The sequence below is a fragment of the Vigna unguiculata genome, chromosome 2 (genome assembly GCF_037176805.1).
Source record: "Vigna unguiculata cultivar grain cowpea cultivar isolate G323 ecotype 2 chromosome 2, ASM3717680v1, whole genome shotgun sequence".
Taxonomy (NCBI): Eukaryota; Viridiplantae; Streptophyta; class Magnoliopsida; order Fabales; family Fabaceae; genus Vigna; species Vigna unguiculata.
In genome coordinates this window covers 23,994,791-24,058,646 of record NC_140793.1, presented here as the reverse complement: position 1 = coordinate 24,058,646, position 63,856 = coordinate 23,994,791, and the positions used below count along the sequence as shown (strand labels likewise).

At 31.0% G+C, this 63,856-nt stretch overlaps 6 protein-coding genes across 8 annotated transcripts; 2 read left to right on the top strand and 4 right to left on the bottom strand.

The window, feature by feature from the left end:
• Window positions 1–8,422: 8,422 nt before the first annotated feature.
• GALT1 (galactosyltransferase1) lies at window positions 8,423–13,805 on the top strand. The gene is made up of 8 exons (XM_028058307.2): window positions 8,423–8,820; window positions 9,892–10,969; window positions 11,387–11,622; window positions 11,714–11,995; window positions 12,332–12,460; window positions 12,531–12,707; window positions 13,085–13,192; window positions 13,299–13,805. Exons 2-8 carry the CDS (start codon window positions 10,204–10,206, stop codon window positions 13,512–13,514), a joined length of 1,914 nt encoding a protein of 637 aa, XP_027914108.1. The 5' UTR covers window positions 8,423–8,820; window positions 9,892–10,203; the 3' UTR covers window positions 13,515–13,805.
• Window positions 13,806–17,608: 3,803 nt separating this feature from the next.
• On the bottom strand, window positions 17,609–20,149 carry LOC114174109 (Ribosomal L18p/L5e family protein). Of its 2 annotated transcripts, none has more exons than XM_028058867.2 (5): window positions 19,975–20,149; window positions 19,555–19,679; window positions 19,302–19,396; window positions 18,767–18,919; window positions 17,609–17,955 (listed from the first exon to the last, which is right to left on the bottom strand). In XM_028058867.2, the coding sequence occupies exons 2-5, from the start codon at window positions 19,658–19,660 to the stop codon at window positions 17,797–17,799; spliced, it is 513 nt and encodes a 170-aa protein (XP_027914668.1). In that variant the 5' UTR covers window positions 19,661–19,679; window positions 19,975–20,149; the 3' UTR covers window positions 17,609–17,796. The 2 variants fall into 2 exon arrangements, with proteins under 2 accessions (XP_027914668.1, XP_027914667.1); XM_028058866.2 differs by having other exon boundaries at window positions 19,818–20,019.
• A 2,458-nt stretch (window positions 20,150–22,607) lies between these two features.
• On the bottom strand, window positions 22,608–24,980 carry LOC146888462 (uncharacterized). Its single transcript, XM_085670113.1, is given in 3 exon segments — window positions 22,608–22,730; window positions 24,112–24,159; window positions 24,318–24,980. Coding segments are annotated over 3 exon segments (834 nt in total).
• Window positions 24,981–36,657: 11,677 nt separating this feature from the next.
• Window positions 36,658–37,721, top strand: LOC114173640 (E3 ubiquitin-protein ligase MPSR1-like). The gene has a single exon (XM_028058141.2). The coding sequence runs from the start codon at window positions 36,894–36,896 to the stop codon at window positions 37,575–37,577; it is 684 nt and encodes a 227-aa protein (XP_027913942.1). The 5' UTR covers window positions 36,658–36,893; the 3' UTR covers window positions 37,578–37,721.
• Window positions 37,722–37,904: 183 nt separating this feature from the next.
• On the bottom strand, window positions 37,905–40,167 carry LOC114173639 ((R)-mandelonitrile lyase-like). The gene is made up of 3 exons (XM_028058140.2): window positions 39,745–40,167; window positions 39,005–39,655; window positions 37,905–38,912 (listed from the first exon to the last, which is right to left on the bottom strand). Exons 1-3 carry the CDS (start codon window positions 39,842–39,844, stop codon window positions 38,035–38,037), a joined length of 1,629 nt encoding a protein of 542 aa, XP_027913941.1. The 5' UTR covers window positions 39,845–40,167; the 3' UTR covers window positions 37,905–38,034.
• A 5,130-nt stretch (window positions 40,168–45,297) lies between these two features.
• Window positions 45,298–47,388, bottom strand: LOC114168602 (myb family transcription factor PHL8-like). Of its 2 annotated transcripts, none has more exons than XM_085669145.1 (6): window positions 46,974–47,388; window positions 46,767–46,860; window positions 46,626–46,683; window positions 46,466–46,541; window positions 46,283–46,352; window positions 45,298–46,061 (listed from the first exon to the last, which is right to left on the bottom strand). In XM_085669145.1, the coding sequence occupies exons 1-6, from the start codon at window positions 47,108–47,110 to the stop codon at window positions 45,441–45,443; spliced, it is 1,056 nt and encodes a 351-aa protein (XP_085525271.1). In that variant the 5' UTR covers window positions 47,111–47,388; the 3' UTR covers window positions 45,298–45,440. The 2 variants fall into 2 exon arrangements, with proteins under 2 accessions (XP_085525271.1, XP_027909289.2); XM_028053488.2 differs by having other exon boundaries at window positions 46,784–46,860; window positions 46,978–47,387.
• Between the last annotated feature and the right edge of the window lie 16,468 nt (window positions 47,389–63,856).

Here is a 63,856-nt window from a genome sequence, read left to right as displayed (position 1 = left end):
AAGATTTGTCATCTTCCCAAATTATTGATGAATAAATCATTCTCATCTTTTTATCTTCACACCCACTTATGTTGGATCTATTTAGAAATTTCTGAATTTGATAAAACTTAGGACACGTTGCAATTTAGGTCTGCTCCAAGACTCATTCTTAGGTGAGACGTCAATGACAAAGGCCAATTCTTGACTTCTCATGAAATTAACCATAGAATCCATATACACACAATCAAGAAAGCTACCAACAATTGTGTCGCCTAACTCATTATAAAAACTCACGAAAAGAACATTCATTGTGTTTGGTTCTTACTTATAATGTCTGCCATTGTTCTGTTTTCATCTCAAGAAATGAGTGACTGTTAGCCGGTCGCGAAAATTACGTTCCACCTGAGTCTAAATAACGCTTTTGCTTCAAGACAAGAACCTCAAGGGTGTTTATGTAATTACACCATGTTCTGCCGTCCTTAGTCTGCTGTAAACAGCGCACAACTTCATATTTTTTCCTTATTCCTTTAATGTCTATGTCCACTGAAAACTAATAATATAATCTAATTATAGAAAATTTCTAACCTGACACAATAACCAATTATATATAATTAATTAATATGATAATAATATAATCTAATTATAGAAAATTTCTAACCTGACACAATAACCAATTATATATAATTAATTAATATGATAGAAGTCAACTTTTTATTTATGAAAAAAAAATATCAGTTTTAAATGAGTGCTACCAAAGTTGGAAAAAGGATTTAAAAATATGAACTACAAAGCTTTAGATTCATAAAACTTTTCTCTAAGAAAACTTTTACTATAGTTTACATGGAAATAATAAAGTTTCTCGATCACATACTTATTATATTAGTATATGTATTGATATACATCCTTACTATATTGCTAGGAGAAAGAGATGTGCATTCATATATAAGTGTTTGGTTATATATTTTATAAATAATACACAGATTTTATAAGTTAGTGATTTAAATATATAATTTAAACTTAATTAAACTTTGCTTTGGACACAAAACATATTTTGAACTACAATTAATTGACATATTCAATGTGGGGTTTGAACGTCGATCGAGACAGAGAGAGAAACTTTTTATTATATTCAATGTTGGTTTCATTATTCAATATAATCATTCCGAGTTGGAGTTGGAAAATTAGAACACGCAACATTGTGGAAATTTTTATTTTTTCAATCTAGAATTGCTTTAGGTTTTTCTGAGTGCTTTCTTCCTAAATTATTAATAAATAGAGAAGTTATTTGGGTCTTCCATAGTTATTGTCTTAATTACTTAGTCAAGTAAATACCACAAATAAGTTTGACCATTCTAAATGTCAAATTACTTGCCTAATTGAAATTTCATGTTCTATAGGAGGAGATTGATGGATGGTTCCATGATGAGATGTTATTAGAAATATTTGTTAGAGGTGATTTTTTGTTAATGAATTAATTTTTTTTGTGTGTGGAATAATATAGAAGTTATGTATTTTGGGCGGATAGATATGTATAAATACGCTGTTGAGGAAATGTAGTAATATTTTCAATTTTAAAGGTATTTATTAAAAAAAAATGAACTTAATATTTAAAATAGTGTTTATTGAAACTGATTAAGATATTAACAAGTAATTCTAAATTTTTAGTGATTCCTTCTTATCATAATTTATAATATATTAAAAAGTTATGTAGTATACGGACAATGTTGACTTCTTTTTTTTACCCATCCCTTTCATGAGTCATGTTTTTTTTCCATTTTAAATAAAAGAACAGCCGACCTGTCACTTGAAAACGAAAACATTACTTCAAATTTGAAATAAATTGATATAAAAATATTAAAAAAAAAAAACTAAAAATAAATTATGAGTTGAAAACTATTTATACATCGAACACACTTGATGCTACACATGAAAAATGAGGCATTATGTATCAATTAACTTTTTTTAAAGTTCTTCATCTCATTTAGATAGTTATGGCCAAGAATTTTGGTGAAGTTTTTATATGATATTTTTCAAAATCAAACTATTTGTTTTCATTATTTCTGTTTATGTTTTACATTAAATTATGAAATTATTTTTTAACTCAAAATGTTTTGTTATTCTCACTTTTATCATTAATTAATCAATTATTTTAAATCATATTAGTATGTGTGGGATATGAAATCTGCACTTGTTCAAAACATTATTTGTGCAATTTTGTACACTTGTCAAACGCTAAAATGTTTTTGGCGAATGTTTAGGTTTTATTCTGCAAACAAGTAGAAATCTCATAGATTTGGAGAGATTATCAACAGAATGAGTGAAATATTGCATAGTCAAATATTATCAATAGTACCAAATATCTACAAAGTTAGTTACTCAGCGATCATGGATTGAATTTTTAATGATCTAAATCACATTTGTTTTAGATCCAAATAATCGAACCAAACATTCAATTCAAATCCATTTTTTCAGTAGAACTAGTTTGGATATTTCTTTTTTTAAATTCAGATCAAATATTTTAATCAATATTTAAATTCAAATCCAAATATTTTGATCAAGTTCAAAATCTAGAATCCATTTTTTTGTAAAAAAAATTTAAATTGAATTTTCTAAAACTTGTGTCGTGTAGCTGACACGGTCGAGTTTAGCAAAATTTTGGTTGGGTCCAACTTGAATAAATTTCAGGATGGGTCGATCCGACCGTATTCAGTGGGACCGACTTAGCTGACTTTCAATCAAGTGGTTAACTCAACTGAGTTTTTATCGAGGTTGACTTGGTCGAATTTGGCCGAATTTTGATTGGGATCAACTCGGCCAAATTCGAATAAATTTCGGTCAAGACCGACTTAGCTAAATATATTCAAATTTCGATCAGGCCCGACTTAGTAAAATTTGGTTGTATATGATCGAATTTCGACTGAGAACAACATGGCTAAATACAATCAAATTTGGGTTAGGGCCGACTCAACAAAATTTCTATTGGTATCAACTCTAATGGATTCGTGCGAATTTTGGCCGAGACTGACTTAGCCTAATACGACCAAATTTCAGTCAGGGCCAACTCGGCCAAATTTGGGCCAAGACTGAATCAGCCAATTTTTTGTTGGAGCTAACTTAGTTGAATTCATCGATTGAGTCCGACTCGGCTAAATACAACAAATTTTTTATTACGACCGACTCATCTAAATACAACCATATTTCCTCCAAGACTAACTCTATCGACTATGACAAAATTTAGATCAGGGCCAACTCGACCAAATTTCGGTCGGGGTCAACTCGACTAAATTATGTCGAGGCAGACATGGCGAAATACAACCAAAATTTTGGTCGCGATCGACTGAGCTGAATAGGGCCAAATTTTGTTCGGGGCCGACTCGACCGAATACAACCAAATTTCATCTGAGGCTAATTCGGCTGAATATGGTTAAATTTGGATCGGGGTTGACTCGACTGAATACGACCAAATTTGGTTCAAGGCCGACTTGACCAAATTCAGCAGAGCCACTCGAATGAATTCGATCGAATACATCCAAATTTCGTCTAGGACCGACTTGACTGAATATGGCCCATATTTGGGTTAGGCCGACTCGATTGAATACAACCAAATTAAGATCATGACCGTCTTAGCCTTGGCTTGACCCAACTACAAATTTATATTGGAAATTTTGGTTGGATATTTTGGATTATCCATGTTTGAAAATCTATATTCAAAGAATGGATATTCAATATATATATATATATATATATATATATATATATATATATATATATATATATAATTAATGTATTTTAAACAAAAAATCATATTGAATAAAATGGATTTTAAATGGATTGAATTTTTTATAAAATAAATTTTAAATGAATTGGATCAGGACAAAAAATAGATCGTATCAAGAAAAATATTTTTTTTACCCATCCTTAATGTCTTAGACGTTACATATGGATAACAATGCACTGGCCAAAAACTCCTTATTATAAATAAAACCTTAAAATTAAAAGTGAAACATAATAAAGTTTTATTAATAAAAATATTTTACACATAAATTCATTTTAACAATTAAACCCTATAAAGTAGTCACTCCAAGTTCATGGGAATGTCAAGCCACATTTTGATGACCTTGAAATTAGGGCTAAGTATATAGTACACATTATATTTTTCTCAAGTAACCATAATCTCCATTCCAACATGATTACGATGTCAAATTATGTTCGAGAAATAATAAATCACACTTAACAATAAAACCATCAATAAAAAGTGAAATTTTGTAAAGCTTATTCATACAACACAATTCCATATAACATTGCTAACGATAATCCAAAGTATGTTTCATCACCTTATCTCATTTTTAAGATCTTGACTATTTTGATATACACTTTCAAAACAAATAAATTTGAGTTCATGTTTTATATAAAATGTTTTAACTTATTCACTATCTTCGAAACATTATTTTGTACTTAAAATTTTCTAAAATGACTTAAAATTTTTTTCTCTTTCAAACTCCATCGGCTATCATTCTCACAGAATGTTCTATTCTATACAAAGAAAAACTCATATCAATAATCTCAACACACCTTAAAGATCATTACCATACAACTCATCTTGAATCTGAAAAGTCATATGCAAGTAAGTTTTTTCCATGTACGAGCATATCACCGAATTACTCAAAAAAAAGGTAGAAGATGAACTTACTTTGATTTAGTCTTTGATCGAATATGATGATTATCTTCTTCACCAAGACCCCTATGATCTACTCTCATTTCCAAACAAACAAATAAATTAGTTAGAAATTTATAGAGAATTCAAAAAATAAAAAATGAATATGTTTAAAGAGATAGTAATATTTATAAAATAAAACTCGATTAATTAATTTTCTATTTATAGATTAAGCTTTTTAATAATAAAATAATTAATTTTCTCTTATATCGTTTATTCCATCTCATTTACAAATATTGTCTAAAATATCATTTACCACTATTCTTATATTTTTTAGGTTCTTACATTTACTATATCATAGTTCAAATCAATATTCTAAACTTGTATTTTAATAATAAAATAATTAAGTCTTTCTTATATCATTTAATTCATTTCGTCTAAACATATCATCTACTATTACTTACTCTTAGTATTTTTTTTTTGAGGTCCTTACATTTGCTATATTATAATTGAAATCAACATTCTAAACTTGTATTTTAAATGAATCATCCAATTTTAAATATTTTTATCATTTGTATGTTGGACTAATGTTAAAATAACCATTAATTTTTATTATTACTCATTAATGAAGTTACATATCCGATACTTGAATATGTGTCCTCTTTTTTCATAACTAATTTAATTTTAAAAAATAGTTGAATTTAAATAAATAGTAATTTAAAAGATAAAATGATAAATATCGACTACTTAGAATTAAAATTGAAAAGAAATAATTACATGGGAACATTTTTAATAATACTAAGAAGTTTTAAAATAAATATCAACAATTAATTATAACCTTTAATATTTTTAATATATTTATTAATTTTATATTTTTATAATTTTAAAATAAGTATTTATTATATAAAACATATTAAATATAACTTATAATAGTATGAACAATTATTTTTTCAAATTTATTAATTAAAACACTGTTCAAAATAGGTATTAATTATAAAAAAAATTAAAAGAAGTTTCGAGCATTATTATTTTAAATTAGCTTAATAGATAGAAAATAAGAAACACATCGTACTTATAAATTAGGTTATGGGGAGTCCATTCCACTGTGGAAATGACGAAGAAAAAGACATAATTGGTGTCGAGAACTTGGCCCCAAAAGATTCGATATCTGGACACGAGGAGTAAATTAATCTAGTTTGACAAATAAAGTTGGGAGGGGTTTATTAGAGTAATTATTTATTTTGTTGGATTTTTAGGAAAATAAATATTTAATAATCCAAATATGAGAGGATACACACAATGAAACACAAATTCATTAAGTGCTTTATTTTGATAGGTTTAAAATATTTCAAATTCATTAAGTGCTTTATTTTGATAGGTTTAAAATATTTTTAGTAGAAGAGATTAAGAATGTGACAAAGGTAGAATCAACTCAAACTGTAACTAGATAAATTAATGTTCTATGGAAAGTGTTAAACACTTCACTTACCATCCTAATCTGTATTATAACCATAATTCTGAAATAAAATAATAATACTAATTAATAGAATCGCTTTAAATACCATCATTTAATAATAATTCTTACTAAATTTTTTTTATCAATTGATAACTTTAATACAATTTTTTATTAATTATATTAAATAAATCATTTATTAAATATTTAACAAGTAAAATAGAAATAATTTTAAAAATTATTTTAAATATGAATTTTTTCTTAATTTGAGTATATATATATATATATATATTATTTAATAATTATTATTGTTACACAATAAATTTCGTCAATGAAAATAATTTAAAAATTCTTTTCAAATGTTAAAAATAAAAACATACAAAATGAGGCTTCTTTTTTACTAAAATGGTGTATTTGATATTCCTTAGTACAAAAATGGATAACTTTTAAAAAATTTACGAATTTAAGAAAGTTATGCCAATGTAATATGACTTCATTGAGAAAAAATAGTATGAACTTCATTTAATTGGATGAAACCGTGTTTGTTAATGACAACTTCAATGTATTATGATCTGTTTAATATTTAATTTTAGATTATATTTTTATTTTTCAAAAGTAAAGACGTGTGACCAATGTCCGACTTCAACACATGAATTAAGAAGAAAGTCATTCTTGGTGTGGACGACTTCAATTGCGAACAATTATGAACTAAAGTCATGTGATTGTGAAATGATTTCTAAATTTTTTTATTGTCTAGGAATGGTGTGTGGCTCATACAACTTTAGTATACATTTTTATTTTTGTGACTTGTAATTTTTAATATGAAAATGTAAAAACAAATTATGCATATTTTTGTTAAACATAAGTTGCATTATTAAAAAAAAAATCATAAATAAATAAAGCAGTGCATATTATTAAAAAAACTAAACAAAGAAGTAATAAATATTAATAGTGATATGATGAATAATAAGAATTTCTTATATTATGGAAAAAGATAAAATATGCTATAAATGAAGATATTAATTTTAAAGTTTTACAATAAGTTGAGAAGTGATGAAATTTTACTCTCTAGATAGGAAATTTCTTCCATTGTGACATTTACTTCAACCATAGGAACAACTTTTGTAGCTTATTTAGAATTGGGTGATCCATTTCATTATGGATATAGTTGATAGTAGGTCTTTCTGACTCTTATCGCATTTAGGGATCATGTTTGAAATCCAGTATCGTATAAGAAAATCAATAATCTTCACTTTCAATAAGATAAAATTGGACTGCATAAGCCTTGAAAATGTTCAAAAGGATGTAGACCGAAAGCTCAAATGTCTTTAAGTGTAAATGACAAGAGGAACAAATAACATGTATGGTATCCATGCATCATATTAACCCATGATGTCATCTCAAAGACATGACAATGTTGAACATGATGAAGGATATCATGGTGATATCTTGTTCCACCTCCTCAATTAAAATCAAGAAGAAAAGGAAGATGTCTCCTTGTAAAACGATGACTTATAAATAAATCTTTACTCACACTTTTTTTATCTATTATTTTTTTCTGAATGTTTTATCTAGAACACTTATCCAATACTTCTTTTATAACATCTCTAATTAATCTGCATATCATTACATACTTTTCATTAATTATTCATTAAATTATATTGTATGGTGATTTCTTGTCTAATTATTTTATTAATAGAACTTATATATGTGTAGAGAAAAATTATCCAACATAAAAAATTACAAGTCATAAAATTAAAAAAACACAAATCTACCTCTATAACACAACTTTAGCTTGTATTTGTTTGAAACTGAAGTCATTCCACAATATAACGATTTTCTTCCAAATCTATGTGTGAAGTCATACCTAGTTCATACTACTTCTTAATGAAATTGTATCACATGACTTTTTCATATCTGTAATTTTTTTTTTAAGTTTTTCATTTTTGTAATAAAGAGTACAAATTACACCATTTCGGTAAAAAAAAAACATAGAAATGAAGAATGTAGAAAGAGATTTAGCTGGTAGAATAAGAGAAATGAAGGATGATGCAAAGTCCCGGTGCTAGGAGACAAATTGTAACTTTGAATAATGGAAGGTTTTATTTTAATAAATATTTGGCCATGGAATCTATCAGGGAAAAATTTATTTATTTTATTATAAAAAATATCATATATATTTATAGATTTACACATTTACCCTTTACACAAGATCAAAATCTCCATTTACACCGTTGTGGTAGCAAAATGTCACGGTTGGTGTTTTTACTTTTCTCTCTCTCTTTCTCTTTTTTTAAGTGCTTTTCTTTTTTTCTTTTCTCTGTCATCGTCTTTGAATCTTTTATACTAATTAAGTTGAAGAAGGAACCTCTTAACACAAGGTGAACAAAAGCAAAGACGACACAAAGAACAGTGAAACTTCGTTTGAAACAGAGACTCAAAGCAAACACGCTTAAACAAAACCCTTTCTCTCTTCTCTCTCTCTTCTTTCTCTCTCTTTCTCGCTCTACATTTTCCGACATTTTCCCGAGAAAATCTCGCCTGGTAAAACCTCTCTGGCTCAGCCGTCGCTCTTCGCCGTTCAACATTGCTACGCTTTTCGATTTACTCTCGCTCCACGCTCTTCTCGCGTTGATTCTTTCCTCTCTGGCTTTCGTATGTTCGAGATTCTGTGTTGCAGCCGTTCGATCTGTGTGTTGCTGTGTTTCCTTGCTCTGTACTTGGATTCCACGCTGTAATATTCTTTCCGAAATTGATTGACACTGTTTTTTTTGTTCGATTTTTTCAGTTCAGTGATAATAATTGCTTTACATTTTCTTTGTTCGGGCAATTTGCTTATGATGCATACTTCAACTTTGTCGGCGTTTAGTCTGTAGAACACCGACCGCGTTTGAAGTTCAAACTCTAACGTGTTTGGAGGTCTTTTTGATTTTTCATTATTTATCTTGCTTTTTTATTATTTAAGGAAATTTTATTTTTAATTGATATAAAGCCAAATGGTGGATGGAGTATGATCTGAGTTGAGTTTATAATATTGGTTGACGGAGTCATGGAGTTTTGGGTTATTTAATTGTAATTAATGCATTATTTTAGTTCAATTGAATTTCTACTTTTCCATGATTGTAGTGTTGGGAAACGTTTAGTGTGGTCCTTGGTGTTTTTGATTTTTTTTTTTTCCTTTTTCTCTTTTCCTCCTGGTTATAATTTATGGTTTCAATTAGGATGCAAATGGATTAACTTTTTGTAAGTACCAGTGTTATGTTGACCTAACGGTGGTTATTAATTTGTTTGAATGTTTGTCTGGTGGTGAGGGCATGGTGCGTTGAACACATGTTAATTTCCATGATACTTTATTTGAATTGGAAGCATTTTCTTCACAAAAATGCTAATGGGTACACGGAAAATATTTTCCATAGGTGATATATTAGCTAAGGAATATCTGAAGCCGTGATAACTCCGAAGTTTGTTTCGCCAAGGAAACTGTTAGCATGATTCATATTGTTGCATGGAGTTATAAAAATTCAACGGTTGTTAATGAACCTGATACTACCAATATTATTTGTACTTCGTAGTACAGAATTCTCTCTCTTGAAATTTTACGTTTTAGATATTTTTTAAAAACTCATAACTAGTGTGTGTTGTTTGTTGCAAGTGTTAGTTTCCTAACAAATTGGTGTTGATTTTCTTCAAGCGTGAACGCTGGGCTTTAGTTGTTTTCTACGCATTGACTTAACTATTTGCTTCAGTTGTTTTATGCAACATCAAGCACAGTATTTAAAAGAATTTCGTTTTGCTCTGATTACAGGTCTGGCATGCTAGCTAAATCTCGTATAATTTCCAAGTAATTCTCATGGTGGATGTGTCTACTTCAACACATGCTACCGAGGGCTGGTAGTTAATTTTGGTATTGTGAAAGCTCTGCTGCAGATGTTTCTTCGAATCTGATAAGAAAAGCTTTTACTATCTGCAACCCATACTTTCTTCCACGTCTTTGTTGTCCATAATTACGTCAATGAGTTTTACGAAAGATAATGGCCACTTTAGTATAAGTTTGGCATCTTTTTGATCTAGTACTGTGAAGATTCAGGACTATTGGTTTCTTCATAGGATCATCAAAATGAAAAAGTTGTATGGAGGTGTTCTGGTCGCTTCGCTCTTTATGTTGTTTATGCTTATGTTCCTGCGAAATGGGATCATGAAAACTCCTATTGGTCAAGGTTATTTGACTATTCCTATCCTGGTTAATGGAACTAATCCTCTAGCATGGATAAATCCCACAGTACCACCCGCTATTCAAAATCCAGATGATCATTCTAAAGTTATTTCTTCTGATATTCTAGTATCTAGCCTCTTTGCTGGGAGCAACTTTTCCGAAGACGAGCAACAAGCTCTGCAGACATGGAACCAATTGAACCACTTAATTGATCACACTCAGGGTTTACCTAGTGCCGCAGAAGCTATAAAGGAGGCTGCCAGTGCATGGAATTCTCTTATTTCCTCAATTGAAGAGCAAAAACAAGGTCGTGCAAATGACAGTTTAAGAACCAAAGAGAAGCAGTGTCCCCACTTTCTTAATAACATGAATTCCACTGAACTTGGTAACAGTAGTTACAAAATGCAAGTACCTTGTGGCCTGACACAAGGTTCTTCCATCACTGTAATTGGCATTCCGAACGGTCTTTTAGGTAATTTTCGGATTGACTTGTCTGGAGAACCACTTCCTGGGGAACCCGATCCTCCAATTATTTTACACTATAATGTTCGCTTGCATGGGGATAAAATCACCGAAGATCCAGTAATTGTCCAAAACACCTGGACTATAGCTCATGATTGGGGTGAAGAGGATCGTTGTCCATCCCCTACTCCTGAAAAGGTCGAGAAAGGTGAAATTACTATTCTCATTTTTTGGTTCAATATCAATAGTAGTTTGTGTTCATAATTGAAGGGGAAGTTCCCCACAATTCTGAAATCAGATTTCTTAAAATTTGAATCCCGTGATTACTTGAGTGTGTTTGTTCCACGACAGAGTTGACAATAAGGAATTCTTGAATCAAAATTGTTTTGCCAAGTGTTCGTATGCTATTGATTTTGGAAATAGATGGAATAGAATTGAATCCTATTCGTAGGAAAGTCGATTGTTTGTGAAAAGGTGTTTTTCTATTTAACTTGTTCATCTGTTTTATTAAATTATTGTGTTAAAGCTTTATTTGTGTGGTTTTTCCTGATCCAAATGTTGAGCATAATTCCATAAACTGCTTTTGCATAGCAACTTTGTTTAATATTGCCGTTTCTTTTGCCAGTTGATGAATTGGAGCAGTGTAATAAGATTGTAGGGAAGAACATTAGCCAACTTCACACAGCTGACATGCATTCCCGCGCTTCAAGACAATCTTTAGCAGCTGAAGAACAATCGATAAATAGGAAATATTTTCCTTTTAAACAGGGTTTACCATTTGTGGCAACTTTAAGAGTGGGATCTGAGGGAATCCAGATGACAGTTGATGGAAAACACATAACTTCATTTTCTTTTCGTGAAGTACTTCCTTTCTCCCTTGTTATTTTTTAACTTCAAAATATAATAATTTTATGTTTTAGTATGTTAACTGACTGCGCTTTTTACATGTCAGACTTTGGAGCCATGGCTTGTCAGTGAAATAAAAATCTCAGGGGACCTCAAATTAATATCTATTCTTGCTAGTGGTTTGCCCACATCAGAGGATTCAGAGCATATCATTGACCTAGAATCATTAAAATCAAGTCCTATATCTGCACAAACCCCATTGGATCTTTTCATTGGTGTTTTCTCTACTGCTAACAATTTTAAGCGTCGAATGGCTGTTAGAAGAACCTGGATGCAGTACAATGCTGTTCGATCAAATACGACAGCTGTGCGCTTCTTTGTTGGTTTGGTGGGTATTGTTTGTGATTTTTTCATATGATTCTAACTGTCAATGGAAATGGAGAAAAAAATACTTCATTGTATAAATTATATTTCTGTTTTTCTTAAATTGGAGCTCTTCAAACTTATCTTACGAAGTAGCAAAAGTTGCTGAAATGTTGCTTGCGCTGGAGCATTATTTTCAATATCTCTTCACTAGCCTTTTCATTCTGATAAAGATCAAGATGGACGTGATATTTGCTACTTTTTAAAATTCTCTGTCAATATATATATATATATATATATATATATATTTTTTTTTTTTCCTTTTTGTACTGAATTTGGTCTTTTGTTTGAGCTCATGCAGCATAAAAGCCCAATAGTTAATGAAGAGTTGTGGAGGGAAGCACAAACTTATGGAGACGTGCAGCTGATGCCATTTGTTGACTACTACAGCCTCATCACCTGGAAAACTTTAGCAATCTGCATTTTTGGGGTAATGTCTTGTCTCTTTCTTTGATTTGGAGAATCCTTCCTCCGACTCATTCATATGATCCCTTCAACAGACACAAGTTTCGGCAAAGTTTGTCATGAAGACGGATGATGATGCGTTTGTCCGGGTAGATGAAGTTCTAGACTCTTTGCATAGGATCAATGTTGATCATGGGTTACTGTATGGACTCATCAATTCGGATTCCAAACCTCATCGAAATACAGATAGCAAATGGTACATCAGCCCAGAGGTAGTGATATTTTTGTCATTTAAGAATTAAATCTCTTTTGCTCCATGTGTTGTTTATGTTTAGTTTCCGAGTATAATTTTATTACATAAATTTTAAAATGGTTATTATTAGCTTATGTTATATGGGACTTTGTTAATAAGGCTGGCTTGTAAATATATTAATTGAAAATATTGGTCTCTGGGCAAGTATCCCTTTCATTTATATCGGAGTATAACTTTCCCTGGTAGTATTGAAACTTTATTCATCAATGACAGTGAGATATGGGAATTTTAAGTATGCTCCCCATTTTATTCTTTGAACCATAATATGTCTTTTTCTTTTTTCCACCCACTTCTTCGTACTAAGTTGTTATCATCTTATTGCTTGCTACTTGAAAGGAATGGAGCGAAGGAACATATCCTCCATGGGCACATGGTCCCGGCTACGTGGTCTCACACGATATAGCAAGAACGGTGGCCAAGAAATTCAGAGAGAACCATTTGAAGGTATATAATAGAATGTGCTACTTCTTGAAAACTGTTTGAATTGTTTTGACCTCAATCACCGACATCCTTAAGTCACTTTAACAATTCAATGTTCACTGTGTGACAGATGTTCAAATTAGAAGACGTTGCAATGGGAATCTGGATCGCAGACATGAAGAAAGAAGGTGTAGAAGTTCGGTATGAGAATGAGAACAGAGTGTATCCTGAAGGTTGTAAGGATGGTTATGTGGTTGCCCATTACCAGGGCCCAAGGGAGATGCTCTGTTTGTGGCAGAAACTTGAGGAAGGAAAAGGTGCAAAATGCTGTGGTGATAGGAGATGATCATCACTTACTCACCAGGTTTCAACACAAAAAGAAAAAGAAAAAGAAAATCCCCCTTTTGTATGATGATTAGAATAGTTAGCTTAGCTAGAAATTATTAGAGATAGTTAATGGTAGGGCATAATCGCAGTCATCAATTCCTATAAGTAAATCTGATGATTGTTGTATGTAGGGAGTGAGAGATTTGTATAGAGTCACCAATCGGAAATAGGTTACCACATTCTCTGCCATCTTATCAATTTTTTAATTGTTAACACATCATTATACAAAGAAATCTCAATTTTTTTTGTCTCTATTAGAGAGAGGGATACAGAGAAAATTATTTCTCCTTTTTCTGTAACAGATAATTCTGCACTGGAACTAAATCACGAGTTTGTTGAAACTGTCACTGTTGGCAATTAACTGAATATAATTATATATTTTAAATTAAAAAAAAATTCATGACATGTTCTATAATTTTATTTATCTTCTTTAGTTTCTTGTTCAGTGCATTATGTCATGTTTAGCAAGCTACCATGATTATAGATGTCTTTGCTTCAATAGACAGTCAAGCCTAACACAATAGGCATATTGTTCAAAAGATAAGCATCTTAGATCTTACAACTCAAGATATCATTTTGACACAAAATAAGATATTATTGACTCAGCATATTGAGACTGTGACAGAACAACTAACTAAACTTTGAAAAAAAATGTTGACTTTAAAACGAGTTGAATAGAACCTTAAAATATTCTACAGATTTTCATAAGATGTAGATAAGTAAACGGTCTAGGAGGGGTTTTCCTACTAGTTAAAAACAACAAAAATAAAAATTTGGAAATTATTTGTAAATGATAAGAAAGGCTTATACAAGTATAGTAGTTGAAACAAGAAAAACATGGTTTTTTTACTATTAATTCAAACCGAGTTATGTCCTGTTTCTATCAGAGCCAGGTTTCTACTATCTATGTCCTGTTCACATTTAAATAGTTTCATTATAATTAAGTTAATTACAAGTGTTCTTTTTTACCACTTCTAACTTACAAAGAATATCCAAAGTTACTCCAAACTATCCCTTTTTATCTCTCTTTAGGATAAAACGCTAAAATTTTTGTTAACATTAAGTGTTTTCTAGTATTTTATTGTTTTCACTCCTATAATAACAAATAAAAAAATGTTGAAAGGTTACGAGAAAAAAAATAAAAAAACTAAAGAGAAGCAGATATACAAATGAGCACTTATATATATATATATATATATATATATATATATATATATATATATATATATATATATATATATATATATATATATATATATATATATATATAGGATGATCTAAAGATACACTAATATTTGAAGCTACAAAAACTCAACCAATGATTTTCAATCTGGTGAGACTTCTATTTTTAATAATAAAAAAATAGAAAATAGAAATTGTAAATTGTAAATTAGAAATTGGAAATTAGAAATTAGAAATTAGAAATTAGAAATTAGAAATTAGAAATTAGAAATTAGAAATTAGAAATTAGAAATTAGAAATTAGAAATTAGAAATTAGAAATTAGAAATTAGAAATTAGAAATTAGAAATTAGAAATTAGAAATTAGAAATTAGAAATTAGAAATTAGAAATTAGAAATTAGAAATTAGAAATTAGAAATTAGAAATTAGAAATTAGAAATTAGAAATTAGAAATTAGAAATTAGAAATTAGAAATTAGAAATTAGAAATTAGAAATTAGAAATTAGAAATTAGAAATTAGAAATTAGAAATTAGAAATTAGAAATTAGAAATTAGAAATTAGAAATTAGAAATTAGAAATTAGAAATTAGAAATTAGAAATTAGAAATTAGAAATTAGAAATTAGAAATAGAAATTAGAAATTAGAAATTAGAAATTAGAAATTAGAAATTAGAAATTAGAAATTAGAAATTAGAAATTAGAAATTAGAAATTAGAAATTAGAAATTAGAAATTAGAAATTAGAAATTAGAAATTAGAAATTAGAAATTAGAAATTAGAAATTAGAAATTAGAAATTAGAAATTAGAAATTAGAAATTAGAAATTAGAAATTAGAAATTAGAAATTAGAAATTAGAAATTAGAAATTAGAAATTATTCAAAATTTTACTGCTGTTCTATTTAAATGATCCAAGGTTAATTTCAAAACGTGGAATGTTCTTGAAGATAGAGAAAAATTCTTTGAGGTGCAGGAAGAAACCCCATAAAAGAGAGTATAGATTGCAAAATTTGAATGGGCTTCTAGTCTAAAAAAATTCGTGTGAAACGAAATCAATGGGTGAATGCACACAATTACTTTCTACTCCCTATCATTTTCTTCCTATATATTCTACCATTTTTGGAATATATTTTTTGGAACACAGTAAACAATTCTGGAACTTTTTTTCTTTCTAATTTGATGGGATGTAGGAAGTTTCAGTCATGAATATATTAAAAAATTGAGCGACTTTTTTCTTATTTAGCTTTTTCTGCTTTTTTTAATCAAACACTATTTTTATTCTTCAAAGATAAGATACTCTTTTTGATTTGTATGTGTGTTGCGTTTTGTTTAATTTGATCTCTATTTTGTATGGAGGTTCAATTAAATCTTTATTTTAGTCAAGATCAATTTAGTTTTATGTTTTAATAATATTTAAATAATTAATGTGTGTGAACCATGCATGTCATCTATCACTTCTATATTCTTTCTGTCTTTAATTTTTTTTTAATTTTTAAAAAAATTATCCACATATCAAATCAATATCATGCTACATGTCAATATAGTGTCATATGTCAATTTATGATTGTGTCATTTTTTTTATTCAATTTAATCTTTATATTTGTTTTTTTTCCGATTTGATTTCAATTTTTGTTAAAATAAAATAATTTTGTTCCTTCTAACTTAGACAAAATTTATTTTTATATAAATATTATACTAATATTTTTATTAAAATTGACATTTTTATTAATTATTTTTTAAATTTAACTGTAAATTACTAGATTTAATTAAAAATTAAATATAATTCTTAATTTAATTATTAAATAGAACATAATTATTTAAATATTATTAGAATATAATTATTAAATGTTTTAAAAAATATACTAATATTTTTAGAATTGACATTTAAATTTAAAACACAATAAAAATATTGAACGCACAATAAAAAATGAGAAACAACGCGACGAGAACTGAAGAAAAAAGAGTATTTAATTCTTTTAAAAAACATTACACGGACAAAATTAGATGTTAATACAAGAAAGCTTCCTAAAATACTGCTACAATTCTTGTCATAAAAATTTTAATTTCTTTTGAAAAAGAACAAGGTTCAAAATCCTATGTAATTCCAGTAAAATAATACTTGAATGTAAATATTCTTCCACTTACAATATTTATATTTCACTTTTCTACTATTGTCATTAATATCCATCTTATGTCTTCATATATATCTAACCTACTTCCTAGAACATTTTTAGTTTAATAATAAGAATACTAAGAGAGAAAAAAAAAATGGAGTTAACAGTTCTACATAGAATGAAAATGAAAAAAATGATAAAGATAACTTGAACATATTATATATTTTAAAAAAGGAGAGCTTTAAATGAAATATATTTTTTATAAATACTAAGACGATCAATAAAAGTACAATTAAGATAGGTTTTTTTTTTTTAAGTACGTTCTTGAAAAATCAAATCATGATCTACTACAATGCAAAATATTTTCCATATAATAAAAAAAACAGCAATATACATTTTACTTGATGATTAAAATAAAATACAGTTTCTTGAGAAAAGAAATTGAAGAGACTATCCACTCAACATATTAGTATGAGTTTATTATGAAGATAGATTTTGATTACTCTTATATCATCTTAAAATTAAATTAAATTTTAAATATAATTTAACCCTACAAAATTCATATTGTATAATAAAATTTACATTCACTTATATATAATAAATTATATAATTGTATAATGAAATTTACATTCATTTACATACAATAAATTTGTCTTATCAGTTAATTTCTAGTCTTTATGAAATTTTTAACCACCAATAATTTTGACTCAGATCAAATTTAATACAGCGACTTTCTAATCATTATATTAGACCCTTTCCAGAGAAAAAAAAAAAGCTAGCTCCACCCTAAATAAATCATTGATGTATAATTGACAAAAACTTCTCTTGGCAGGGAATTCTAGATTGATATTCAAATCAATGTATATTATTATGGCACAAACAATGTTAGATGTGTCAAAGTTAATGGTGAATCAAGTGATATTGAGAGTGGCAATATCATCCACACACTTATCTTGGCAAGAATCCATAGCTTGAAATGGCAGTCTCAAAGGCTTTTAGCTTTTCTCCACGTTTGTGGAGGCCATTGCGATCATAAGATGATATTTCTTTTATGTTGAGATCATCACAGGCTTTCACAAGTGCCTCCCCAACACGTTGAGCAGCTTCCTGAAATCATGTTTTGCCAAAACAAATAATACAAAACATGGACCTTATGAGACTAGAAAAACAAAGGAAACAGATATTTCATGGCATAAATCCTCATTAAATTAATGAGTTTTAGTTTTGGTATCGATAGAAAATTCTCTGTTTCTCATTCCTGTGAAACTGGAAATCACTCTTTATAGTCTTTATAAAAAGTGTGAATTATGGGTTTAGTCTATAGATTATTTTCGTTCAATTTTTCCTCTCCAAAATTTTAAACCACTACTTTTAATCCTCAACATTTATTTTATAAATCTTAGGAATATTTTAGGTAATATGACATTACATTACACCAACACTGGTACGTGTTACTTAGAATAATCATCTTTTTATTCAACACTTCTTAATGTCATATAATAGGAATAAAAAGTATTAATTTTTAAATAGCAACCAAAAAATAAAGAAAAGTTTTTCCATGAACTAAAATCAAAACTAATTTATTTTATAAGAACTAAAACATATTTAAACTTTAAAAATATTATTCTTAAAATTTATTTTATGGGAACTAAAAATGTATTTGAACCTGTAACAATATTACTCCAATAGACATGTTTGGTTGATATTTAGTAATTTCAGACAAAAAAAATGTATACATAATTATCTCTAATTAAAAAAAATCGAAAAAGAGGTAAAGAAGAATGTGGGAGAGATGGAAAGTTACTGTAGATAAACCAATAATATATTTTGTAATATTCCCGAAAATAAAAGGTAAAAGATGCATTCCCTGCCTCATGCAATGTTTGTTTGTAAGAAAAGGTGTACTAATACTACTTACAAGAGTGGTACAAGAAGGATCTTGTCGGATGGATTTCTGCAGCGTGCTTCCATAGAACAAGCAACTCCTGTTTTTGTCATCTACAAGCATTGCATACAGTTGCCTATCTGAGCAAAATACCGAAAGCCTCGGATGTGTAGCTGTTCCATTATACTGACAAAAATATCATGCATCATATGAGAAAGTTATATAACTGAACTGAAGTAACTCTGAAACTTTTATCAAGTTTCTTTCAGTTAAAAATGCTGCAACAGCTTGTCATCTGTTATGTTAGTCTGTGACTAAAACATAATACAATATGTATCTATACATATATAGAAGGACTCTTGGAGAGACAGAACTCACAGGAAAAATTTACTAAAAAGTATGAAACTAACTGGGAAAAAATGGATGACATGTAAGGAAAATAGCATAACAAACATGCATTCGATCTGGAATGTACAATGTGTTTGCAGAACATCTCACCACCAATGCAAATCTACAATAGAAATGACAGTAGTAAAGGTGAAAGGTGAATTATATAACCAAGACATACCTTTTTCAGCATCCTTCTGTTCCGAATTTTTGCACTTTCTGTTCTAGTATTTGCTCTACCTCTGGCTTCCACCAGTAATGGCTTCTTAGTTATACCTGTAAGAACATTCAAAGTTCATAGCAATCAATATCAAAGTCACGCTCAATCGATGTCATAAATTCAAATTTCATAGAAGCTAGTACATTGCATAGCTAAGAAATTACAGTCCCAAGCACACAACAAAATGCCCAAGATTAATTTCTGCTTAACTTACTTCTACTCCGTGCCTGAAAGCAAACAAACGAATTTGGATGGATTCCAAAGAGAGCAGAATTCTTAAAGTGTAGCATTGGAGCATTCATTAGAGCCATATTGTCCATGTCTCGAGGACTGCGTGAACTGCAAAAACACCAAAACTTGTATCACAAGCACATAAACAAGAATGTTTCTCACAGGAATTTTAGCAAATAGTTTGTGTGCGGTTCATTAAAGCATCTGTCCTGGTCAGTTTAATTAGACATTGAAGGAAAAATTGACCTCTGTTGAGCTCAAAACGGTAATCGAAGAGAGCAGCTATCTAGGGATTATTTTTAATTTTTGTTAATTTCAAATGGGTCTTGAAACGGCTTTAAGGATTGAATTGCTAACTGCGAAATGACAGAAGAGATTACAACCCTTGGAACAGTTTTCTTACTTGGTTTGTTTGTTGTATTTGGGAATCAAAGGTTTTCAGGTCACACCGCTGCCACGTGTTGCATTAATGTGAGCCCTTATATTGAATAATATTTTATTGTACGACTCAGATTCATCGCTTGCAACTGTAAAGAAAGTTGGATGGGAAATTTAGTTAAGTTTGCGGGATGATCCTTCGTTACGAGGGGCACTGTGTTCTATCCTAATTATTTTTCAAATGATTTTTTTGACAAAGCCGCTTTACAATCCATTAAAATGAATTTTTGTATTTATAAAACAAAAACATTGAAAAATGAAAAAGTAAATGTCAAGTAGATGTAAAATTTTGTTATGGTATGATATTTTTTTAAGGTGTTGTTTTAAATTTGTTAGAATTTATATATCGATTTTTCACGTATAACAATATAAATAATATTTAATTTTTAAATTAAATTTGATGACGGGATAATATATATATATATATATATATATATATATATATATATATATTTATTTGTTTTGAATTACTAAAATATTTTTAATTAATAAAAAGTTATATTAAACTCTTTTTAGTTTTGTAATTTAGGTACATTTGGTATTTTTACTTTGAATATGTGTTTGCTATTTTTATTTAATATTTATATATTTTTTATAATTGATATTAGAGAAGAAAAATGTGTGTATTATTCTGATATTAAATACTTGAAAAAGTTATATATTTTTTATAATAATTTACTTTAAAAAAAATCTTAATTAATATTTAAAATAATAAATGGACAAATATGGACATGATTTACATGCAATAGACAAATATCTATTATAAGGATAGGGACCTAATTTATACATTATTTCTTGTTGTTTTTGAAGAATATATCCTATTCCTACTTTATCAAACACACATTTTTGTCTTCATCTTCATTTAGATTATTTTGTTCGTTTAAGTTTTCTTTGTCATTTTCTTCATGGATGGATGATTTGAGTGCAATGTTTTTCTTTCTTTTGACATTTTTAGAGTCTCATTAGTTCCATTTCATATTCTTGAAGTTTTTCAACCAATGAAGCAAGAGGTCCTTTTGAGATTTTTTTGATTATGCAAATGTAGTCATTTTTTGTTGTCATTATTGCTTAAACATTTCAAAACTTTGTTAATAAGATCTTCATTTGAGAAAACATTTCCTAGAAATACAAAATGATTGACTATATATGTGAATTTCTTTTGCATGTCTTATATATTACTATTTTGATTCATTCTAAATAATTCATATTCATGGGTGAGAGTATTTATTCTAGATCTTTTAACATCATTGATTTCTTAATGAATTGCTTCTAATGTTTTCTACATTTCTTTTATAGTTTTACAGTTACAAATTATAAAGTACTCATCTATTCCTAAAACAAAAGTAATTATATATTTTTTCCCTTTAGATTGTATTGGACTTTTTTTTTTAACTTCTTCATCCCATTCTTCTCTAAGTTTTACTATGATTTTATCTCCTTCTTGAATTGTAGGAATAAAAGGACTTATTTCAATGTCTTCCCATTCATTCAAATATATGGTTTCTATAAATATTTGCATATCAAAATTTAAGTAATGGTAGTCTTCTCCATTAAAGATAAGAGATCCATTTATAGAGTTTCTTTAAAAAAAAAAGATTATTTTTATTCTTGAAATTTGTAAACTTTATACTAGAAATCAGTTCTGATAACACTTGTTAGATAAGTGGTCTTAATTAATTTAAGAGGTTGGTGGTTGTGTGAATTAAGTTAACTATTTTTTTTTTTACTTTTTTTTTATTGTTTAATTTTTGTAGCAACTTAGTTAAACTTTTTTTAAGAAGAGCAATGCATGAATAATGATTGTCAACAAATTTTTTTTAAAGAATAAACATATTTAATATAGGAAAAAAGAAAAGCAAACTCAATTTATACTGGCCGGCCAAGGTTCTCCCATGTATTTTTATTTATCATAAAAACTTAAAGCTGTATATTTTTTTTTTTTAAATTTCTTTTTAAACGACAGAACTTTTAATATATATTATTTTCAAACTTTAGTTTATTTATTTGAATAAAAACAAAATAAAAAATACATCTACAGTAACGTTATCAACATGTATATAACTATATCAGAAATATATTTAGATTGATTTCAATTATAGAACTAGAAATGGATCTAAAATAATATTAACTAATTTCTATGTAAACTGAAATTAGAAAAGCATTTTAAGTAGTCTTAAATAAGTTTTATGTACAATGAAATTAGAAATATATCTGATTGTATCCAGTTGAAGGTAACATCAATTAAAGTTCCTACAAATATTTTTCGTCACACTCTGTCTTTGATCTACTCATGGGTTTAGAAGATTTTCATATTGGAGTGTTGTGACATCCCATTTAAGAGAATTTAATTCTACCCAATAACCACGTGACATAGCTATATGCATATAAATAAGGGGAATCAAAAGAAGTACTTAGGGAAATCACCGTTACAGTCATCCTTAAACATGTAAAAGCCTTAGGCAGAAACACAGTGCCTTATCCACAATTAAAAGTCAAAGGAAAAGATAGTTTTCAAAAGAGACATAGTCCTAGGATAAGAGTTCTTATGGCAGCCCTAGCGCCAACTTCATTCCTAGAGGTCACAAGAAACAGGTCCATCTAAGCAGCATCGCTGCCCCCATCGGGTCTACCGCCAGGATTTGCCCCATCTGCTCCCACCAAGAGGTGATCATCGCCAAGGAAAGACAGTACAGGAACATACACAAAATGCAAAGGGGTGAGCTAGTGCAAACGTCATTAACATATTATAAAACATGGTACAAGACAAAGCAGATCATTATTAATAAACTTATAAACATTCCAATCGTGAAAGGGCAGACAAATGCAAGTTCCTATGACTCGATATCCGGATCATACACTTGATATAGAATTCTAAAGGAAGTATGCATCTGTGCTGGTTTCTAAACTCTGCAGAGTCTAGACGCAAGGGGTTATCACCCAACCACACACAGGGTTAATCCATTAATGTCTCGGGCCCAAACTGTCCCAAGACTAGGACCTCCTGCCACTCTCACCACATAAACCATTCTGCTCTACGTGAGCGTGAAGGTCTATTAGAGTTTAGGATACCTTCCTTTATCTAGACATCTCCTATGTCAAGGTATACACTAGGCATGCACTTATGAATACTTACATACATATATATATATATATATATATATATACATATATATATATATATATATATATATATATATCACTAGGAGTTTTCCCCATGAAACTCCCTCTCAACACATATCACATGCCTATCTATCATCCAAATTCAGTGCATTCGGACACTCAAGAATATCATGTTTCCGTACTCATGTTCATTTCATGCATAACAATATATCTTCCAACATTCAAAGCATGAATCCTACATAACAATGACTACTTTTCAGTTCAAATCAAGTACACATACTAAGCATGATCACATACTATGAATAAGGAAAGTAATTAACATCAGCATGGAGTAGCATCAGCCAACACAGCAGCCCTTGTCACGAATCCTCGCCTAAACTGAAGATTCTCGCCCAGGCGTTTTCGCTCAGGTGACCCCCTTCTCGCCTAGGCGAGGGTCCAACAGTGACCACTGCAAGAATTTCATCGAATTCTCGCTCAGGCGACAGCGTCTCGCCTAGGCGAGACTGTGCCTCGCTCAAAAATCATGTTTGTCGCCTAGGCGACCATTCGAGATGAAATTCAGGGGTGAGTCCCTGCTATTCTCGCTTAGGCGAGGGTTACCCGCTTGGGTGAGATTAGCAGGTTTCTCACCTGCCATTGCATGCATTCTCTCATTCTAATCGAATACACACACCCAACAACCAACTTCATACATCAAGTCACAAGATTCAAACACCAAAACACAAGATTCGTTCAGAATAGGTAAAAACATTCAAGAAGACAATTACCCTAGCTTCCCCTTACCTTGCTCAGAGGCTAACCAAACGAAAACAATACTCGAAACTAAGGGTTACTTCAGTTCCAAAGCCAAGGCAGTGAGCTGAAACATCAGGATTCGCGCAAGACGAAGTTAGGAAACTTTAACTCTAACTTGACTAACATTTTTCAACAGTGGAGGAATGAAAAAGAAGGGACCAGAAGGCCCACTAGCTCAGGTTACCTGGAGAAGTACGAGTCTTGCTAGCTCCGAGACGGACAATTTTGTGCCCTAGCAGAAGAACGACAGGGAACAAGAGGACAGCTTCAGAAACGGAGACAAGTGAAAATGAGAAAGCAGAAGGGGGTCTTGGGGTCCCCTTATTGGACTGGTCTTAGGCCCACGAATGGCTAGGCCCAAACAATTAAAGAAACTGAAATGGGGCTTACAACATCTCCCCAACAACAAAATTTTTCGTCCTCGAAAAATGAAACTTACTAGAAAAGATATGGATAGGCATTCCTCATGTCTTCCTCTAGCTCCCAGGTAGAGTCGCCCGCCCTTCGATCCCATATGACCTTCACAAGATTGGCGGCTCTCCCCTTGCACTCCTTCACTCGGCGATCCTCTATGGCCACAGGTTGTACCTCCACTCTGAGATCCTCCTTGACTTGGACATCCTCCGCCTCCAACACATGCGAAGGGTCGAACACGTACTTCCGTAATTGGGAGACATGGAACACCGGATGGAGGTTTGCCAACTGGGGTGGCATAGCAAGCTCATAAGCTACTGGTCCTATCCTTCTCAAGATCTGATATGGACCCAAGAACTTAGGAGATAACTTCCTTGAGCGGATAGCCCTCCCCACACCAGTGGTTCGGGTCACCCTAAAAAAAACATGCTCCCCAGCCTCGAACTCTAAGGGTCTTCTCCTCCGGTCTGCATATGCTTTTTGCCGACTCTGAGATGCCTGCAACCTATCTCTCACTAAAAGCACTTTCTCTGTGGTTTGCTGCAATAACTCTGGCCCTACCAAAACTGATTCCCCATCCTGGTACCAACATAAGGGAGTTCTACACCTCCTCCCGTATAAAGCCTCATAAGGCGCCATCCCTATACTCACATGATGACTGTTGTTATAGGTGAACTCTACCAGCGGCAACACCTCATCCCAACTGCCAAGGTGGTCCAAGATACATGTCCTCAACAAATCCTCCAAGGACTGAATTACCCGCTCTGACTGACTATCCGTCTGAGGATGATAAGCAGAACTCATCCTCAGTCTACTACCCATAGCCTCCTGTAGCGTCTGCCAGAACCTTGAGGTGAATCGAGGGTTTCTGTCAGACACTATGCTACTGGGCACTCCATGAAGCCTCACTATCTCTCGAATGTAGAGCTGGGCCAACTTGGCCATAGACATTTTGAGATTCACTGCCAAAAAGTGAGCACTCTTCGTCAAGCGATCCACCACCACCCATATAGCATCATTCCCCCTTACGGTGCGAGGCAAGTGGGTAACAAAATCCATAGCTATGCTGTCCCACTTCCACACCAGAATGTCCAAGGGCTGGAGCGTTCCACCAGGTTTCTGATGCTCCACCTTTGCCTTTTGACAGGTTAAACAGGCAGATACAAACTGTGCAACCTCCTTCTTCATCCCTTGCCACAAAAAGTTGTCCTTGAGGTCTTTGTACATTTTAGTCATGCCCGGGTGCAGACTAAGACAGCTTTTGTGTCCCTCCTCAAGAATCAACCTTCTCATCTCTGCATCACTAGGCACACAAACCCTGCCTCTAAACCTCAACACGTCATCGCTACCCAAGGCAAACTCCTTTGCCTGATCAGACCCTAAAAGCTCTTTCACCCTCCGCAAGCTAGCATCCTGTGCTTGCTTCTCCTTGATCAAGCTTAGGAAGTCACTAGATATAGCTAAGGTGCTACACCTAATGAACTCTGGTTCCAACTCGACTTGTATCCTCATATCCTTGAAACTCTCAAGCAATTCCAATTCCTTGATCATCATGTGTGCTACATGTACTGTCTTTCTACTTAGTGCGTCGGCCACCACATTCGCCTTCCCTGGGTGATATAGAAGCTCGAAGTCGTAGTCCTTTAAGAACTCTATCCACCGCCGTTGCCTCATATTTAACTCCTTCTGATCAAAGAGATACTTCAAGCTCTTGTGGTCACTAAACACCCGAAATTGTGTGCCATACAAGTAGTGCCTCCAAATCTTCAAAGCAAAGACCACCGCCGCTAGCTCTAGATCATGGGTAGGGTAGTTCTTCTCATGAATCTTCAGCTGCCTTGAAGCATAGGCCATCACCTTCCTTTCTTGCATCAAGACGCAACCAAGACCCTGATGAGAAGCATCACAGTAAACCTCAAAGGGTTTACTTACATCTGGAATTATCAGCACCGGAGCACTCGTCAACCTGTGCTTAAGCTCCTTGAAGTTCTCCTCACACCTGTCAGTCCATACAAAAGGTTGGTCCTTCCTGGTTAACTGTGTCAAAGGTGCTACTATCTTGGAGAACCCCTCTATAAACCTCCTGTAGTAGCCTGCTAAACCCACAAAGCTCCGAATCTTCACCACGGACTTGGGGCTTTTCCATCGTATCACAGCCTCCACCTTAGTCGGATCCACAGCTATACCCTGAGCTGATATCATGTGCCCCAGAAATTGTACTTCCTTCATCCAGAAATCACACTTTGGTAACTTAGCGAAAAGTTGCTTCTCCCTCAAGATTCCCAGCACCACCCTCAAATGCTCAGCGTGTTCCTCATGGGTCCTGGAATAGATAAGTATGTCGTCTATAAAGACCACGACAAACTTATCTAAAAACGGTCTAAAGATCCTGTTCATGTAGTCCATGAACAAGGCGGGAGCGTTGGTCACACCAAAAGGCATAACCACGTACTCATAATGCCCGTATCTGGATCTAAATGCAGTCTTCTGGACATCCTCTGCCTTCACCAATATCTGGTGGTAACCCGACCGCAGATCGATTTTAGAGAACACTGACGCCCCGTGCAACTGATCCATCAGATCATCGATTCTTGGTAAAGGGTATTTATTCTTGATGGTTAGCTTATTCAACTGACGGTAGTCCACACACAGTCTTGAACCACCATCCTTCTTCTTGACTAGCAACACTGGAGCTCCCCACGGTGAAGCACTGGGCCGGATGAATTGCTTTTCAAGCAACTCTTCAATTTGCTTCTTCAACTCCACTAACTCTGCAGGAGCCATTCTATAAGGGGCTATTGATACTGGACCCGCTCCTGGTATCAGATCAATAGAGAACTCAACTTCTCTCCTTGGAGGCAAACCTGGTACCTCTTCAGGGAACACGTCCTCAAACTCTCGCACGACGGGAATTACCGTTATTCTCTCCTCTTTCTCTACCTTCAACTGAGCATAGATCAAGAAACACTGAGCACCTTTCTTGATCTCCCTCAAGACACCCTGAGAGGACAACAACTCTGGCTCCACAATGTCGGAGAACAACAACTTCTTCTCCCGACAATCAATGAGAATGCGATTGGCAGAGAGCCAATCCATTCCCAAGATTACGTCCAAGCTTTGCAGAGGTAGGCATATCAAGTTCACTTTAAACATGCATCCCTCTACTTCCACTGGACACCGTGCACACATGGAAGACGTCCTGACTAACCTAGATGCTGGCGTAGACACCACAAGATCAAATGGTAGCTCACTAACCGACAGACCCAACTCAAGCACACAAGACTTTGACACAAAAGAGTGTGTCGCCCCAGAATCAAATAACACACATCGGGGTTTTCTCGCAATCAAGCAACATCCTACAACAAGATTACCTGAGTTTGTCGCCTCTGCCCCGGTCACAGCATACACTCGACCTGCCGCTTGGGGCCTGTTTCCCCCACTTCCTTGACGAGTCTGGACTGAAGTCTGAGCCGGGGGCCTCACTGTAGTCCCTCTGGAGGAGGGACAGTCCTTAATTAAGTGCCCCGTCTTCCCACAACTATGGCATCTTCGTGTGCTCGCCAACTGCGGGCATGCACTCCTCAAATGTGGTCCGTTGCACTGATAACATCTAGGCACCCATGACTGCTGAGAGGTAAATCCCCTGGTCACCTGAGGTTGCGGCCTAGAATAAGGTTTCTTTCTCTCTTCCACCCTAGATCTGGACCCAGATGACCCACTGGCCTTCTGCTGCTGCTGAACTTGCTGAGCTTCTATCTCAGCCTTCATCTGCTCCATAACACGAGCTCTCTCCACCAAAGCTGCAAAGTCTTTGATGGAAAGTGGTGCCACCATCAGCCTAATATCTCCTCGAAGCCCATTTTCAAACTTTCTGCAGCACCACTCCTCATCCAGTGGCATGGTATAGAAGCGTCCCAGGTGCTTGAACCTCTCGGCATATTCAGCCACCGACTTGTCTCCCTGAGTAAGCTGAAGGAACTCCACCTCTTTAGCGTATCTCACGCTATCAGGGAAGTATTCTGACAAAAACTTCCTCTTGAAGGCCTCTCAATTGACCTCTTCGTGCCTCTCCTCCATAACCATCCTCATACTAGCCCACCAATGCTCTGCCTCTCCTGTGAGCATATAAACAGTGAAAGCAAGCCTGCTTTCATTGGGGCACCTCTTGGCATCAAAGATGCGCTCCATATCTTTCATCCGCCTGATCGGGGCTCGCCTTGCCATCAAACTTGGCAGGTTGGTGCTTCAAGAAATCCTCCAAACTCCATTTAGGGGGTGGAGGTTGGGGATGAGGACCATACATCTGGGCACCAGCAGCATTCTCCCCTAATTGGCGGAGGGCATCCAAGTGCTGCCTCTGAGCGTCCTCAGCAGCCTGCCTAGCAGCCTCCATCTGCTGTATCACAAAGTTTTGTTGCTCAAGAGAGACTTCCTGGCGCTGCATCGCCGCCTCGTGTTGCTGCAACATGGCATTGCTTTGTTGGGTCAAAGCAGCAGCCATTGCCTCAATCGCCCTAGCCAGATCTTGCCCATCGCCCTGAGGGGGTGGAGGAGGAGTGATACGCGGAGGTGCCATATCACTGGACATGCAGAAATAACCATTAGAACGTGGTTAGACTGGAAACTTATCTAAACACGACAAGCAAGACACAACGAAAGCTAAGCAGCGCATAGTCCACAGACACTTAGGAACGAAGGCTCTGATACCATAAATGTGACATCCCATTTAAGAGAATTTAATTCTACCCAATAACCACGCGACATAGCTATATGCATATAAATAAGGGGAATCAAAAGAAGTACTTAGGGAAATCACCATTACAGTCATCCTTAAACATGTAAAAGCCTTAGGCAGAAACACAGTGCCTTATCCACAATTAAAAGTCAAAGTAAAAGATAGTTTTCAAAAGAGACATAGTCCTAGGATAAGAGTTCTTATGGCAGCCCTAGAGCCAACTTCATTCCTAGGGGTCACAAGAAATAGGTCCATCTAAGCAGCACCGCTGCCCCCATCGGGTCTACCGCCAGGATTTGCCCCATCTGCTCCCACCAAGAGGTGATCATCGCCAAGGAAAGACAGTACAGGAACATACACAAAATGCAAAGGGGTGAGCTAGTGCAAACGTCATTAACATATTATAAAACATGGTACAAGACAAAGCAGATCATTATTAATAAACTTATAAACATTCCAATCGTGAAAGGGCAGACAAATGCAAGTTCCTATGACTCGATATCCGGATCATACACTTGATATAGAATTCTAAAGGAAGTATGCACTGTGCTGGTTTCTAAACTCTACAGAGTCTAGACGCAAGGGGTTATCACCCAACCACACACAGGGTTAATCCATTAATGTCTCGGGCCCAAACTGTCCCAAGACTAGGACCTCCTGCCACTCTCACCACATAAACCATTTTGCTCTACGTGAGCATGAAGGTCTATTAGAGTTCAGGATACCTTCCTTTATCTAGACATCTCCTATATCAAGGTATACACTAGGCATGCACTTATGCATACTTACATACATACATATATATATATATATATATATATATATATATATATATATATCACTAGGAGTTTTCCCCATGAAACTCCCTCTCAACACATATCACATGCCTATCTATCATCCAAATTCAGTGCATTCGGACACTCAAGAATATCATGTTTCCGTACTCATGTTCATTTCATGCATAACAATATATCTTCCAACATTCAAAGCATGAATCCTACATAACAATGACTACTTTTCAGTTCAAATCAAGTACACATACTAAGCATGATCACATACTATGAATAAGGAAAGTAATTAACATCAGCATGGAGTAGCATCAGCCAACACAGCAGCCCTTGTCACGAATCCTCGCCTAAACTGAAGATTCTCGCCCAGGCGTTTTCGCTCAGGCGACCCCCTTCTCGCCTAGGCGAGGGTCCAACAGTGACCACTGCAAGAATTTCATCGAATTCTCGCTCAGGCGACAGCGTCTCGCCTAGGCAAGACTGTGCCTCGCTCAAAAATCATGTTTGTCGCCTAGGCGACCATTCGAGATGAAATTCAGGGGTGAGTCCCTGCTATTCTCGCTTAGGCGAGGGTTACCCGCTTGGGCGAGATTAGCAGGTTTCTCACCTGCCATTGCATGCATTCTCTCATTCTAATCGAATACACACACCCAACAACCAACTTCATACATCAAGTCACAAGATTCAAACACCAAAACACAAGATTCGTTCAGAATAGGTAAAAACATTCAAGAAGACAATTACCCTAGCTTCCCCTTACCTTGCTCAGAGGCTAACCAAACGAAAACAATACTCGAAACTAAGGGTTACTTCAGTTCCAAAGCCAAGGCAGTGAGCTGAAACATCAGGATTCGCGCAAGACGAAGTTAGGAAACTTTAACTCTAACTTGACTAACATTTTTCAACAGTGGAGGAATGAAAAAGAAGGGACCAGAAGGCCCACTAGCTCAGCTTACCTGGAGAAGTACGAGTCTTGCTAGCTCCGAGACGGACAATTTTGTGCCCTAGCAGAGTTCCTAGCAGAAGAACGACAGGGGACAAGAGGACAACTTCAGAAACGGAGACAAGTGAAAATGAGAAAGCAGAAGAGGGTTTTGGGGTCCCCTTATTGGACTGGTCTTAGGCCCACGAATGGCTAGGCCCAAACAATTAAAGAAACTGAAATGGGGCTTACAAGTTTGGATGTTGAAATCCTTTAAATACCTCGATTTTTCACGGTTCTTTAGTTGATAAGCCTCCTTCCAAATAATCCAAATAAAATAATCAAAATTTATCTTTAAAATTATATATTGATTAAAAATAAAACCAATTTACAATATATAGAAAAATAATCTTCATTTTAAACTTTTTTTAAAGATAAATTAATTTAAATTTATATATAAAAAAATAATCTTCACCTTATAACTTTTTTTCTTAGAATAAATTGATTTAAATTCACTTCTAGAAAAATTTTAAAGTCTATTATAACAATGTTTATTTAACTTATTATATTTTTTATTATTAAAATATTCACAAATATCTAATTTCAAATAATATATATATATATATATATATATATATATATATTTTACATGTGAATAATAACAAAATAATAAAATTATAATTATAAAATAAATGTAACTAATAATTTTGTAGATAATTTTTTATTATAAATATTTATTTTAATTTTAAAAAATTGTTAAATTTTAAAGAAACAATCTAACTTAAAAAACGGTTAAATTTTTAAAAAATATCACTTAAAAGATAAACCTAACAAGGTAATTATCTTAATTTAAAAAAGAATTACATATTAAAATGTAAAATTAAAAAACAAACTTATACGTACACAAAAAATCAAAATTGAATCTCAGTATATTTTATATAATAATACAGATAAAACCATATTGTAAAACATAAATTACAATTAAACTCATTTTGTAATAATTAAAAAAAATCATCAAAACCATGTGTTCCACTGTCTACATTTTAAAAGTATATATTTGTTTGGAAATGTCCACAAAGATCTTGATTACTATTCTTTCACATGCATCAGAATTTTAGCAATTTTTATAAAGATTGAGTCTACCTAATCAGTGTAAGTTCTAGAGAAACCTAGATTTCATAGTTATTGTTGAATTCAACCATAACAAGTTGCAGCCAGAGATTTCATCACACAATTTTTTAATAATATAGTAAGTTAAGAAGATTAGTAGTGTGATTATGATTTATTTACTTAACCAAAGCTTTTGAATATAGTTGGTAGGCACCATAAGGTTTTATTATTTAAATTTGCCACCCAGCTGTCCACAAAAGATTAATAATTCTTATATAATTAAAAACATTGAATGTATCACAAATGCAACATCACCATGTGATGAAATGAAACTATTAACATTAAAATATGCATGCTTTGTCCATGAATATTTTTTTTATTATACTCATTACTTCAATTGCTAGTGAATTCATCTTAGTGAAATTCTCAACTTCTTATCCCATTTATTGACCTAACAAAATTTATTTACATTTTCAAAGATAGAGCGATAGAAACAAATTTTATTTTATATAAAAAAATAAATGTAAATTTTCAGTTTTAAGATAATTCTACTCTTATTTTCTAACTAAATCAGAATATAGCTTTAGTAATCTACAAATTAAAAAAATATATTAAAGATCTGTGTAAAACTACGGGGATGAAGCTATATAATTAAACAACACTCAAAATATGTACTAATTTCACTATTTATTTTTAACAAACCTTTTAATAAGGAGGTTTCATGACAAGAGCTTCTAAATTATCTTTTTAATTGTACTTTTTGTTCTGATAACAAAATTTTTTTAATATAAAAATACATTAAATTCTTGCAAGAAAAAAAAAAATCTTATGCTACAAAAAAGGTAAACATTAGTTTAAGAAAGTTAAAATTATTCTTACAAACAATACCTTACCTTGTGGGAAGTTAAGATGATGAGAATATAATAGGATTGAAATCCCAGAGAAAAAGAAATAGCAATATTCTCTTAAAACATTTTCTTTTTCTTATTACAAACTATAAATTTTGGTGATCATACTTTTAAACCAAGAAACTGTCAAATGAACTACTTTCCAACAAGGGATATCATTTTAGTCATTTAATTTACTCTTTTAAAATTGATTTATATTTACATCTTTTAACAAACTATTATTTTTTTCCTAATTTATCTTTAAATTACTTAACTTTCCGGTCTCAATTCAAGTAATACATTTAATAAAAATTAATATATTATTAGATGTCTTAGTTTATATAATCTTTTATTTCGATTTGTTTATAGCCCATTTAAATAGATCTCTTTCTATTTTCAATTTTTGTACTATTTTTAAATACGTCATATTTTCTAATATTTTTACAGGGGTTATTGCTAATTATAGCTAGTTTAATGCTAAAAACAAAACCATTAATTAATATACTCAGAATACTGAAAAATATTTTAGATAAAATAGTTAATTTTTTACTATTTAATATAAAAAATAAGTTATATATTTCTTTTAATTTATCATCAATAACTTACTCTTAATATTTTATTTATTTAAATAGTTATAATTTACTTAGAGCTTTTGATTTATTTTTTATATATTTATTTTGTTATTATTATGTAAATCGTTATAAAATAATTTTTTAGTATACACACAAAGATTTAATTGTGAGTAAAAATAATAAAATATATTTTATAAATTTAGAATTATTAATTATACTGTTAAGATGCCTTGAATGTTATATTGTCTCTTTATCTCTTTTACTTCATATATCTATGAGTTGTAATGAGGTTTAAAGAGACTGTTATTTTTATCCTTTTATAAGGTTAAAAAATACATTCGTATCATATATCTCTCTATTATTATTTAGAAATAAAAAACTCTTGAAGTGTCCAGGTCACATTGACTGAACCACGTAAATTTGTGTGTCTTCTTTTTATCTTAATTTGTTTCTTTTTCATCTTGTCATAACATATACTATATTAAAACTATATGTAAAATAAACAAATTCTAACATCTTATTTTAATAGAATATTACTACTAAAATAAAGCATCACATAGTTAATATTTAAGAACGAATAATTCATAGCTAGAAAAGATTATTATAGTCATTCAAAAAGAAACCTCAACAACTTGACATAACATGATATATAAATGTAGGAAACTAAATGTTTATAACAAAATATAAAATATTTTTCAAAACATACTACAAAATAAACAACTCCAATTTAGGAACTAGGTGCCTGCATGATTGTTCCCAAGGTAGGTCAATTCTTGTTTCTTCATTTGCACATACCAATTAAGGTGATCATTGCAAAAGAAGAAAAGAAACACTAGACAGAACCACACAACAAAAGGTAAACTAATTTGCAAAAGAATCTTCATATAACAAAACTCAAGTTAAAATCATATACACATCATTCATAAAGACAAACATGTTTCAAGTACATACTAAACAAAACTCAATTGTTCAGATACATGTATTAATATCTGACTCTGACAAGTTTTGCACTTGTGATGGACCTTTACTATATTCTACAAAGATATTGTCAATGAGTTTCAACCTTACCACACACAAGGTTAGTCTCTTCTCGTCTTACGCTAAGGTAAAATTCCTAGACTATGATCTCTTACTACTCTCACCACATAACTCATCTTTCTCTGCATGAGTCTGAATGATTATTAGAGTGTTAAGATAACCTCTAATATTGAATCCTTACATCAATGCATATATTGAAGAACACATGCCTATCCACCCTAGATTAGCACACCAATCTCAACAATTTACATACTCATAGGATTATAGTGCTAACATTTAACTATCATCAAAATATCCATTCCAATTTCATAAAATTGAAAAGGTGAGAAATTTTACTAGTCTCACCTAACAAAAGCCTCCACTCACCCAATTAGTAGTACTTGAAGGCCCATTTGCTCAACGATTAAAGATTTTGTCCAACAACTCTAACATTAGAACAATTTTTGCAACAAATTACCCAGCGAGTCCAATGAAGGCACCACTGGAGCTCCCTGAAATTTGTATGTCAAAATTCGCCCAGTGAGAACTCACTCGCTCAAATGATCAAATTCTTTGGAATTTGATTTCATTTTCGTTTAGCAGATAATTTGGATATAGCCCAATGAAATGAGTATTGGGAAGAATAATTTAAGTTCTCGCTTAACGACACTCACTCACATAGCAACAAAAAAACTCTAGAAGGTGAATTATGCAAACTTGCTCAGATATAAGATGCCTCTCGCTCAACGAGTCTGCATGATTCAAAGAACGAAATCTAACATTTCAGATAGTCTCGACCACATTAAAGCAAATCAAAAGCCTCATACAAACCACAAACGTATACAATTGCAAATTAAAAACAACTAAACCAGTAAAAATCATAAATCCAAATAAAATTTACTATCAAACAACAATAGTTCATGATATATGCATACATCTTACAATTCGATGCTTCATACCTAAAGTCACAACTCAAATTAACAATTCAAGGAAATCAATCATACCATTACCATCTAACAGCCAAATTAAATCAATTGAACAATTCAAAACATAAAGAAACTCAAGATTAACTTTCATCTCTTGTGACACAGCTTAAACAAATTTAAAAATACCAAATCACCTTCAGACTCATATGATGCTCTATTTATAACTAAGAATAACACATACGATCAAACCAAACCAACAGGATAATTGATGAGTAAAAAATTACATTGATGACTCAAGGAACACACATACAAGTGGAGAAAGACTACATGTAAAGGAAGAACAAATCATTACTCTTGTTTTGTTTTCGAGCCTTATATAATTTAAAACTAATATAAAGTTTTTAGTTTGAATTCCTCTAAATATTATCATGATTTAGTTTTTTTTTCTCAGTTTTAATTTAAAACTTTTACAATTTGTTAGGGCTAATTTTTAATGTTTATTATCAATTAAAAGGGCTAATATATATATATATATATATATATATATATATATATATATATATAATTAAATATAAAAATGTTCAAATAAAAAAAACAGTTATTTAAAAAGTAAAATTAATACAATAATTATTTTAATTTAAAAAATTATTTAAAGGATAAAATTAAAAAATAGAAGTGGATATAAAAAAAATCCCTTTAAATAAATAATAAAAAAATATATAAAATATATTTATTATTTTTTCCTTTAGAGATAAAACTTCATTTATGATATATTGGAACATAAATAGCTTTACAGTAATTCAAAATTAACATATCAAAATTAATATCTAAAAAATAAATTATAAATGTTAAATTAAATTGTAATTATATTTTAGTAAAATTAAAATATTAAAAATACAAAAATTAAATTAAAATTAAAAGCAACATGCAATTATTTAACTTGTATCAAATAATAAATATATTAATTAAATAAATTAAATTACTATAATAATCAATATATTTTTTTTTACTTTTATTAAAGTAACTATTTATAACTATGAAAGTTAAAAAATGTGAAAAATTTTAGACTAATAAATATTTTTTTGCAGTGTAAAAAAAAAAAACATATTTGTAATAAAACTTGTAGTCCTAATTTTGAACAAAAAAAATTATTGAAATGAGGTTAAAAAGGGATCTACCAAGATGACAGAAAGACTTGGAAGTTTTTAGTAACTTACCTCATGATCTGTCTAAACCAAAAGCTCTATCTTATAATACAAGGTCTGCACATAGCCAACCCCAATTCTTCCTTAAATATCTTCTTCTAATGAATGAGACAGTGATTGAATTCAATTTTCAAGATAAACATGGCTTGTTACCTCATTGGCACACACAATACAGCACACCACAACAACCCAAACAACTTCCAGATCCTTCCACAACATTCTATGAGTCATATCAGTGGGTTCACCCTTCTCCCTCCCCTGTTCCCCCTTATATTCACTCTCCCTTTCTCCTCCTTTTTCCATTCTCAAACAATTTTTCCATTATTCTCAATTATTCATCACACCCTCTTCCTCTCTCACCAATCAAAAGAGCTTTTCTGAATAAAAATCATGGCTTCAGGGACCACCGAGGTGCCGGAGAATTCTGTTTTCGAGAGGGTCGAGCGAAACAGAGACATAACTCTGTTTCTTCCCTTTCTCTTTGGCCTCTCGGAGACCACCGCAGGACGGGACGGCGATGACCCACGTCACGAAAACGGGAACACTGAAGCCCGCCAGCCTCAAAGAATCATCTTGGTGAACCCCTTCACTCAGGGCATGGTGGTCATCGACGCGGACTCGCGCCTCGAAGCTCTGTTTCGCGAACTCGGCAGCGGAAAAGGTGGTCGACCTCCGGCTACGAAGGAATCCATTGAGGCCATGCCAAGTGTGGAAGTTGGAGAGGGTGAGGATTTGGAGTGCGTGGTTTGTTTGGAGGAGTTTGAGGTTGGTGGGGTGGCGAAGGAGATGCCGTGTAAGCACAAGTTTCATGGTGATTGTATTGAGAAGTGGTTGGGGATGCATGGGTCTTGCCCTGTGTGTAGGTACGAGATGCCCGTGGAGAATAATTTCGGGAGGAAAAGCGAGGAAGAAGAAGGGGGAGAGAGGAGAAGGGATGGTGGTGATGAAGTTTGGGTTAGTTTTTCTTACAATAGGATTCGGAGAGGCCAGGATCATGATCAAGCTGCTTCTTCAAATGATGATTCTCCATCAAGTCATGGAGATGATGATGATGATGATGTTGTAGAGAGTTAGGGAATGGTTATGGTTTTGGGTACAGAGTGTTATCGGTTTTGAAATTGGGGAAGGATTGATAAATATATGTACAGGAAAAATTGCACGAAATTGTTATTATATTATATATTTTCTTGCAATGAATAAAGAATGATGATTTTTTTACTCGTCTTGGTTGCATTGATGTTGATTATCGCATCACAAATTTCTGGAATTGCTATTAGAAACGTGTTGAACTCAGAAATTTAAATAATTTTAGGACTAGCGAGAAAGAAAGGTTCATGAAGGTTTTCTTGTTCTCTGATTCAAAGTTAGTCAATGAAATGGATGAGATGAGAGGGAATGAAATGAGATGAAATGAATTTACATTGCAGAAGCAGAATTGTGATTTGCATGGTACACACTGTTAGGCTTCTTCTGAGCGCTGCCTTATTGTTTTTTACAAGCTGGTTTTGTTTGAAAGGTAATAACAGAGAGATCATTTTGTTTTATCTTTGGCATTTGAGTCAGAAGCTGCATTCCTTTCGCTCAGAATCTTGAGTCCTTGGTACCTTCCTAGCATGAGAAGGGTGGCCATTGGGTTTGTGCCCGGTGACTCTGAAAAAGTTGAGCCATCCAATACTCTCAATCCCTTTATACCATAAACCCTGTAGTGCTCATCGACCACTGATCCAACCGTGCAACCACCATGATAGTGATAGATTGTTCTCACATTTTTCTTGCAGAAGTTTCTAATATCAACATCAGCAGATGTCAGTTTTTCTTGCCGTGACTCACCTAGGAAAAATGCAATAGACTTTGACCTTGCAATTCTGTCAAGCAGTTTTGTCATCTTGACACATTCCTCCATGTCATTTTCACTAGCTAGATAGTTGAACCTCACAGAAGGGTTCAGCCTGGGGTCTGTGTTGTTCAGGTGAAGCACCCCTTTTGAAGTAGGCATAGCTATCTTGGCAGCAACATTAACCCTTGTGGAATTGGAACTTAGAGGAAGTATTGATGCTTCAACAATAATTTTGTAGTCATCTGTTATGCCTGCAATTTGAGGTGGATCAGGAAGCCTATTCTGTGGCTTAGAATCCACCAAAACTGCTATACAAGGGTTATCTTGCATTCCTTTCCCAACCCCTTCAATGTCACGCACTAACGAAATGTTGAACTTTATCAGTTGTTCTTTTGGCCCTATGCCACTTAGCAGCAGAAGTTGGGGACTACCCAATGCACCTGCTGCCAATATCACATCACCCCTTGAACTTGAATTCTGCACTTCTTTTATGTAGGCTTCATGAGTTTCATCTAATGTGCCATTGCTCTGCATGAAACTTATACCCTTAGCTCTGGTTTCATTCCTGTAACCTACAAAGAAGCTTGTTCAATTTAGACTTCAAACTACCTGTTATAGCAAGTTATAGAAAGACTTTTATTATACTCATTTTTGTTTTACTTACTATTGTGATGAAAGAGGATTCTCTTGACAGTGGCATTTATGAGAACTGTGAGGTTCTTTGGGTTCCCAGCATTCAGAAGATCTGCTGAGGTGTGTCTCTTTCCAAATTCATCAAACACACTTCCAGAAATCTTGGTTCCCTTGATATGTTCCAAGCTGAAGCCATTGTATGGTAAAACTCCTGCTTCAAGTATGCTGAATTCAGCAACAGATTGCCATGGTGAGAGATAAAAAGGAGGAAAGACAACCTTTGATTCCACCCATTCATAAGCTTCTTTGACCAGCTTCTTGTCCCAACCAGCTCTGCAAACAAATTCCTCACTTGCTCTACTGTAAAAGCCCCCATTTATAGCTGATGATCCTCCCAGAACTCTTCCTCTCACATTGCCAACTCCATCCTGTGACATGAAACTTTGTGCCACTGACATGTATTTATCAGTCTCAAGTAATGGAATTCCATAGTTCCTCCTTTCTATCACCAAAGGATTCCCATAGGGTGAACCACCCCTTTCTACAAGCAGCACAGAGAATTTCTCTGATAGAGTAGCAGCTAATGGACAACCACATGTGCCTCCACCCACTATAATATAGTCATAAGACTTCCCTGCAACTTCCTTTACATCAGAAGTCATGTGCCATTGCCTAACATTTCCTACAATGGAAAATCAAGTAAAGACCCTTCAAATCAAAAAATTGTTTCAAGCTCAATAAGAAAGCAAAGAGAAGTTATACATAACTTACCTGGAGGCTCAAAAGGAAAAGACAGAACCAAAGTTGCAAGAAGAAACAACACAGATGCTATGAGAAGCCTATGAACTAGGTTAATTTGTGGAAGTTCCATGTTGCAATGAGCTAATGCTTGACTTGTGAGTTGATTTTATTTGCCAAAATGTGGGCTAAGCAAATCATTTTCTTTCTCTTGGCTGGTGACACCAATTGATTAAAGTTTACACTGCATAAAACATTTAAAAAATGCGCATGGTGTTGCTAATAATTCCTTCTTCCTTTGTTGGCCACAACCGTTGTCTGTTAGGGGCATGATGTTTCTGTCTAACCTTGAGTTTCATAGGTGGTTGTGATATCCAAAAAAAGAGAGAAGGTTTTGTTAAAATAATATTTCGTGTGAATTAAGTCCACACAGTTTTTTGAAGATCAAGGCTAATGATTCCATTCAATCAGTGTTTTTAGTTTCTTATATCCATCAGAATTTCACTTTGTTAGCATGGTCAAAGAGACTTTTATACGTTAAACAAAGTGAAAATTATTACAAAGGTGTGGGCATGATTGCATGTGGGTAAAAATGGAATAATGTATGATGTTGTGGGTTGTAACAATAATAATTATGCATGTAGACATAATTAATGATCTGGGTTTAGACGTCACTTAATCGCATTATAAGTATTCCATTGCATGATGATATGTTTGGAAGAAAAAGAGTGAGTGGGAAAGGTGTCACGTGCCTTGCATACGACCATATATGTATTCCATTGTTGACTATGATGAATATGACAATGAATGGAGGGACCCAAAGGAGTGAGTGTGACTCTTTCATTTTCTATAACTTTTGATACAAGTAGTAAATTAAATGATTAAGGAGTTAATTATTGAGACAACTGAGTTTAAGCATCTAATTCTAATAATACTATTTACTTTGCCACATATTTTACAATAACACTCATTGTTCACAGACATTTAATCAATATCATTTTTTTTAATCTTCTTTTTTCAATCACATCATATTATATATATATATATATATATATATATATATATATATATATATATATATAAGAAAAATTAACTTTAATATGTAATGAACCTAACTCTGAATATAGAATTAATGTGAATAGTCTAATTTCATACTTATAACTGCATATTAACGGGGTGTTCATTTTACACTAAAGTTAATTTTGTTTTCTTAAATAATATAAATTCTCATTATATTAAAATGATTATTTACCTTTTTTTATTTGAGTTATTTTAACAATATTGTTTTTATAATTATAATTAGGTGATATATTAGAATAATAATTACGAACATTCAATTCTTTAATTTAGTCATAAGTAAACATTCATTTATCATTAAAGGACTAAAAGAAGATTTCTTATTACTTGACCATGTAATTTATATTTGAATACAGGATTTTAAACTAAAAATCTTATCAAGAACCGGTTAAACCAACTACAAAATGGTAAGAAAAGCCTTGGTCAAGGTAGTTGTTTAGCCTATCGTATTATTCATATAATTATAAATCGTGGAATTCTAACATTTTACTTTTTATAAAAACATATTATATATTATCAAACATACATTCATATGAAAAATAAAAATTAATTCATTATCAATATTTAATCAAGTTTAGAAAATTCATTAAAAACTAAAATCACCTAAAGTATGTCAATAAAAACATTCTCATTCTCTAAATGTGAGATAGCGAGAACACTGTGTTGCTACCACTTTAGTTTTGACTTAATCAAATTCATGGTTGACTTATAATTGGAATCTACCATTCTAAACACTTACATTATAGAAAATACACCCTTTAAATATTAAAGAAATTATTATATACTATTTTATAAAAAAATTATAATTTAAAATTATAACACTGTATGCAAAATTATAATATTATAAACAAATGTATATGGTTACGATAAATAATAATATTTCTTCCATGATCTAATTATCCAGATAACAAAGCATAATTGTGTAGTAAAATGTATATGATTACGGTAAACCAAGTATTTCTTCCCTAATCTAATTATCCAGATAACAAGCCTAATTGTGTCGTGAAATGTATATGGTTACCGCAAACATAGTATTTTGAATTATTTCTTTATACTAATTATTCGAATAACAAAGCCTAATTGTGTTTATTTGTTACTCAAAGTAAAACTAATTGTCATGGACCACTTCAATCTTTTCAGCAAAGCTAGCGAGTAAAATTATCACGAATCCTACGAAAAAATTAATGTGTGGAGTGAGATGCCAAGAGCTCTAGAGAAATGGAGGCGACTTCGACGAGAGTCGTTCTGCGAAGACGGAAAGACAACCGAAAGTAGAGACCACTGAAGGAGGACCCACGACGGGAAGACGGGGAATAACATCAACGACGGGAAGATATTGTACACAAATAGTGTAGACATAGTGAAATGTATATGGTTACGGTAAACATAGTATTTCTTCCCTAATCTAATTATCAAGATAACAAAGCCTAATTGTGTACTAAAATGTATATAGTTACCGTAAACATAGTATTTCGAATTTTTTTCTCTATACTAATTATCCGGATAACAAAGCCTAATCGTGTTTATTTGTAGTTGAAAGTAAAACTAACTGTCGTGGACCATTTCAATTTTTTCAGCAAAGCTAGCTGAGTAAAATTATCACGAATCCTATGAAAAAAGTAATGCGTGGAGTGAAGTGCCAAGAGTTCCTGAGAAACGGAGGTGGCTTCGCCGAGAGCGGCTCTGCGAAGATGGAAAGACAATCGAAAGCAAAGAGAGTCAAAGGAGGACTCGCGACGGGTAGACAAGGAATAGCAACGACGACGGGAAGATATTGTACACAAATTGTGTAGACATAGTGAAATGTATATGGTTACAATAAACATAGCATTTCTTCCCTATAGGGAAATGTATATTGTTACTGTAAACCTAGTGTATTTCGAATTATTTCTCTATGCTAATTGTCTAGATAACATAGCCTAACTATGTTTATTTCGAATCAGCAACCCCTGTTTTCTTGATATCTCAATATATGCCTTCCATTCTTCTCTTTATTAATAACTAGCATAAACATAGGCTCTAGTGTGCATGTGTGTATGCATTTTTTAAATATGTGTGATATTATATTAGTAGGTAATGATATTGTAATGTTATTAAGTTAATATATAAAATAAAATTATATTTATTAAAAATAAAGTGAAATATATCAGAAGAGATAAGAGAATAACCGTTGATAAATAAAGAAGAAGAGAAGAAGTAGAGATAAACGATTTTCTAAAAAACTGGTAAAAATAATGGTCAATTTTTAAAAATTTAATAAATAATTATATTTTAAAGGATAAAATTGGTATTTTGAAATGTGGACACAAAAGAGGGAATCTCTTTATATCTATAACAATATATAAAAAGATTTCTTCTTTTGTGTCCATATTTCATAGTACCAGATTTACCCTTAATTATTTTATAAATAATTTATTTTTAATCTTTATTCTAAAAACTTTTTTGTCTTAAACCATTATTTTAAAATCTTTTTGTACATATTTTATTTTTTTAATTTTATATTTAAAACTATTTTAAAAATTAATTATATATTTATTATTGATCTTAACTTAAATTTTTTGAAAATTAAAAAATGCAAACACACAGCTACGAGATCGTCTGTGTGTTCGCTAGTTTTTATATATATAATGAGTTTTTCTACTTATAGCACAATTTGCTTTTGTGCTTTTGGTGAATAAAAAAGGGTGGTTAGGGTTAGCTGTTACTGAAATGTAACACTAATCACAACCTTCTTTTTCTAAGAAGTCTCGTAAAAATCATCGTAAGATACTGTTTGGTAAAAATCAGCGTAAGATACTGTTTGGCGTTGTGATTTCTTTTCTCTGGTTTGGTTCTTAATGTCGATTTTGTCGTATTTAGATAGACAATGAAAATATACCTCTTTGCCTTTTTTAATACTTCAATAGGCGGGTAATTTTAGTTTCTGTAGTTTTAATTCTTTAATTTTAGTTAGTTTATTTAAAAAAACAGACAATTTTTATGTTTGTATTAGGATTAAATATGATTTTGGTCTTCAAGTTTTAGTGAATTTTGGAATTAGTTTGTCTTCAAAATTTTATACCAATTTAGTCCTTTATCTTTATAAATGCGTGAATTTAGTCTTTCTAATCAAATTTTGTTAAGTTTATTTCACATTTTAAAGGTATTTTATTATAATATTTGAGTTAACATTGAAGAAAAAAATGTATCAAACAATGTAAACAATTCAAATATTATCATGCAATGCGTTTGAAACGTTTGATAAATTTAACAAAATTTGGTTAAAAGGACTAAATTCACACATTTTTAAAGATGAAAGATTAAATTAATCTAAAAATTTTAAAGAGAGACTAATTCTAAATTTCGTTGAAATTTGAGGGACAAAAACATATTAATTTGATTTTAGTTTAATATTTTAAAAAATAGACAATTTTAATATCAATATTTGTTTATCATCTAATTTTCAACATACGATATGCGATAGACACTACACATTGCAAATCATTAGCAAATATTAAGGTAAGTAGATTTAAGCTAGTATGCTAATTCTACTTATATGAAGTAATTTGGGTGTTTGATAGAATCTGATTGTTTGCTCGTTTTTCATATGATTCGTGCAGAAATGGTTAAAAAAGGTGAAAGAGTATTCTAATATAAATATTCTTAATCCATATATATGCACAATCTTGGATTCCTAAGAGCTAATCATTAGAATCAACAAAATAATTTATGAATGAATTTACATTAAGAGATTTATCTATTTATTAAATGGTGTTGAGGGAAATAATTCTTTAAGAAGAGACAATGTCGTTTTCAATGCATGAGAACAAACTTCTTTTTCAATTAATTTTATTTATGGTTTATTTAAACAAACCAAAGGGCTGTAAGATGCTCATGAACTTGTTTAATAACAGTGTTCCACATCTAAACATGATATGGATAATGCATTCATTCTAGAGTTAAGGAAGAACATCATATAATTTAACTAAATCAATTATTCAAACAACAAGGTTGCCCCCTAAAAATCGACAACATTATATCAATAAACTAAAGTTAGACCTCATCAAATCAATTATATTTTTCAACTGCACAAGTTTTTTTGACTCATCATTCATTCATTCCTCAATTGTTTCCTTTTTTCCACAACTTATGCTCATTACACACATCATTATATATAGGTCATAAGTTTCTTTCTGCCCTTTAAAAGTTCAAGCAAACTTATCTAGTTACCATCAAACACAACAGTCCCAGTAAGTTACTTAGAGGTAAAAATGGGTTCAAATTGGAATAGTAATGATCTGTGTTAGACGTTACCAACACATTTTGGTAGGGCCTTTAGAAGGCTAATAATTAAACCAAACCAGTGGGTACCATTACCAACTTGTAACAGCAGAAATTTGTTATTCTCTGACCCAATATCAGCATCACCAATAGATGGCAAAAGAGAGAGATTGGTTACTGGTTGGAGAGATATGGCTCACCATACCATATCACTATACATGCCTTATACCTTTTTTCTTCACCAGGATATACAATCAAATTGTTCTTTCTTTTCATTATAATCATAAAAAATATACATACTATATTAACATATTTGTTTAATGACAGATTTTGCCGCATATATTATACATACATACATATATATAATATTAGGGAGTATGTAAAAACTATTTTCATGGTTCCCAAAAGTTTAAGCTGCAATTTAAGTCTAATGTTTTTGAAGTTGTTGAATCCATGTCAATCTGGCATTGGCTGTTCAAGTCAAGCATTTCTGGTTTTCTGAACTTGTTGCCACTTCTTTTTTCACAGGGTTGTTCAACAACATACCTACCATCATTAGATTTTGTTGCTGCACTTCTCTTTCTCCCACTAGCCTCACTGCTAGATCCAGTGTTGGATGCTTTATTCTCAGTGTGAAAGCCCATCAACGGCAATTCAAGTGAAGCATTATTGGAGCTTTTGAACTCCTCTATCTCTTCCATTGACTGTTTCTCTTCCTTTCTCCCAGAGCTTTCAGAAGAGGTTAAGGAACTTTCCAGTGAACACATAGTGCCTCTGTCTCTTTTCCTGTCCCCACAGCTTAAACTCAACCCTCTTGTCTCTGTTAGTTCTGAGATAGGAGAACTTGGACAAGCATTGTTGATGATGGTGACAAGCTGGGAAAGTTCAGCTTTTGTGAGCTCTATCCCCACTGGGGCAGAATTGTATCCAGCAAGTGCTTCCTGTGCTTTCTTTAGCACTGATTGCAAATACTTCCCTTGAGCTTCAATTCTGAGCTGCAAATGTTTCTGCACCTGAAATCACCATCCAAAATGATTCACATGACTTTATGCGTCATTCAGAATTGAAACAAGGGCAAGGTTTTTATAAAATGATAAACAATCGCCATTTTAGCTGCAACATCAAATAATTTTTCAGTATATGATCAAACTAACTGTGACCGCATTAATCACATTTTGCAGCATCAAGGAACATGACACAGTTTTTGAATTCATAATCATATCTAATGTGCTACCTCAATTTGTTCATAAAGTTTCCTTTGTACTTCCATTTGCATTTGGAGGGCCTGAGCTATCTGCATGTTTCTGGTAAACGAACACAGAACTTGACGAATTAATCCTCTAGGAAATACTATTTCCATGTGAGACACAGTCTTTGAAAATAAAATAAAAGTATTTGATTAATTTCAAATTATTACTCAGTAATTTGATTCTGGGGCCCAAGACTGATTTCCCTGCTGCAATGGCCATCACTGCTCTTGGTTTCTATGTAATCTGCACCAAAAAAAGGAGATACTATGCGAAGTGAGATAATTACTAATCATGCTATTTGCTGTTGAAGTAGACACTACTAGTCACCTTCTTGTTTGCTGTCAGAGCTGGTATCTAGTTGTTGGCTTTTCCCAAGTCTATATTTCTGTAATCAGAAACAGAAAAAATGTCACAACTTCTGATTTCCATATTCAGTGAAGGAAAAACAAAGAAATATAATATCATTACAAAAGGGGAATGAATGCCTGTAAATGGCTCTTCAGGTGGTACAAAGTAAGTCCTGGAATCCCCATCACCCTCATAAGACTCTTTGGAGTTGCTTCTGCCACACGATGCCACAGTGTGAAAAATAGTATCAGATAAGATGTACTATAAAATCTAATGATAACAATGATGGTAATAGAAATACTAAGGTTGATGAAGTTTGTGTTATACTCACTAGCTGCACCTCCAAGCTGATTTGTGGCCTCAATGAACCGTTGGTGAAGTTCAGGAGTCCACTTTAGCCTTGGTTTGGCATCAGTGGACAACACAAAATGCATGCTTTGATTTTGCATGTTTTGTAGATCCATTTGCTATTTATGGAGGAGTTACAACTTACTTACTGGCAAAGGACTGAAAAATAGATGTCTTTTGATCCTTTTAGCTATGCATCAATATGTGCCAGCTATAGTTCTCTTTATAACTTGGAGTTGGTTGTGTTGTTCTGTGATCTCACTCCATATCAGGAAACATAAGTGGGGTTATGTTGGGGGAATATATGCCATGAGATGTGGTTCTTCCTCTCTCATCCCATTTCATACCAACTTTTTCTTTTTTCTTAAAAAAAAATTCCCTCTATTCTTTCTTCTTTGACTTGAATGGGGTGGAGAGAATCTCTGATGCAGCAATAACAGGGAAAGCAAAACAGCCCAATTTTGAGTCTTAAAAGGAGAGAAAAGAGGGAAAGTGTGTGGTTTGTTTTTATCTTGCTGTTTTCCCACTTCACAATCTCCCTCTATGGTTGATTCCCTACTGAATTAGGTAGGCCCACCATAATGAATAATAGGGTACTACTTTCCTAATGCTGTGAGAAACTTTTAGGTAAAATAAAAATTATGGGGATGCCGTAAACCAGTTAAGGATATTTTCATCTTGCAATCAAAAGTGAAAAAACTGAACGAACTAATAATCTTATTTCAACTTTCATTTTTTAAAGGAGATTTTCTGACAGTTAATTTTCCTATGAAGGAAAACTAGTTTCAAGCCCAAAAAATGATCATGTTATGGAAAAAAAATTAACTTTTCATTTGAATACATTATTCCAAACTTATATTCTAAAACAAAAAAGAAGTGGAGTCAAATACTTTAATTATGTTTTTCTTTCATGTAGTGTTTGTTTGTGGTGGCATTGGCAGATTCTTTTTGTTCCATGTAGGGATGGAGGAATCAAAGAATCTAGGATTGGATTTTTGGACCCAGAGTCCCCATGTTTGTACAAAGAAAGTAATGTAGAAGAAAGAGAACTAATCAGGCCTGTTCAAAGATCAAGATGGAGCTGCTATGAAAAGGAAACTAATAAAATACTTGCTTGTTCAAGACACTTAACAGGTAACAATTAATTTGTTACATTATCCTTGCAAAGGAATCGCAACCCCCAAGTTCATTAAGGGACCATCACCACAGTTCAGTGCTTGTCATGACATAACTAAGCACTAACCCAATCAATCGGTGGGGTCATGTATATATATAAATCCATCATTGATTGTAAAGCTGTATTCCATCAAGGAATTGAACCTTAACAAAACATGCATAATATAAGAGTCTACAGCACACACAGATAAAAAATTTTCTATTCCAATTGTGTTGTACTTACAAGTTCCTCCACATGTTGCTATTGAGCTGCAAGGCAACAAAGTAACTAATGGAAGTGAGTAAAAATTTTTAGTCAGAAGGAGATGACAGAACATAGCAGTTAACTTTTCTTTGTAATATGAATTATTAAGCAAGCCATCTACAGGGCTCACTCATCCATCACAGAAAGAATTTATTCTAAAGGGAATGCTTGCTTTAATGCTGTGATATATATCCAAGCTGAGGAGAATAAAAGATGTTTTGGCCAAAAATAAAAGGAAAAAAGAAAAGGGTAAAGGGGGTTTATAATGGCCAACAACAAATTGTAAAAGTCAATTCAAGCAAGCCACTCTTCACATTCTTCTTAGGGTGGCGTTAAGAGTTTGATCACTACAATCAAAATGCAATTATTTGGCCTTAGAAACACTACCATTCCAGTACCATGAAATCCCATGAATTACTCAACAGTGTACCAGGATTCAAAACTGAGGAAAATCGACCCCAATTTACTTTAAGCTATCCATTGGAAGAGCAATAACACTTGCACACACATGCACTACACTGGTTAGTTGACTTAGCACAATTCAACTGCTAGTGGAATGTAAGACACAATATTTGGTGTAAAAAACTTAGAAATCCACTAAGCAACAGTTATGAATTCAGATAAGTTTACAAGAAAGGGTAGGGTGGGTCCTACAAGACCAAGAGGGAGAAGGGTAGGTTCTTCCTATGTAAGCATATGCTGCTGCTTTGTGTATGTCTCGAAATATACATTCAACTGTAGTGGCAAGCTTAGCTGAGATTGGAAGAAAGGAATATTATTATTATTATTATTATTATTATTATTGATTGATGACACGTTTTGTGGTGAGTGGAGGAAAGGGTTGAAAGAGAAGGAAAAAAAGAGGGAGAGTAATTGCAAGAGCTTAGTCTTTAACAGGTGGTGTACTTGAAGCTCCTTTGTTGCTTTAATATATTCCACAACAGGTAAAGGAGATTCCATGATGATGCTAAATCCAAAGGGACCCCGGTATTTTTATTAGATCAGTAGGAGAAGGTCCGGTGAATCAAAAGTCATTTAAGCAAAGTTGGCTCATCAATTATTACTCTTTTAATGGACCCATCAAGGAAGATCTCACAAATCCAAAAGCAGTGAAAGAAGATGAGAAGAATGTGGCCTCAGGAATCACAAAAAGAGAAGCAAAAGGAACTTGTCAACATCCCACCATAGAATAATTCAATTTTACTGAAACAAAAACATTTTGTCAAACATAACACGGTCACTTCCTCAAAATGACGTGAGCCATATGTCACTGGGTAAATGCAGGACTTCAACCTAGAGTGGTAGAGTAGGCATCAAGCATTGCATTTTCTTTTCTTTTTATCTGCAACATTGCTATGCTACATGCTTTTTTCTCCATTTCCTTTGCTTAATCTGTGTCACCACAACACCAATGAAAAACCAAAACCAAGACATATTCCGGACTATTAGGAAACTTTAACATCGTATATTCAGACCTATAAGGTGCCATAATTGTATAGGTTTCAACAGATCAGGTCATGAAAGGTACCTCAGTTTCATCTCAGGACATGGATTCGTGGAAAGTGATAAGAATGGTACAGTTTTGAGGGGTAGGAGCTCTAACTAGGCCTCCCCATGTGCTCCAAAATGCCCCTAAAGGGACACTTAACCTATTGTTTTGTATCATCAAACCATTCTCTATCAGATCAAAGTATGAACAATGCTTCCATCTTCTTGAAGTTTTGCAAATAACTTATTCACATCAAGAATGTTCTCTCAGGCTCAATCCTAGTCTAACTCCAGTTAAAATGGCCCACTACGCATCAAAGTAAACACTGTCACAACACAACACTCAGTGCTTCAAATAATTGAACTAGGTGGATGACATAAAACGCATGTATTCCAATACCATCCAATTACATCGTGCAACTATATATCGCAGGTTCATCAAAGAACATGTACAAGAAACAGATATTTTGACATGGGATGTTACAAATTACTCTATGCGTTCTCATGGGATGACACCAACTAAAAAAAGTTCTCTCATTTGAACTTGTCTAATACAAAAGTTACATCTAATCATGTGAAAAATATTAATTAAATACTCAAAAACTACATATTCTAACCAAGAATACAGCTTCTTACCCTATCTACAGGCCCCTGCACAACTACAGTTGTTAAACACTGAATGCCACAGATTCATTGAATTCTGGAATCTCATTGGGGGAAACACACACTTGTGCAACTATCAAAGTCTTTCACGAACTGTCTGAGAAGACAAAAAGAGAATCGTACCAGAATATTCCCCACATATGTAATTCAGCCAAACCATCACATTTTTCTGGGCCTCTGCCACGCCAATTTCACAGTAATTGGAAGAGCACTGCACCAGAAATTCAAAATTAAGTTGCCTCAGTTCAAAAAATCCAAAAGTAAAAGAATATGAAGATTTCTCCTTCTTTTTTTTTTTTTTTTCTGAATCTTTTTAAGTAACCCATATATAGAACCTAGGTATGGGAAATAAAGCTAACCAATTAACAAGGTAATAAGCACTACTCATTTTTTAGTCTTGAACCATGTTGTAAACCTAGACTTTTTGTTTGATCTAAAACGCTGATGAAAGTAAGAATAACTAACTCCTTAAAAGAATATGATTGATGTTTAAAGTATGCAAAGTTCAGCAATGTAGCACACGTTCTTTGAAAAAAATCTTACAAGAAGTTAAAAATTAATCTAAACACACGCACTTGCTGCTAATTAGATTGTATTAAGAAAATATTTGTGTTCTAATTTTTACGATGTTGCTCGGATTTAAATTATTATCTAGTTTATTTAAATTTAACATGTTACCTATAAATTAAAAAAAATTGTTTCCTCTTTTAATATTAAGATTTAAGATTTATAAATAGAATATTTTATTAGGAGAAGAATCACCCTATTTGATTTTATGAAAAAGAAATTTTTTTCAAGTTTGTCTAAAAAAGTATATAGATTATGTGTCATTCTTTTAAGAAATTTTATATTTTTAGGAAATATTAGTACATAATGTTGAAGTTTTTACACAAACATTGTAATATATTAAAAGTTTAGGTGTACTTTAAATCAAGAAGTGTTTTTTCTAAATAAAATGCAAATCCTTTTATCATTGATTATCAAAGTAGTATGGTAAATTTGTAAAGTATGATGGTTTTAAGTATGAACCTACTTTAAAATTATTTTTCATTTCTCATCAACATATAATCAACTAAGACAAATGCTATATATAAGCTAAAATTATTTTTTATAAACTAACACATAATCAATTGTGTTAAAAAATAATTTATTATGTGTTCAAGAAAATTTTTTCCATGTTCTACATTTAATTGATTATTTTGTGCAAAAAATGATTTTATATTTTTCGGATATAGTTGATTAACTTAAGACATAATTGAATATATATATATATATATATATATATATATATATATATATATATATATATGAAACTTTTCAAACATTTCAAAAGTAATAGGTTTAAATAACAATTTATGAAAGTGTTACTAAAATTTTTTCTAGAATGATGAATCAAACATTATAATTATAATTGATTATTAATAATATTTGGTTATTTTAATTAGTTATCTCAATTTTTAAAAAAGGAAGATCTCTCTTTAATTAAAAGTACAATTCTTCATATTTTGGAAAGAGAAAGTTATGTAATAGTCTATAACTTTTCTTTTCATAATTACTTTTACATAATACAATTCTTCATATTTTTGAAAGAGAAACTTTTGTTATAATTTATATTTTTTTAGAATGTACTTTTTCATAATACAACTATTTTGATGAAAGATGGTTGAAAGTTTATCAAAAACATCAAGAAGATAATCCTATACTATAGGATTGTCGTGCTTTACATTTTATCAGTGATATTTGTCTTTTTTCTTGTTTATTTATAAGTCTTGTACGTTTGATGCGAGTAGTATAAGTAATTAAATTATTTTTTTACCAAATATTCAATTTAAGATATGAAAATATTGAACATTATATAAAAAAAATCTACAAATTTATTGTATTAAGATTTTAAATCGGAGTGATGTCACTTTTTTATATAAATTGAACTTATATCTCATGTTTTATTATTATTATTTTATTAAAATTATAATATATATATATATATATATATATATATATATATATATAAAACATGATCCAATGATTAAATACAAAATAAAAGAGTACTTACTAGTTTGTTATTTGAATGTATAGACTAACCACGATTTGAATGTATAGACACATTTTTGTTTTAATGTTAAGTTAATTACTATTATGAAACGTACTTGAAATGTTAAATAAATTTAGCAAAATTTGATTAAAAGGATTAAATTCACGTATTTTGAAAGATGAATGGTTAAATTAGTCCAAAGTTTCGAAATGGACTAATTCTAAAATTCACTAAAAGTTAAGGAACCAAAAACATATTTAACCCTATATATAAAGACACAAGACACTAAAGGTGTCTTAAGCCACACTAACGTGTCTTAAGCCACACTAACAGACCTTAGAAGGGAGAAAGGAATCATGGTGCCCATATATAATTTTAAATATTTTTTTAAAAAATTTAATATTTTTAATATATTTGATATTTTAATAATAAATTTTTACACATTTATATTTATATATATGTAATTTTTTTTGTTGTAAAAATTTATTTTTTAATTTTACTTTTTAGATATTTTTTAAATAAAAATAATTATTTTATTAATATTATTTTTTAAGTGATTATTTGTTTAATTTAATTATTTAATTTTTTTAAACTTAATTATTATAAATAAAAATTAATTATAGTAAAATTGTAAAAATTATTTATATTTAATTTCATAATTAGGATAATAACAAAAATTATAATTTTATTATTTTTTATTATCGTAAAAAAAGTAAATATAATGATTTTACTAATTTATATAAGAATTTTGGGATTACTCTTTTTCTTCGTATTTTCGTTCAAAATATAAAATTTATCCTCCAATTTTTTTTTTAGTTTTAATTTGGTCTCGATTTTTTAAAAAATATGTAATTTTGTAATTTTTTACGTTAAATACGGTTTTTCATCAAAATTGAAGTTGTAAATAAGGATGATTTGTTTTGTTAGTGTAATTGACGTGATTCTAGTATTAATTTTAATAAAAAAAATCTTTATGTTTTAATAAATTTAATAAAAAAAATCAAATTGCATTAATTTTAAAAAAATTAAGACTAAATTATACATAAAATAGACTAGAGGACTAATTTAATATTTTCAAATAAAAAAATAGACAAAAAAATAATTCAACCACAGTTTTAACATTTAAAAATATTGGCCGAACATCCGTGATGTTATCCCATATATAAAAGTTTCTGGTTGTTACGTGTTCATACATGTAAAGGCAGTTGTAGTATAAACCATATGTAAATACTATTTGGAAATAAATACTATTTTTAAATACTATTATAAGTTTATCACTCAAATCTTATTGAACGGACGATTTTTAGGGGAAAAAAAAAACAAAAGTAAAGTTAGATTGAAGCTACGTTCACGGTGAGGGACCATGGCCCCAAATTGTTTAACTTTATTTTATATACATTTATATAAGATGCAAATCATAAATTTATCAAAATTTACTTTATTTGAAAATTTTCTCACAACATAAATATTTATATTTTTTATGTAAAATTTTATAATATGATGAAATAATTTTTTTACAATACATAGCTTTTTTATAATATATATATATATATATATTAAAAAACACATTTAAATTTTAATCATATAACTATTTTTTAAATCTCTAATTCATTTATTAATATCTTTTATTAAATAAATAAAAAAATTAATACATTTACATATCACTTTATTCTATTATAATTAAAAATTAAAAATTAAATTCGTAATTGTTAATGAACTAAATTACAAATTTGATTTTTTTTTAAATATTACAGAAAAAAATCAAAGTCTATTAAATTATTTTTCATTAAAAAAAATTGATAGAATCCGATAGTTGGAAGGTCAATTTTTTATCTCTATTTTTTGTTTTTTCATCTTAAGGGTTAAGATGAAACAAAACTGATATATCTAACATATAACAAAACTGATATATCTGATATAGTGTGTCCTGAAAAATACTAAACTATTCTTATTTTAATGTTTTTTTTTTCACTTACCTATATGCATAATCAATGTTGTCACTAGAAGTTAGTAAATCATCAAACAATTTCTTAGATATAAAGCACTACCACACACCTAACAAAGAGCAAATTCTTTAAATAGTATATAAGAGATAAGAATACCTCAATAAATCATTTAAGTTTGTTGTTGTATTTTAAATATATATCATGTCAAATTAATCCTTAAAATTACACAAAATTGAAAATATGGTAATGCTTTTTAAGCCTAGTTTGGCATATAATTATATTTGAAGCTTTTCATTTAAGAGTCAGAATTTTAGGTACTATTATAAATGTAGTGGTCCCATTTTGGGTTTGACATGTCAACCCAACTTATAAAGAACATAAAGTCCACTCTCTCCTTAAGACTTTATTGCCACAAAGCACAATCGCTAGTTCAATTTTCGTCTAATATAGTAAGTCTCAAACTTTTTGAGAACTTCAATTGAGTTTTAAATTAAGAAAATTATAATTATGTATTTTGAATATTTTTTTTATTTGGGTCCCTAGAATTAATAGAAGAGCTTTGAAATTGCTACAAAAGAAACAATTTTTGATAACTTTACTAATTTTTCGGATCTAAAAACAAAAAATTTGTAGAAGACTAATTCTTTAATATTTTTTTATTATATTTAGAGAGCTAACTAAAAATCAACAGTTTAAAGATCTACTATCTATTAAACCCTTAATCTATACAACTATAAGTATAAAATAATTTACCTTATCAACCAAATGAAAATAATATTCAATATTTTTTTTAAGATGATCATTATAAAAATGGTTAAAATACTCCCTTCATCCATGTTTTTCTTGAAAAATCTCAAATAGGTCCTAAGATTTTTTTTAGTCTCAATTAGGTCCATATTTTTGAAAATGTGTAACAATTAGGTCCATTCCGTTAGTATGATATTAACGGTGTTAAGGATATGCCACGTGTCAGCTCCACATTTTTTTGATTTTTTTAAAAAATTTTTAATTTTTTTTTGAAAATTATTCATGCCACGTGTTCCGTCAATATTGTGCCATGTGTCACGTCAGTAAGGTGACACATGTCAAATTATTGTTTAAATCTCAATTTGGTCCATATATTTGTTATTTTTATTACATTTCAGTCCATTTTTTTTAAAAAAATTAAATATATTTATTTTAACCTTTTACAAAATTGTTTTAAAATTTTATATTTAAATTTATAAATTTTTTATTTTTAAACCAACTCTAACATTTGTATATAAATTATTTAAAACAATTTTGTAACAAGTTAAAATAAATATTTTAAAATTTTAAAACAAAATATAAAATAAACTTAATATTATTAAAATTGTTTAATAAAAATATCATTATAAAATTTATATAAAAGTTAAATTTGATCTCAATTTGGAGAAGATGAAATTGAAAATTAAAAAAAAATGGACTAAAATATAATTAAAATAACAAATATATGGACCAAATTGAGATTCAAACAATGACTTGACACGTGTCACCTTACTGACTTGACACGTGGCACAATATTGAAGTGACACATGGCATGAATAATTTTAAAAAAAAATTAAAAAATTAAAAAAATAAATTAAAAAAATAAAAAATTCAAAAAAATGAGGAGCTGACACGTGGCATGTCCTTAACACCGTTAACATCATACTAACGGAATGGGCCTAATTGTTACACATTTTCAAAAATATGGACCTAATTGAGACTAAAAAAAATCTTAGGACCTATTTGAGATTTTTCAACAAAAACATGGACTAAGGGAGTATTTTAACCTATAAAAATTAACAAATTTACAGTACCTCTAATTCTTTAGTGACTAAAAATCTTATATGTTTTTGTTAGACTACGGTGTAATTTTCTTTCACGGTATAACTCATTATTTTGACCAATTTTATTGTTTTCTACATCACTCATCTAGTACTTTCTTTCATCTTTGTCATATCTCTTATTGTAAGAAATAAGTCATTGATAAGGTGTTTTCCGATCCCAGATAGAGATGTCAACGAGACAGATAGTAGCTCTCACATATCATACCCATTGGATAAATGTTCCTCTCGTACTCGTTCCCATATCCGTGTGGATACCTGTTATGTGAATATGTGCATATTTTTTAATATCTACAGATATTCACGAGTACCCGCCGATATTTACACAAAAAGTAAAATAAAATATTTAACAACATATTTTAATCGTAAATTCAAATAAAAAAATACATAACATTCATAAATTTTAAACAAAGTCCAAATAACACATTTAAATAGTGTTGAATGATAGTTTACACAGAAACTCATTGAAAATCAATGTATTAATATTTTAATAATGTTTTTTCTTAATTAGAGTATAGCGGGTACGGTATCCATAGTGATACACATACCTGTTACTTCGCAGGTATCCATTTACAATATTCATTTCTTAACTATTGTGGATTTTATTCGTGAATACTCACGAGTACGGATTTCCATGCATTCAAGGTATTATCTACTTTAAAGCGTTAGTTCCATTACGACTTTGTCTTCAAAAAAATAAAAAGAGAAATGGGTATTTAAACCGTTTTAGGTCTCAATTTCTAAACAATGTTGGACTATTAGGTGGTAGAAACATTTGGAATTGTAAAAACTAAAAATATCTTGTTATACTTCAAAACCATGATCAAATGGGTTCATCTGCATTGTCAACAACTCATCCGTGGGAACAAGAATGTTTTTCTTTGCAATTTGGCAAATTCTAATTAGGGTTCTAAAAACATTGCTATAAAGAAACACAAGTAGAAAGATTGTCAAACAATTTACTGGTACATCTCTAACAACATAACTTTTTATAAGTGATTTCTTATCAAGGCACTTTCTGTGTTCATGATTTTTCAGGATTTGGATACGTTTCAAAGATGAAATAAAAATCGAAGTATTGCCCTGAAAGTGAAGATGCATTGTTTAAAGTTTCGCCATTATCAATAACTTTGGAGTTCTTGGCCCTTACACAAACACTTTCCTGCTGAATTTCTTTCCTTTAAGTCTCTTCCTCTTCAAAAACTGGCTCCTACAGTGTCAGTTAGGGACTGCTCCTGCCACAAAACGCATCTTTTCATTCTTTTGGAACCATGCACTTTGGAAAGGAAAAAAAAAAAAATCTACTTTAGAAACAAACCAGACATAATATTGAACTTTCTTTTTCATAACAAGAAAATTGTGCAGAAAAAAAAGATTTCTTTTTTCTTCTCATTATTGTTCTTCTATGAAAAGGGCTATGTGATGCTTTGGAATTTTGGTTTTCTATTCTAAACTCTCTTTTTTATTTATTTAAGTTTTCAAGTATATGTGACAAATATCTTTAGTTCAGATAGTAAAATAAGATAGTTAATTTCATATATTATAGAAAAGGGAAACAAAATAAACTTTCAAATAACATTTTATAATAGAAGGAGAGATTTCTTTAAATCGTCTTTAACCTTTAGTTCTATTATTAGGATGAACTAGATCGCGACTAAGGTATTTTCCCTTTTAAAGTGTTGCATCACAATTTTATTGTCATGAAAAATTATATATTTAAATCCTCAACTTTAAATAATCTAAAAGACTATAGCATAGCATGTATTGAAATAAGTAGTTGTCGAAATTTTGAAGTTGTGTGCATGTAAAGGTGAAGGTTTTAAAGTAATAAAAATGGTGAAGAAATAGTGTGATATAAGTGATGGGATGGAAAAGCAGTGAGTGACACCTCACACCCACTTTCTCCATAAAAATGGTGAATTTCAACATCTTCATATCATATACATGCTTGCTTTTCTATCCTTTGATGGACATCCACTAGTTTAACCCTACTTCACAACAATCATTTCACACCCAAAACAAAAAACAATATATCCAATGCTTCAAAGCAACGTCTTTTTGATTCTTGCACGTGAGAATCTCCACCAACTTTTTCAAACATTTTCATAATGGAAATTTCAGACCTAGTGCTACCTTTTTTTCTGGGTTTTCTTCTCTTTTTTCAACCTCTCTGTATCAGGACCAAACCCTACCAAATTCTTCTTTCTTTCAATATCTTTAATTAAGATATATTTTTACATCAATGTTTGTAACTACCAGAAACTCAATCATTTCCAGAAGACTAAAATCTATCAGTCAAGATGATAGATGAATGTCATATATAGTTCAATCAACATTATCATTCTCTATATTCTCTAGTTGTTTGCGATATGTTGGATGTAACTATAACACCTGTCTCATTTCTATGTTTCTTCTCTGTTGTTTAATATCATTATATAACAAGAATCTGAACTAAATCAATGCACCAGATAAATTATATATTTTTATTAATTTTTAGAGTTTAGGTTAATTAGAATTTAGTCTAGCTCTTTTAACATTTTTTTACTTAGTTCATTACACACTTTGTTGATGACAATATATTTATTAATTTTGTGTATTATCACTACTAAAAATTCTCATATTATATGAGAATTTTTTTACAAATTTGTTAAAAAAATTTGAAAGAAAAGATTTTTTCCTACTATTTTTTCTAAACATCTAAATTGACAGGTAATTATTCCCTACAAAATTATAATATTCGTAAATATATCCTCCAAAATTTGTTGCGAAAAATGTTTTATACAAAATATTTTGTAAAAAAATTGGCATCAATTTCCTGCAAATTTTTTTTTTCACAATAAAATTTATAAGTATTTCTCATAAAATAAAATTTTAAAAAAAAATTGGCAGGAAATCTTTAGGCAAATCGCTATCTGTTAGAGATCATAAAATTTTGCTCTAATAATTGTTCAAACTCTTCTTTGTGTAGATAAAGTTGTTTTAGGCCTTGAAACTATGTAAGGGAAGAAAAAATATTAGGAATCTATTTTAAGGTAAGGGAAGCTAATCATTTAGAAGTTATTTTTTTAAAATATTGAGTCTTGGTTTTGATATTTAATTTGGGGTATTCATAATTTTATCTTTTCCGAGATAGGTGAGAGGTGACAAATTTATATTAGAAAATTATGATAAAGAGTAAAAAAGTTGATTTTTTTTTTGAAAGGAATATTTGTGATGAAGACGAAAAAATGCATTATATCAACTAAACTTGAGAAACTTATTGAGAATCCAAAAATTAAAGAAAATAAAAAACAACTCTCTAAAGTTTCTAGAATTACATATAATGAATTTGAAAATGCTTCGGAACGTGATTCGGGGAAGCGTCCTCAAGAACATGTTGAGAAATAAGATATATTTGCCAAATATTTAGCAAGTACAATGATAATTTATATGAAAAAGGCTATTGCAACAAATTTGAGTTCTGATTTAATCATCGAAGATTTTAAGTGTTTGAAAAAGGGTAGAGTAACACTCTAACTAAAGACAACTTTTAATTTGTTACTCTAACTAAAAACAACTTTTAATTTGTTTTGAACAGAGAAAATGTTGAGAAAAATAATTTTTTAAATTAAAAAAAATTACTTATATAAAAAAAATATAATTTAACCCCTACAATTTTTATCCAAGTTCCATCGCTAATTATATTGATTCAAAAATGTTAAGAGCATACAAAAAGAGAATAATTTTAATTGCCATTCCAATTAAAATGTCGTGAGATCTGAACCAAAAAAAATTGATCTTTTTACTTTATTAATTAGTAAAAATTAATTTAGAGATCAATTTTTTTAATAGTCAAAATTTTAATAGTTAATATTAATAAACAATTTAAAAATCAATTCACAAATCACTTATATTTTTTATTATAATAGAAACTCTGTTAATCACAAATAATTTTTTATTTATAAATTAGTATTTAAATTATTCGTTATATCGCTATCGTTAGGATTGTTCATAGTCTATAAGTCACTAATATATCTCAATTATAATTCGTTAACTTTTTCTTAATAAACATTATTAGAATTAGTAGTTTATAAATGTAAGCTGACACTTTTTATACAGAGATTATTTAGTGATAATTTATGTATTTAATATTCGACAGTAACTAAACTACTTTATCTAAATAATGAAATAAAAATTTAATCAACTTAAACAATATTATATCTAAACTAAACATATAAAAAGTTAAATAATTTATAATAATATATTTAAATTTCATAAATATCATAAAATTTGCTCTCTAAACACAAATAAATAAATTTGGAAACAAATGACTTCCCTCCTTCTTCTTTTTTCCAAATAATATTTGGCTGGTGTGAGAAAATATCTAAATATCTTTGGAACACAGTGAAAAAAAGTGAAAGACTTAAGACATGAGAGATCCCACACTTGTAGGACAGATTATCCTACATCTAAAGGAAGTTTTCCCAATCAGCCTATAATATGTGATACATTGATATTAAAGTATTACCTAGCTATAGAATGACCTGTTTGGGATTCCTTTATACTTAAGGCACTACAAATAATGCAATATTCGTAGCTATAAAAATTGCCTAAAAAAGAAAAGAAAAAAGTCAAGTAGAAATATATATATCCTACTTACACTTCCATATTTAGTTTTCCAACAATGGTTTGCTTTATAGAAAAGCATGTTTGCAATACAAATCGTGAAGTATTTAGAAGATTATAGTGTGCTTGTTTTAGAAGATTTTGGTCACGCATATTTAGTGGTTCACTCATTTTTTAAAGAAAGTCTTATTATCGAAGGTCTTGGTCAACTTTACAATAGTTTTGAACCTTTCTTATATTTTAGAAAATTTTCACTATTGGTTCTTAAAACGGTTAGGGCTAAGACAACTTATTGACAGTATTGTACAATACAAAAATAGCAATAAGATTTTAAATTGGTTAAATTAAAACCGACATTAAATTATTTTTCAAATTCAATTTCTTTTTATTAAAAATTTAAACAATTTAAAATCTATTTTATTAAAAATTTAATCCATTTAAAATTCATTTTATTAAATTTGTATATCAATCTGATCTATATTTTATAATTCTTTTAGAATGAATAACTAAATTTTTAATCTAAATTTTTAGTTGGATTAGGTTGATGGTCAAGATGGATTGGTCCATATCGATGGTTGAGACGAGTCAGTGCGGCCGAAGATCGAGACGGGTCAACCTAGACGCTAGGTTGAATTAGGTCGACCTGAGATGAAGGTCGAGTTGGACCGACTCGGACTCAAGGTTGAGATTGGTTGGCCTTAACAGAACGTCGATTGAAATTCGACCCCAAGTGAAATTCGGCCAAGTTGGTCCTGGTCGAGATTCGGTTGAGTTAGTCCTTGTATTTGTTATTTTGTCTCAATTTAATCCCAACCTTTTTTAGATTGAAGCACTTTCATCCCTCTGACAAATTTAACTTTTTTACAAATATTACAATAATATTTTTATTATAATAGATATTTTAAACCAAATTAAGTTTATTTTATATTTATATTTTGCATTGAACTTTATTTAAAATTTGTTTTAAATATTTATATATCAGTAATTTCTAGATAAACGGTAGAGTTGGTGTAAAAATAAGTTTCAAAATTTTATATTTCAATTTATAGAAAAACCACGAGTTGATATTGTTAGTCCTGCACTAACAGAAATGACCAAATTGAAATACATTTAAAAAAATGATAATCTAATTCAGACGACTTAAAATCTGAGAATCTGAGAATCTAATTGAGATTTCTGAACAAAAAAGAGAGACGAAGCCTAAAATATATACACACTAATAAACTAAGAAAAAGTGATTAATCTTCTGAAATTAATACTACCTTCTGAAGCCTAAACGTTTCCAATCATTTTAAAAATGCTACTATTTTTTGTTGACTTTACTTTTCTTAAATTTGATGTATATTAGATGAAGTTAAATAAACATTTTGCATTAGTGCCAACAAAAACTAACTAGCACGTTAAGATACTTTTGATCAATAAAAATGGGGCAAATGTTAATATTATAAATATAAGGGCACTTCCGCTTATTTACATAATTCAATACAAAATTACATGAAATTGAAATGTCAAACTCAAAAAACGCAAAATCCTTGACCAATATTTAAAAGTAGTTAGTTCAATAACTGATGTCTATCGTTAAAGATGCATTTTGTGTCCAAATTAACCAAATGGTGAGAAACCAAACAAACCATCATATCTGCATTACCAAATTAATCAAATGGTGACAAACCAAACAAATCACTATATCTGCACTAACTTATTACAAAGTGGGACATGACAATTCACAACAAACAATTTAGTGGCCCTGAATATTGGCTCATATAAACTCAACAAAAAAGAAATATAAGTATGATAACTCACATATTAAAACATAAGATAATAGGTTATTTCTTCGTACTGATAATAGGTTAAAACGTCACAATTTGATTGTGATTCGATCTACTTAGTATCTGCCATGAGACAATTGAATCTCACTCTTGGATTGTGACTTGACATTTGTCATGGGACAATTGTGTAACCCACAACAATCTTCCCCTTAACAATTGTCCATCAGGAATCAAACTTGTGAGTTTGGTTCTTATACCAATTGTTAAGAACGAACGCTTACCACTAGATCTAAAGCTATAGTCATTAGTCAAAGCACAAATCTTTTTACTTAAAAGTGTAACACAAGTCTAAACGTCACAATTCGATTGTAACTCGACCTTTGTCACGGGACAATTGATCTCACCTGCAACATGAAATACCCTATATTTACTCTAATAATAAACATTGGATACATTAAATAAAATAATAAATTAATTTTTTTTTTGAATATTTATTATAAATACCAGGAGAAATAGAGGTATTAAGTTAAAAAGGAAAACCAAAAACAGCATCAGTGGAAGAGAATAATAGCAAACTTTGTGCCCTTACCAAACTTGCCATGCTATCTCCAAAACGTAGTTTTCTGCTTTACTAAAGGTTTCTACAGGTGGGTGGGTTTCTATAGCTTTGTGCCCTAACACTTAACCTCAAAATATTTACCAAAGTGAATGATGAGAAATTGGTTATTCATTTAAATATTTTTAAATTTTCTTTTTAACTAATTGATTCATTCTTTACAAATCTATTAGTATTTGATGTCAAATCTAAAAATATCTTCACATTTTGAACTTCAAATTCTACCTACGTTCGCAAATTAAAAATAATGTTTAAGCTACAACAAGGATCAAAAGGAGAAATAAAATAACTATAATGGGTAGACATTAATCAGAATACAGACAAATTGACGATGGAAGAATGTTTTTTTTTTAATCTTTAGTGTGCAATTTGTTCGTAAAATGGAAGTAATATTATGGTGTGTTGTAAACATTGTTATCTCTTTACCAAACTAGCTTTCAATTTATACTTTATACTTATGCATTAAGAATTTATTG

Excerpts from the sequence above, each read along its gene's own strand:
- LOC114173640 (XM_028058141.2), top strand. The coding sequence starts at position 36,894 with ATGGCTTCAGGGACCACCGAGGTGCCGGAGAATTCTGTTTTCGAGAGG.
- LOC114173639 (XM_028058140.2), bottom strand. The coding sequence starts at position 39,844 with ATGGAACTTCCACAAATTAACCTAGTTCATAGGCTTCTCATAGCATCT. Across the intron at positions 39,656-39,744 it reads TTTTCCTTTTGAGCCTCCAG|GAAATGTTAGGCAATGGCAC; the intron begins GTAAGTTATGTA and ends TTTCCATTGTAG. Across the intron at positions 38,913-39,004 it reads AATCCTCTTTCATCACAATA|GTTACAGGAATGAAACCAGA; the intron begins GTAAGTAAAACA and ends GCTTCTTTGTAG.
- LOC114168602 (XM_085669145.1), bottom strand. The coding sequence starts at position 47,110 with ATGGATCTACAAAACATGCAAAATCAAAGCATGCATTTTGTGTTGTCC. Across the intron at positions 46,684-46,766 it reads CAGGCATTCATTCCCCTTTT|AAATATAGACTTGGGAAAAG; the intron begins GTAATGATATTA and ends TTCTGATTACAG. Across the intron at positions 46,353-46,465 it reads CCCCAGAATCAAATTACTGA|AAACATGCAGATAGCTCAGG; the intron begins GTAATAATTTGA and ends TTCGTTTACCAG.
- GALT1 (XM_028058307.2), top strand. The coding sequence starts at position 10,204 with ATGAAAAAGTTGTATGGAGGTGTTCTGGTCGCTTCGCTCTTTATGTTG. Across the intron at positions 10,970-11,386 it reads TCCTGAAAAGGTCGAGAAAG|TTGATGAATTGGAGCAGTGT; the intron begins GTGAAATTACTA and ends TTCTTTTGCCAG. Across the intron at positions 11,623-11,713 it reads CTTCATTTTCTTTTCGTGAA|ACTTTGGAGCCATGGCTTGT; the intron begins GTACTTCCTTTC and ends TTTACATGTCAG.
- LOC114174109 (XM_028058867.2), bottom strand. The coding sequence starts at position 19,660 with ATGGACAATATGGCTCTAATGAATGCTCCAATGCTACACTTTAAGAAT. Across the intron at positions 19,397-19,554 it reads CTTTCAGGCACGGAGTAGAA|GTATAACTAAGAAGCCATTA; the intron begins GTAAGTTAAGCA and ends ATGTTCTTACAG. Across the intron at positions 18,920-19,301 it reads ACAGAAGGATGCTGAAAAAG|TATAATGGAACAGCTACACA; the intron begins GTATGTCTTGGT and ends TATTTTTGTCAG.